This window comes from Helicoverpa zea, chromosome 9, assembly GCF_022581195.2.
Source record: "Helicoverpa zea isolate HzStark_Cry1AcR chromosome 9, ilHelZeax1.1, whole genome shotgun sequence".
Lineage (NCBI taxonomy): Eukaryota > Metazoa > Arthropoda > Insecta > Lepidoptera > Noctuidae > Helicoverpa > Helicoverpa zea.
In genome coordinates this window covers 12,656,227-12,728,315 of record NC_061460.1, presented here as the reverse complement: position 1 = coordinate 12,728,315, position 72,089 = coordinate 12,656,227, and the positions used below count along the sequence as shown (strand labels likewise).

The 72,089-nt window shown below is 35.6% G+C and overlaps 6 protein-coding genes across 6 annotated transcripts; 2 read left to right on the top strand and 4 right to left on the bottom strand.

Moving 5' to 3' along the window:
* Positions 1 to 22,525: 22,525 nt before the first annotated feature.
* On the bottom strand, positions 22,526 to 25,078 carry LOC124633462. Its single transcript, XM_047168691.1, has 2 exons — positions 23,610 to 25,078; positions 22,526 to 23,221 (listed from the first exon to the last, which is right to left on the bottom strand). Exons 1-2 carry the CDS (start codon positions 24,825 to 24,827, stop codon positions 23,216 to 23,218), a joined length of 1,224 nt encoding a protein of 407 aa, XP_047024647.1. The 5' UTR covers positions 24,828 to 25,078; the 3' UTR covers positions 22,526 to 23,215.
* Positions 25,079 to 26,318: 1,240 nt separating this feature from the next.
* On the bottom strand, positions 26,319 to 27,856 carry LOC124633463. Its single transcript, XM_047168692.1, has 2 exons — positions 27,471 to 27,856; positions 26,319 to 27,158 (listed from the first exon to the last, which is right to left on the bottom strand). Coding segments are annotated over exons 1-2 (612 nt in total). The 5' UTR covers positions 27,473 to 27,856; the 3' UTR covers positions 26,319 to 26,548.
* Positions 27,857 to 27,909: 53 nt separating this feature from the next.
* On the top strand, positions 27,910 to 29,042 carry LOC124633269. The gene is made up of 2 exons (XM_047168447.1): positions 27,910 to 28,312; positions 28,469 to 29,042. The coding sequence occupies exons 1-2, from the start codon at positions 28,307 to 28,309 to the stop codon at positions 28,916 to 28,918; spliced, it is 456 nt and encodes a 151-aa protein (XP_047024403.1). The 5' UTR covers positions 27,910 to 28,306; the 3' UTR covers positions 28,919 to 29,042.
* Positions 29,043 to 43,126: 14,084 nt separating this feature from the next.
* LOC124633292 (sucrose-6-phosphate hydrolase-like) lies at positions 43,127 to 45,210 on the top strand. The gene has a single exon (XM_047168470.1). It carries the CDS (start codon positions 43,204 to 43,206, stop codon positions 44,668 to 44,670), a length of 1,467 nt encoding a protein of 488 aa, XP_047024426.1. The 5' UTR covers positions 43,127 to 43,203; the 3' UTR covers positions 44,671 to 45,210.
* Positions 45,211 to 52,481: 7,271 nt separating this feature from the next.
* LOC124633488 lies at positions 52,482 to 56,920 on the bottom strand. Its single transcript, XM_047168727.1, has 2 exons — positions 55,507 to 56,920; positions 52,482 to 53,925 (listed from the first exon to the last, which is right to left on the bottom strand). Exons 1-2 carry the CDS (start codon positions 56,901 to 56,903, stop codon positions 52,482 to 52,484), a joined length of 2,841 nt encoding a protein of 946 aa, XP_047024683.1. The 5' UTR covers positions 56,904 to 56,920.
* A 12,701-nt stretch (positions 56,921 to 69,621) lies between these two features.
* LOC124633535 (lipase 3-like) lies at positions 69,622 to 71,693 on the bottom strand. The gene is made up of 2 exons (XM_047168794.1): positions 70,169 to 71,693; positions 69,622 to 70,110 (listed from the first exon to the last, which is right to left on the bottom strand). Exon 1 carries the CDS (start codon positions 71,678 to 71,680, stop codon positions 70,250 to 70,252), a length of 1,431 nt encoding a protein of 476 aa, XP_047024750.1. The 5' UTR covers positions 71,681 to 71,693; the 3' UTR covers positions 69,622 to 70,110; positions 70,169 to 70,249.
* Positions 71,694 to 72,089: the final 396 nt, after the last annotated feature.

The following is a 72,089-nucleotide window of genomic DNA, read 5'->3' as shown; positions in this document are numbered from 1 at the left end:
TTATGTACTCTCTTATGTACTCTTCTTATGTACTCTCTTATGTAATCCTCTTATGTACTCTCCTCTGTACTCTCTTATGTACTCCCCTTATGTACTCCCCTTATGTACTCTCTTATGTACTCTCTTATGTATTCTCTTATGTATTCTCTTATGTACTCTCTTATGTACTCTCTTATGTATTCTCTTATGTACTCTTCTTATGTACTCTCTTATGTACTCCCCTTATGTACTCTCTTATATACTCCTCTTATGTATTCTCTTATGTATTCTCTTATGTATTCTCTTATGTACTCTCTTATGTACTCTTCTTATGTACTCTCTTATGTACTCTCTTATATACTCTTCTTATATACTCTCCTATATACTCTTCTTATGTACTCTCTTATGTACTCTCTTATGTAATCCTCTTATGTACTCTCCTCTGTACTCTCTTATGTACTCCCCTTATGTACTCTCTTATGTACTCTCTTATGTATTCTCTTATGTATTCTCTTATGTACTCTCTTATGTACTCTCTTATGTATTCTCTTATGTACTCTCTTATGTACTCTTCTTATGTACTCTCTTATGTACTCTTCTTATGTACTCTCTTATATACTCCTCTTATATACTCTCTTATGTACTCTCTTATGTACTCTCTTATATACTCCTCTTATGTACTCTCTTATGTACTCTCGTATGTACTCCCCTTATGTACTCTCTTATATACTCCTCTTATGTACTCTCTTATGTACTATCTTATGTACTCTCTTATGTACTCTCTTATGTGCTCTTTTATGTACTCCCCTTATATACTCTCTTATATACTCTCTTATGTACTCTCTTATGTACCTCTCTTATGTAGTCTTCTTATGTACTCTTCTTATACAAGCTGTTGATTTGCATCCGTGCCATAGTCAAGGACGTAAATATGCTAATGATTCTCGACCCAAATCAACGAAAAAATGGGTAGGTAATTTTTTCATGTTTTTTTCTTATTTACGTATATCCGTCAGTGTAACCCAGCCGTACTTTAATTCGGCGCGTGTGTTACTAGCCTTACTACCGCGCTGCGCACTCACACAAACGCAAACGATACATGCACAAAGCATACGCAACGATCGTTCAATAAAAATCGTAGATCATCCAGCCTACCCAAATTCACCCAATCACAGTGCGAGTACTCCCACACACTCGCCTCGCCGCTCCCCGCGTGCCCTTGAAGCCGGAACAAACAAGCGCCGACGGCAAGCAGTGTGTTTGATGTCGCCGCCGCTGCTGCGTACGTGCGCTTTGAATTCCGCGACGTGTAGGTACAAAGTGCGAGATGACGGAAAACTACACGAACACGAGTTGGTGGCGATGGTCCGCCTGTATGCCATCAGTGACAACAGTGTACTAACAGCCATCCATCCTCCGAGCCTTTTCCCAATCATGTTGGGGTCGGCTTCCAGTCTAACCGGATTCAGCTGAGTACCAGTGCTTTACAAGAAGCGACTGCCTATCTGACCTCCTCAACCCAGTTACCCGGGCAACCCGATACCCCTTGGTTAGACTGGTGTCAGACTTACTGGCTTCTGACTACCCGTTACGACTGCCAAGGATGTGCAATGACAGCCATACATACCTATGTTCCGGGAAATGTTTACCGACCGGGAACCCTCATCACGGAGGGTCATGCTGGTCATGTGACAGACTTATGTGCTAGGACCGTTAACTTAGTGCTTTCGACACATTAAAAACGAATGTGATAGTGTTATGTTAGCTGAAGGACAACCAGCTACTTCGTCGTGCTCGATTGTGCCAAGAGTGTGAAGGTGACAGCTTTGAACAGTACCTCCGGGTAACTAAACTAGGTAATTTATTTATTTGTACATTTTGTAAATACGTAGTCAGCTTAATCAATTTTATTAGTGTAAATAAGTTGATTTCTTAACCACGCCAATAATACCTACCTACGAGCCGAAAGAATCACCTCGTGCCTACACTTAACTAACCCATCATTCACCAATTTAATCGAAAAGTAAAAACAAAATTACTACGAAATCTTTACGCTGAATGTTAAAGCAAACCGAAAATGTTATCAATCAGCTGTTAACAGGTCAGTGAACTTTCCTTTAGCGCACTAGTATTACGTCATTAATAAGATTTCCGTGTTCCAAGGTCCTAAGACCGTTAAGAAGGAAGCAAAATTTCTAATTATCAACCAATTTAATTTAAAAATAAAAACTAAATCACTGCGAAAACTTTATGCTGAAAGATAAAGCAAAACGAACATTTTATCAATCAGCTGTTAACATGTTAGTGAACTTTCTTTCGCGCACTAGTATTGCTTATTACTGTAGTTAATAAGATATCTGTGTTAAATTTATGCTCAATTTTATTTTAATTTATGTTCAATTAGTAAGTAAAGTAAAACGAAGTTAATGACAATAATGAAGGTGATTTTCGAAACTTTAGGTAAAATGATTGCTATCGCGTATCACTCGGTCTCGCTCGCTCGCTCGCGCTGTCATGTCGTAGACTCGTAGATAAGACACTCACACATCGACAATCACGCACACACGTAGACATTAGTTTTCTCTGTCTACGCACACATAGCTGCCATCACGCACACACTGTGGCCGCGGGGGAATTCTGTTATGATTTGTGTTTAACCGTGGGCTAAATTCTGAAATACCATGAAATTACAACATCAAAAAAAGCAGCGCATATTAGCTTTTTCCCACCTACCGTAATTCAAATAGATCATTTACGTATTTAATTTTAACCTCCTTGACTATGGCACGGATGCAAATCAACAGCTTGTATACTCATCTTATGTACTCTTCTTATGTACTCTCTTATGTACTCTTTTATGTACTCCTATGTACTCTCTTATATACTCTCTTATGTACTCTCTTATGTACTCCTCTTATGCACTCTCTTATGTATTCTCTTATGTACTCTCTTATATAGTCTGTTATGTACTCTCTTATGTACTCTCTTATGTACTCTTCTTATGTACTCTCTTATGTACTCTCTTATGTACTCTTCTTATGTACTCTCTTATGTACTCTTCTTATGTACTCTCTTATGTACTCTTCTTATATACTCTTCTTATATACTCTTCTTATATACTCTTCTTATGTACTCTTTTATGTACTCTCTAATAAAAAGTAAAAAAAATGTTATAAAAAGAGAACCCCTTGGTTTTTAGGTGATAATATTAATCCTCACATTATACTGAATCCAATCATATATATGAAGTTTTTGTCTGTTTTTTGGCCATCTTTTTTCTAAGTATTTACTACTGATCTCCCTCTTCTCAACTACATTGCAATCTTACAATATACCCAGATGCAGCTGACAAGCTTTTCAGTATACGCATAAAAATATCAACAGAAATACAAAGGATATACAAGCTGTTGATTTGCATCCGTGCCATAGTCAAGGAGGTTAAAATTAAATACGTAAATAATCGATTTGAATTACGGTAGGTGGGAAAAAGCTAATATGCGCTGCTTTTTTTGATGTTGTAATTTCATGGTATTTCAGAATTTAGCCCACGGTTAAACACAAATCATAACAGAATTCCCCCGCGGCCACAGTGTGTGCGTGATGGCAGCTATGTGTGCGTAGACAGAGAAAACTAATGTCTACGTGTGTGCGTGATTGTCGATGTGTGAGTGTCTTATCTACGAGTCTACGACATGACAGCGCGAGCGCGCGAGCGAGCGAGACCGAGTGATACGCGATAGCAATCATTTTACCTAAAGTTTCGAAAATCACCTTCATTATTGTCATTAACTTCGTTTTACTTTACTTACTAATTTTTGAGCATAAATTTAACACAGATATCTTATTAACTACAGTAATAAGCAATACTAGTGCGCGAAAGAAAGTTCACTAACATGTTAACAGCTGATTGATAAAATGTTCGTTTTGCTTTATCTTTCAGCATAAAGTTTTCGCAGTGATTTAGTTTTTATTTTTGAATTAAATTGGTTGATAATTAGAAATTTTGCTTCCTTCTTAACGGTCTTAGGACCTTGGAACACGGAAATCTTATTAATGACGTAATACTAGTGCGCTAAAGGAAAGTTCACTGACCTGTTAACAGCTGATTGATAACATTTTCGGTTTGCTTTAACATTCAGCGTAAAGATTTCGTAGTAATTTTGTTTTTACTTTTCGATTAAATTGGTGAATGATGGGTTAGTTAAGTGTAGGCACGAGGTGATTCTTTCGGCTCGTAGGTAGGTATTATTGGCGTGGTTAAGAAATCAACTTATTTACACTAATAAAATTGATTAAGCTGACTACGTATTTACAAAATGTACAAATAAATAAATTACCTAGTTTAGTTACCCGGAGGTACTGTTCAAAGCTGTCACCTTCACACTCTTGGCACAATCGAGCACGACGAAGTAGCTGGTTGTCCTTCAGCTAACATAACACTATCACATTCGTTTTTAATGTGTCGAAAGCACTAAGTTAACGGTCCTAGCACATAAGTCTGTCACATGACCAGCATGACCCTCCGTGATGAGGGTTCCCGGTCGGTAAACATTTCCCGGAACATAGGTATGTATGGCTGTCATTGCACATCCTTGGCAGTCGTAACGGGTAGTCAGAAGCCAGTAAGTCTGACACCAGTCTAACCAAGGGGTATCGGGTTGCCCGGGTAACTGGGTTGAGGAGGTCAGATAGGCAGTCGCTTCTTGTAAAGCACTGGTACTCAGCTGAATCCGGTTAGACTGGAAGCCGACCCCAACATGATTGGGAAAAGGCTCGGAGGATGGATGGCTGTTAGTACACTGTTGTCACTGATGGCATACAGGCGGACCATCGCCACCAACTCGTGTTCGTGTAGTTTTCCGTCATCTCGCACTTTGTACCTACACGTCGCGGAATTCAAAGCGCACGTACGCAGCAGCGGCGGCGACATCAAACACACTGCTTGCCGTCGGCGCTTGTTTGTTCCGGCTTCAAGGGCACGCGGGGAGCGGCGAGGCGAGTGTGTGGGAGTACTCGCACTGTGATTGGGTGAATTTGGGTAGGCTGGATGATCTACGATTTTTATTGAACGATCGTTGCGTATGCTTTGTGCATGTATCGTTTGCGTTTGTGTGAGTGCGCAGCGCGGTAGTAAGGCTAGTAACACACGCGCCGAATTAAAGTACGGCTGGGTTACACTGACGGATATACGTAAATAAGAAAAAAACATGAAAAAATTACCTACCCATTTTTTCGTTGATTTGGGTCGAGAATCATTAGCATATTTACGTCCTTGACTATGGCACGGATGCAAATCAACAGCTTGTATAATAAGGCTGGCTGCATTGCCACGCTGGATGGCAATGCAGCCAGCCTTTTGGGCACTATCCCAGATGACAGCGATGCGGATGAATATTTTGATACTTAGTTTTAATATTTCCCTATAATAAGATCATTTTGTTTACTGCCCATATAAATTCCTTCCTATATTCCACACTCAATAAAAGTCACCCCAATGAAAATAAAATAAAATGAAATACGAAAAATAACTATCTAAACTATCAAAAAAATTTACAGAAATTGAAAAATACATTTATTGTGATAACACATCTCTTTCGAGGCTGTCAACTAAAATGGCTGTCGAGATATTTGAGACATAATATATCAACGCTGCAAGTAACGTTTATAGCACAAATGTATCCACATGTATCGAGGTATTCATTTTGTGTATCGATTTTTGTAGTACAAGGTACAACTCTACGCTTTTCACAAATATTCCGTTAATATTTTTGATAGAATGGGATTAGGATTTCTGTGTGATATTTTCGGGTAATTTTGAGACAATGCATGACTTTCTTATTTATTCTTATTTTTTTTAATTTCAACGAAATGGCATCATTATATTTAGCAATACTCGAAGTATGTATTGGATAGAAACTTCATGGACGATAAGAGGGTAGACCCAAGAGTTAATTAAGTAAACCTATATAGGTTTAAATAGGTTCAATTAACTATACGGTAAATGAATACATTTAAGTACCATACATAATTCTGACCCTGAATGATATATACACTTCAAATATCCCAGTCCTGCTCATAACACATTTATGAGTTAAACCAGAACCGCAACAGAAGTACTAAAAATGTATAATTTACAGGAAAAGAACATTCATAAGTACAGAGAAAGCGAAAGGTTTTTACGAAGAACTTTGTAATTCCTGAGTAACCTCCCCACTCAGAGACATTGATTACTTAAGTCACTGCTTAGTGACGGAATGTCATACAAATCCTTCAATAAGGAATGGCTTAAGTAATCATTAAATGTCTCTGAGTGGGGAGGTAAGAGCACTATAGAAACGTGAACAGACTTGACATTCTCTGTAATTCCTTTTTGTACCACTTGTGTTCTAGGAAGTATACTGCTTGTAAATGAAGTAGTTATTTTCATATTTCTTACTACATTACTGATCGAAAGTTACTGATTTTCTTGCATAAGTTACCCCCGACCAAAAATTTCGAGATGGTTAAGAAGGGTACATTCCTAATAATCAACTTGAAAGTGATTAACAATTTAAACAGTTAAAAACTTTGGTCTCATAAAAATTTCAAAGGAACACACTTACATTTTTTTTCATCATCATCATTTTTTTCATCATCAGCCTATCGCAGTCCACTGCTGGACATAGGCCTCTCCAAGTGCACGCCACTGAGATCGATTTTCGGCTGCTCGCATCCAGCTCCTGCCAGCCGTCTTGCGCAAGTCATCACTCCACTCATCTTACATTTTTTACCTAATTGAAAAAAAAAAACATCTATGCATGAAAAACTAGCCTGTGAATGAAGCGAACTAGCTAATGGGAAAGACGACCGAAGAGTGTAGCTTTCCAACAATGTAAGAATTTTTCAAATCGGTTCAGCAGTTTCGGAGCTATAATGGTACAAACAAACAATCATTTTTGTTGATTATATTAGTATAGAAAACTAGCAAAGATTAACTATTTATTTCCTGACAATAGTAACTTTCGAAACAGTATGTTCTTATAGTTAAAAGCTTAAAACTAGGTCACTTCAGACTTCAAAATGACTAATGGAACTTCTTAAACGCTGAAAATTAATTATGACAGAACTTACTTAAAGGGTAAACTTGATCTTTCCTTAGGAGTTGCTGTAATTGTATTTTCATACAGTTGCTACGAATTTTCATTTCACTTTGGTCAAATTGTTCTTTTGTCGGCTTTATTATTTATCTAACCAAGATATCTAAGTCACTAAATGATGAATGAATCGATGAATTTTTTGACGCTTTTTAGATATAGTCTTTTTTTATAGTTTTACTAGGATAGTTTTTTTTTGTGTTGTAAATATCTATGTAAATAAAGATGATATAATTTGATTGTTACGTGGAAAAAATAAATTTAAAATAGTCACTAAATTGGTTGTTAAAATAAAGATTATTAAAGACCAGCTGTTCTCTACAATTCCATTCGCGTCCCGAGGTAACTATTTCCCGCAACCGAACAAACAACCGAACAAACCGACAAAAAGTAGGTTATGTTCGAATAGGACATGGACTAGACTACCTACGTAAAATAGATAAAAGAATTATTATTAAAAAAACAAAATACCCGACTGCACACTAAAAAAAGAGTAAAACAAGCCCCACAATAATATTGATCAATACAACTTTACTGAATATAATTTATAAATATTGATGGAAAGCATCGCAGGCGGGGACCAACAGAGGCTTATTTATAGTCATTTCGGTTGTGCACCATTTAGCAGAATTTTCGTTGGTGGCGGTCAAGGTGGTCCCCGCCTGCGATGCTTTCCATCAATATTTATAAATTATATTCAGTAAAGTTGTATTGATCAATATTATTGTGGGGCTTGTTTTACTCTTTTTTTAGTGTGCAGTCGGGTATTTTGTTTTTTTAATAATAATTCTTTTATTTATAACTTTTTAGCTGTTTTTATTTAACGAAAATGTTGTAGATGTAGAAGACTATGTATATGTAAGTACCATTTTAAATTATTTCGACGACATTTGGCTTTAGATTACGAGTGATGTTACTCCGCAACATAAATTTACCGCCAATGCGACGTTCAAGACGATCAAGACGACGTTCATGCATTTGATCAAGACGACGTGATTGTATCGCCAAAAGAATCGCTTTTTGCTTGCTAACGCATGAGTTGCTTTGCGTTCACGCAGAATTAACATGTTCCCGTGGGAATTTTGAGAAAAAACGTATCCTATATTAATTACTCCCGTGATTGAAATGAATCTAATGATACCGCATACATATTTTTTTAAAGGGAAATTTAGAAAAAATATCCCGTGGGACTTTTAGGATAAAATGTATCCTATGACACTCCCGTAATCAAGACAAATCTAACGATACCTCATACATCAAAATCCATCAAGCCGTTTAGGCTACAGGAGGTCACAAAGGAACAGACATACATACATACATACATACTTACATACACTCGAAAAACATTACCCTCCTTCTTTGGCAGTCGGGTAAATATTTATAAATAAGTAAGGATTATCCTATTATATTAGATGTCAGTTTCTGTCCAAAGCATTTTTAGCTGTGATAACTTTTATAAATTGATAGGAAGCTACTCAAAATCTGGATGGTAGGAAGCCACTAAAATCACATGGTACAAAATATCAGGTCCAGTAAAACATTGAATAGAAGCCTAGTAATATTTGTACTTTGAACATAACCTTTAACAAACTAGGCGCGCCAAATAACTAGTCTTAAAAAAATAATCTTAACCGAAATCATCCCTAGAGTAGAAAGTAAGGTTCACTTAAAAAGACGCAAACATTTCGACGGGGATGTTGTGAAAAGATCCCCAACAGTTGTGAAGTCACTTAACAAAGCCTAGAACCAGTAAATATTCTATGAGGTACACAGGTGCTGATGTTACCTGCAAGTTATAGGATACAGCGAGAATCTAATACAAGACTGAACAGAATTTTGAGACAAAATATTTTGTTCTTATGTTAAAAAAACTCAAGATCCTATTCTAAATACTACTCTGTTTATCTGGTAAAAGGGAATAAGAGAACTGTCCTAAAATTTTCCAATACATGGTAACTAGCACAATTTCGGCTCCACCCAGGTATCGAAACTGGGACCCTGTGTGTATGACAGCTTGCTTGCGACCTTGCGACTAGTGGAGCAGATACTTCTGCTAAAAAAAATATCCTTTTACCTACCGACAGCTGTTTTTTTACATGACTATTATACAAAAAAACTATTATAGTATACTAGCATCCGCCCGCGGCTTCGCCAGGCGCAGAGTTCGGTTATATCGCGTTTTCCAGAGAATTCTTCCAAAGTCCGGGATAAAAACTATCCTATGTTCTTTCGCAAGGTCAACTCTATCTCTGTATCAAATTTTATTAAAATCAGTTCAGTGGTTTAGGCGTGAAAGCGTAACAGGCAGACAGACAGACAGAGTTACTTTCGCATTTATAATATTAGTAGGAATAAGCAAAGCGAATCGTTCCTCACTTTGGTAATCTGCCATAAAACACATTAGGTACATACGTGTCCTTTTGTTCCATGCCGATTTAGTCACTTTTGAACTTCTTCGTCAGCCTTAAAAAATCTTCCCCGCATGTCTTATGCCGTGGACCGTTTCCAAAAATTGTTAGAAGGTACCTAAAACCTTATTACTTACCGTAGCAGGTGTTACTGGTATCTGAGTTAATGTTAATAATATTATCTCTTAGGGGAGCGTCTTGAATATTTTGTTCCCACTTTTACGTGGGAACACGGTTTTTACGCTTATTTTTTAGGTAAGTTGGTTTAATGTAATACATGTTTAATGCTTACTAATATTATAATCCGAAAATAACTGTCAGTCCGACTTCCAGACCAAAATTACTCAACCAATTTAAATGTAGTATAGAGATAATTAGAGCTTGAAAAAGGGCACAGACTCCTTTTTGTCCGGGTGCTAGAAGTAAGCTTTGGGTACGCGGGTGAATCCGCAGAAACCAGCTATAATAGTGTTCTATATTTCTTCCTTACTACAGGTCGTCAAACTATCTAGCTCAACAAACTATAAATAATTTCTGAAACAAATAGCTTAACATGTTCTCCAAGTCATAGTTTTTGCTTAATGATCACCCATCCAAATAGCAACCGCAGTAAGCACACTTCAATCCAAATTAATCACGCCAAAAACACAACATAAACACAACGTAAAAGCAATTAATACTATAATTTCGGCCAACATACAGGGTGTTATTGTTGGAGCCAACACTCGCATCATTGTGCTGTTGAACAAAGCTCACTTGTTGCACAAAGCTGTTTACTGTCCAACAGTGATCGCGGCTGTAATGACGTCATTAGTACGCCAACAATGTTATACATTATGTGTATGTATGTGTGAGTGTGTTTGGCATGTGTGTTCGAAATTGAAATGATTGGTTTCGATTTTTTTTTATTTCAGCTCAAGCTTACTACATACCTATTTGACACCGGTCTCCTTACGAATATTATAAAAATTAAAGTCTGTCTGTTTGCCTATCGGTATTTTACACCAAAACTATTGAACCGATTGTAATTTTTGGTACACATTTAGTCTAAAGGCTGAAAAACGATAAAGTCTACTTCTATCTAATCTTTTATCCAGCAAGAATCTTCTTGTCGCAGGTAGTTAGAATCGAGGAGAACAGCTAGTGGTATATAATAGGTATGGTAGGTATATTGTTAATGTTACTCTAAAAAACAAAATAATAAATATAAAAATACCCTGACGGGGACTTTTGTCTGTATACCTCCAGTTTTCGACTTTTACACAAAAACGACACAAGTTTTTTCGCCAATTCATATTTTTAACATGCACAAAGCATAACTTCCTTCTTCCTCTTCTTAACTTCTTAAAAGCCAGGTCAGCATGTGACCTCTATACTCTATAACTCCCAGGTGATAGAAATTATTATTCCGTTCAGCTCTTACAAACACAATAAAAAGGTATAAAACTCGTCCCACATCTAACTTGAGAGAGAACGCGTGTCGCTTGTAATGTACCATTTCCAGTAAAAGCTATACCAAGCTATCCTTTTTCTGCCCCACAAAAAGGATGAAAATTCTTACGCTAAGTCGTGTGTAAATTAGCCTGCTAACTACCCGTGTCTTGAGAGGCCCATTTCCCGCATTCAGATAAGAAAGCCTCTGTTTTTTTTTTCAGGCTTTAAAGCTATCTATGTAGTTAGTAGGAGAGTATTGGGGCATCTGGATCAAATGATGATCCAGATACCCCAATACTCTCTTTTCAAAATGAGTACTGTATTCAGAATTTTCTATTCAAAACGAGACTTCTATTCAAAAACCTTTATTCAAAGTAAGACCTCTATTCACTGAATTAAATAAGTATCGTATCCAGAATTCTCTTTTCAAAATGAGACTTCTATTCAAAAACCTTTATTCAAAGTAAGACCTCTATTCACTGAATTAAATAAGTATCGTATCCAGAATTCTCTTTTCAAAATGAGACTTCTATTCAAAAACCTTTATTCAAAGTAAGACCTCTATTCACTAAACTAAATAAGTACTGTATTCAGAATTCTCTATTCAGAATGAGACTTCTATTCAAAAACCTTTATTTAAAGTAAGACAACTATCTTAGTTACTTAGAGACCCATCTATAGTAAAAAGGTGGTCCCTCAATACTTACCTTGTCTTTTAGGTAACTTCAATTTAATATGTTTCCTGAATTGCATTCCCGTATATAATTATATCACGTTTATATATTGTACGTTATTTATGTTGCAACTGCTTACAAACAGCATTTATTTAGACAAATCGAATGAGCGGTTCATACTAACAGACAAGAGCTGTTCTATGTCTTTGGAAAGCAAATAACATTATTTGATGTTAAAATCATAGGTGTTCCGGAAATAAAACTAGAAACTAATGTAAGATGATGATTTATTTATGTTAATAGAGTTCTTAAATAAAGACTTTATTTTCTACACACCACTTATTTAAACAAAATACATTTCTTAAAGCACATATATTGTTATGATGTAAACAACATACAATATCTGGAGAAGTTGAATAAGTGTTATACAATGTTTCTAAACTAGGACATTTTTTACTCTCTAAATTATGTACATTATCTATTTCTAAGATATCTTTTAACCATACCACTTTTTCACTACCTTTAGTATACACAGATTTATTTTTAAAAAAATTACCGAAATTAGCTTTATAGTTAAAATATGGTACGAAGCCCTCGTTCCAGTTTATTCCTTTGTTTTTTTCTATCCAAGCTATTCGCGATCGTTCTTTTTTAGACAAAGTATAAAACGGTTGAGGTGGTTTTATCAATAAAACCTGAATGCGTCCTTTGCACATTATTGCTATTTCTTTTGGAATAAAATTGTTTCCTTCAGTTTTAAACCCTTGGACGTCAACGATAACATTCATGATAGTTTTCTCACAATATTACTTAAAGGTCTGTATTCGTAAAGTCGATCGTTTATAATTAAACAATAGGCAGATGTATTATCTGGAATATCTTCAGAACATTCAACTTCTATTCTCACGTCAACTGGTCCCGTTTTAAGTGAATCGTTCTGTCTTGAGCAATCAATCACAAAAACTGGAGCTATTTCTTTGAATTGATTTAAGCTCAGCAACGGATCAACGCCTAAGTTGTAGTAAGACTGACGAAAATTAGTAAACATCTCATATAATATACTATATTTGCCTTCATGAAATTTCAGATTAAGAGAGTCATACGGATAGTATTGCGAGTTTAGAAACAATTTAATATTGCTTACATTGCAATGATCAAATAAGGCAGAGCTTCTATTTTTGTTTGCTTTTCGGTTCGTTTGCAAACCAAATATCACAAACCTGGGTTTCTCTAGCTGGGAAGTAGTCTTAACTGACCATGAATGTTTCGTTGTTCGTGGCAGCAATGGATATTCATACAAATCCCAATTTCTAAATGCTATCTGTATGGAACGATCTCTCTCTAGGCTCTTGAGCAATAATAATTTATTACGATCTGAAACTTTAATATGCGGCACACGCCACTGTATTTTCTGTATGTCGATTTCTACGTTATCATTTTTTTCTGTAAGCACACAGCATAATGCGGAGCTACTTCGTTGTAATATAAGTTCATGTTTACAATTGATAATAATTTTGTCATAGTCTTCTGCAAATCCCAGTATTCTATTTAATGGTACAATAGCACTAAAATATCCATTTTCTAGTTTTGTACCATTTAAGTTCCATCCCCAAACTGCAGCAGCTTTACTTTCACCTTCATTCATTGAGACATATGATTTTAAGGTTGTTGTAATACCAGCATTTTTAATACGATCGATTTCAACACCATTCAATTCGTACCTAATATCTTGAAACAAATATGACATGGGGTTGTTTATAAAAACAACATCCTTTTTAACTATTTTTCCTGCAGGATCTTTACTAGATACACTTGCATACCCTTCTATATAAATGGAACTTCCTGATGGTAATAAGTACAAATCTTGTTGGTGAATGGGTATTCTGATTTCATCATTTTCTTTAAAACTGGTAGTATATGGATTGTAGCTATGGATCTCATAGCTCTCAATAGAGTTGTCATGTTGTGGTAAATCCATTATTTGCAGCATTTTTTAATTTAATTTTAATCCAATATCTCGTAGAAATTGTTTATTTTCTTTTGTAATCTTTTTTATTTTTATCGTTTTGAGACGTCTCTCTTCTTTGAAGATAGGAAGGGAAATATTACATTTTCCTCTCACATTAGTTGTTTTATAGAAGACCAACATTTTATTCTAAATTTACAAAAGAGATTAGGTATCTTAAATAATTCAAATAACACGACTAGTGCTTGTCATCACTTACATCCTTAGAATGCGAAGATGATTAAAGAAATAAGTATTTTATAATTAGTGTGAGTTACAAGGGTATAAATAATTTTGTAATATAGAATAATAAAAGACCTTTAATTAGGTTACGATATTTTATTACTTTTCCAAAATGATTTCAGAAATTTTAGACACAAGTGTCCACAATTGTACAAGTGATCACGCTGTATGTTTTCATAATTATACTGAATATTTTTCTTTCCTATGTACTTCATAAATTCTTTAGGAGGTTTTAAGTTACCATAACTGTCGAAATATTCTATGTAGTCATTTATTTTGCCATAGGCTACCCAATGAGTACCGGTGTTTTTAGAAGAGTCAAGATTGATCACTCCGCATTCTATTGATGAAACTTTATCCGGTAATTTATCTCTCATAAATACACCTCGGAAGAATGGAATATTATTTGAATGCTTAATTATATCAATATTGGTTAAAGCTCTATTGGGTAGCCGAGAGTTTAGTTTTTTTTCTTTGTGACATAAATCCCTAAACCATCTTTGTAAGGTTTGAGGTGTAACCCTCTTCCAATCAATAACGTTTCCATTTCCTTGTTGTGTCGTTCCGATTCGGCTAATTGTTTCTTGGCTATTTTATATGCATTAATAGCTTTTACAATCCCAGCAGCACCTCCTGCCAAACTGCCTGCAGCAGATAATCCAGCAAATATCGGTACTAACGGAAGAAATCCACCAGTTTTTGGTACTGGAATTATCCTGGGTAATTTTATCGGAAAATCGGATGCAAAGTCTTTAGCTGCTGTGTAAGCTAATTCCATCAATGCTTTCTTACATGAAGGTTTAATTTTTTTTATATGCTTTTTAGTATGAGAAACAACTTTTTTAAGAGTTTTCTTAAAACCAGCTCCTGATCTTGTTTGACTGGTGAGTTTATTTGAGGTTGTTTGCTTACTTTTGTTTGCTATGTCACTTCGTCTTATTTTCATTGTTATTTCTTTAATTTTCTCCAAAGAAATAGCAATGCAATTTAATTTTATTCGAAACAAATACAGGACTTAGTTGTTTAAAGAGCAAATCCGTAATGAATAGTAATCATATATGTATTTCCTTAAATACAGTTTAGAATTATTTATTTTTTTCACTTAAGTATACTTATAATACATTTGTTTTATCGATCCAGCTGTTTTCACTAGGAGGAAGTCCGAGCCATTTAACATATACCTGGTTTCCTTTTCGTTTTAAAACCTTTTCAACTAAGTATACATCAGGATGGTTGGTTTTCTGAAGTTCTTGTGGATAAAAAGCTCCTAGTATAGGACGACATCTTGCATCTTCTAACAAATAAGTCCTTGGATTCGTTTCTTGTATTTTTTTAATCTTGAATATTTCTGTGGACCAGTTTGGGTAATATCCTTTATCAAAACATCCTTTGTATTTACTTATTCTAACAAAGTCACCGATGTTAAATTTCCTACCCGTTGTTTTCTTCCTACATTCTGCTAGGTGAATGTATCTCCGCAATATGTTCCTTTTATTGATATGGTTTACAGAAGCTGGTGATTGTCCAATAGTTCTATGAGTAGCGTTATTGTACTCATTTACTTTTTTGTCGAGTGTTCCATTATACCAATTATAATTTCCGTTAAGACTAAATTCTTTGTATAGTTTATTCTTCAAAGTTCTTATTAATCTTTCAACGATTGAGGCTTTTTTAGTGGAATATGTAGAATAATGGTTGATTTTATACTTTCTCACAATATTTTTGAATTTATCATTATAAAATTCTTTTCCTAGATCTGTTTGCAAATTTTTTGGAACACGTCCTTTAGCTAATAGAGCTTTAAACTCTTCTGATACCTGTTGCTTATTCTTTCGTTTCAGAGGAATTGCCCAAGCGTATTTTGAAAAGGTGTCAATGATTACCAGTATATATTTATAACCACTATTCACTTTCGAAATTGCTTGCATATCCATCAAATCAGCTTGCCAAAGATCATCAATATCTTTAAGTATGACCTGCCTTCTCGGAAAGTTAATTCTTGCACATTTATGAATTTCATTTATGACGTCTACTTTGCTCATAATGCTTGTTTAATTTTCCTGCTATTTCTTTTAACTCAATACTTTTTTCAACATTTCTTATCCTATAGTCTAAATTTAAAATTAGTTTCTTCTGTTGAGGTAGATGGATCGAATTGAAAGATTTAATATTGTATTTTTAGTTTATTAATATCAAAAGAGCACATTTGGAGCACACCATTTTTCACACGGGGCAAGGACAAGAGAACCACAGACAATCAAAAACAGTATTAAGTCTTATAAACCACAGATAATAAATTTACTTAATACAACACGCCTCCTTAAATTTATTATCTTATATCATTTAACAAAACTAGAATCTTAACAAAACTAAATCTTAACATACAACAACTAAATTAATCTCAACTCCAATCTATTTCTTAAGAAAGCTGTCTTATTCAAACTTTTAGTTAACATATCTGCCAAATTAAATTTAGAATCAATTTTTACAATATCAATTATTTTGTTTTCATAATTCTCATTTATGTAATGATACTGCACTTCAATGTGCTTTGAGTTTTTTGTAAAGTTACCATATTTAGCAATTGCAATTGCACCTGAATTATCTACATACAATTTTGTTGGACCTAGCTTTACATCAAATGATTCACTTAGCATATTTCTAATAAAAAGCACTTCTGACACTGCCTCTGACATAGCAGTATACTCTGCAAAAGTAGAACATTTAGTTACTGTATTTTGTTTACGAGTTTTCCAAAAAATTAAGTTTCCATATAATCTAATAACAAAACCAGTTGTAGATTTTCTATCCACATTATCTCCTGCATAATCAGAATCTACCATACAATCTAAGATGTCAGTGTTTACATTATCAGAGTATGTTAACTTTAGACTTTTAGTTTTATACAAATACTTTAATATTCTCATCGCATATTTATAATGTGTTTGGTTATAACAACTTTGATATCGGCTTAGATAATTTACACTGTATGCAACATCTGGCCTTGTGCCTGTACTAATATACAATAATTCACCTATTATATTTCTGTACTTAATACTTTCATCTACTTCTTTAGCTTGTTCTAGTTTTAAATTTGTTTCCATTGGAGTATCATATAACTTAGTATTATTCAGACCATACTTTGCAGCCAAAGATTCAATATATTTTGTTTGGTTTAGAGTCATAGTACTTTTATCATTGCTATAATCAATATCAATCCCAATATAGGTTTTAATTTTCCCTAAGTCTTTCATTGCAAATCTTTTCATCAGATTGGTTTTTACTTCTTTTATTTTATCTCTGTCTTTACCACAAATTAAAAAATCATCGACAAATATTAAAATGTATATTGGATCTTTGCTTGCTCTGTTAACATAAAGACAGTAATCATAGTTACTTCTAACAAAATTTAGTGTACTAATAAATTTATCAAAACAATCATACCATACTCTAGGACTCTCTTTGAGACCGTAGAGTGCCTTTTGAAGTTTGTAAACTCTACTGTCACCAGTTTCATAACCTTCAGGTTGATTAACATACACTTCTGACTTTACATTTGCATTTAAAAAGGCTGTCTCTACATCCATCTGTTCAACAAATAAATTATTTTTACAACTGTATGACAATAGAATTTTCAAAGTTTGCATTTTTCCTACTGGTGAATAGGCATTATCAATGCATTCATTTTGTTGGAATCCCTTCACAACTAATCTAGCTTTATAAACATTATTGCTTTTCCTTCTAAAAACCCACTTAATATCTATAACCTTTCTATCTTTTGGTCTTTCAACAAGTTGCCAAGTATTATTTTTATTTAAACTATTAATTTCAGAGTTCATTGCCATTTGCCATTGTTTGGACTCATTTGAGGTCATCGCCTCCTCAAAAGTGTCTGGAACACTTACATCAATGTAGTTAACATATATAAAATGTGAAACTGGATTACCATATCTTAAAACTGGATTTCTAATTCTTTTATGTGATTCTACTTTATCCTTTTCCTTATTATCATTTGAACTATCGTCATTAGAATAAGTCTCGTCTACATCTACAAAATTTTCATCGCTATCCTCATCAGTTTTAGCTGTATCGTCTGAAGTTTTCTGAGTTTCTAAACATTTATCTTTCTCATCATCTAATTTTTCTAAGCAAATCAGTTCTGTATTTTCTTCAACTACCTGAACATGTCTAGCATTAATTATTCTATTATTTAATAGAACTCGATAACTATTTTCATTATAACCCACTAAAACTCCTACTTGTGCTTTATCATCCCATTTAGTTTTTCTTAAAGCTTCAGGAACCCTGACAAAAACTCTACTTCCATAAATTTTTAGGTGCTCAACATTTGGTTTTATTCTAAAAAAGATCTCATATGGAGTTTTATTTTCTACTGTATTTGCAATAGTTCGATTTTTTAAATATGCTGCTGTCTTTATTGCTTCAGGCCAATATCTTCTGTGAATTTTAGCTTCTCTCATTAAACACCTAGCTATATCCATAGCAGATCTATTATATCTTTCCGCTACCCCATTTAATTCATGGACATAGGGTGGACATGGTAACAACTCTATACCCTTCTGCCTAATAAAGTTATAAATTTCCTTATTTAAATATTCTTTACCATTATCGCATTGAATTTTCTTAACTTTTTTGTCAAATTTATTTTCTACTAAATTTACAAATTCTATCAAACAACTAGCAACTTCAGACTTACTTTTAATACAAAATATCCTTGTGCATTTACTATAGTCATCAATAAATGTGAGGAAATACTTTTCTCCACCATATCCAGATGTGTTATGTGGACCGTTCAAATCAGTATGAATTAATTCTAAGGTTTCAGTAGTTTTTGTTCTATTATTTTCAAAAGGGACATTACTCATTTTACTTTGAATACAATTGGAACATTTCATGTCTATCCCTTCAATCCTATCAGGCAAACCGTGTACTAATTTATTATTTATCAATTTATTTAAATACTGAAAGTTTACATGACCGAGTGCTCTATGCCATTTCTCTTTTTGAGTCAATTTAACTGAATGTGTATATATCTCATTTTTACAGACAAAACTTTTTAAGCAATACAAGTTGTTTATTTTATTAGCCACTGCAATTAATTCTCTTACACCATTATAAATCTTTGCATAATCATTTTTAGCTACTATTGTGCAACTTTTAGTTATCTTTGAAAGACTTAACAAATTTTGTTTAATACCTTCAACATAATAAACATTTTTCAAATCTACATTCTTTTGGTTGTAATAGTTCTTAAAATAAATTTTAACAGTACCGACTTTGGTAGCTTTTAACATTTTACCATCTGGCAGTTTTACATTGACAGGACTTTTCAAATCGACTGAATTATAAAAATATGTATCATTATTTATTATATGGTCAGTACACCCACTATCTAAAAGCCAATTAATTTCACTGTTATTGTTATTACATTCATCTGTTTCAATACACCCCCATACCTGACTTTCCGGATCACATATTGTAGCCATCCACGACTCCGATGAGCAGTTGTTTGTTGATTCACCACTGGACTGACCTTGACCACCAAGATGATTTTGACCTGCACCACGGCTATGACCTCTAAAATTGTATTGACCTCTTCCTCGGCTATGACCCCTGTATGCTCCTCCTCTGTTGTAACTTCTTTGATGACCTCGAAATGTCGGATGTCCTTTATTATATTTCTGGCCATGCCAGCAGTCTTTCTTGAAATGACCAGTTTTTCCACAGATAAAGCACTGAGTTACAGATTTGGTAGCGAATGTACTCACATTGTTTTTCTTCTCCGAGTCACTAGCAGCCATATTTTTCTCTTTTATTTTAGAACATACATAATCAACTGTTCTTTGTTGTTCTGGAATCACGTCAAGAAAATCTCCAATGTAACTGTAGCTTGGTGGAAGCGCTCTTAGTAGGTATCTTAACTTTTCAGATTCATCTAATTTTCCTCCGGCATTTTTGAACTCGTTTATTGTTTTCTCAAAATCAACAAAAAATTCTTCAACTGTGTTGTAATTGTTTAATTTTATCTCTTCAATTTTTCCTCTACATATTATTTGCATTGCTGTTGACTGCGTTAAATACATTTTGTCAAACTTTTGTACCATTTCATATGCCGTTTTGCATTCAGTAATATACTCTAATTGTTTATCTGAGATTGTGCTCATTATTATAGTTCTTGCTTTGAGATCCTTCTTTTTCCCTGCGGCGTCGGGATTTTCCGTCTTAACAATGGCGGCCTCGTGGCATTCTTTGTATTCCAACAATGTTAACAATCTTAATTTCCAACTTGAATAGTTTGCACCATCAAAAATAGGTATCATAATATCTTCTACCTTTGCTTGTTTAGCCATTTTGCCGACAATGACGATGTATTTTTGTAGATTTACGTATTTTCACAACAATTTCTTCTTCACCTTTTTCAATGCTTTCTGTCACCATAACCTCAAAGTCTTAGTCGTATTTTTTATCGTCATTGAACTTTATTCTTCTCTCACACTTTAGTTTTCTTTTTAACCACGCTCTGCTACCATGTTGAGGTAGATGGATCGAATTGAAAGATTTAATATTGTATTTTTAGTTTATTAATATCAAAAGAGCACATTTGGAGCACACCATTTTCAATTTTTTTAAAAGCACCATCAACTTTTAAAATAAATTGCTCTTCAGTAATAATTTTATTTCTACTAGATTCCTCAATAGTGTTTTCAATTCGCTCAATATTTACGCTACTATCAGCTCTGACTGATGTTTGTTCTGTGTGAATATAATTAACATGTACATGTTCATTCATCTTCCGTAAAAGTAAGTAACTGAGAATATTTCAAAGCTTATTATTCTTTTATAATACCAGCCTCTTTTAACTCTTCTACTATGGATAGAATTTCATTGTCATGATTTGTATGACCAGCATGTTTTGAAGAAATCAGGAGTTTCAATCTTTCAATTAATTCATTAGGGTCATCCCAATAAACATAATCTGTATTGCTTTTATATTTTTTTAAGGTTGGTAAGTTGCCACCACTTTTTGGTTGCATTACCTGCTCTTCTACTTGAACATCATTTTGTTGTGAAAATAAAGGTTTGATAATTTGACGATATTTCAAACTTTTGTCTCCTTTTATTTGACCATTTGAGTGAAAGTCTCGTTTGTGTGCATGTGTATTATGAAGCATATCTTTGTAGACAATTTTATCTACTTCAGTTACCAAACTTAGGTTGGGTTTATTGCGTAGCAAAAGTTCTTTTAAACCTGGTGTTAATTCATAATGCTTATTGTTTATAGTGACTATATTTGTTTTTTGTGAATCATTGACGTTATTTGAAAGAGAAAGTGTTACCTTAGAATTTCCCATCATAAGATTTTTGTTTTCACTACGTATCCCAAATGGTACATTTATGTTATTCTCATAAATTTCCATCATATCTTCTTTGTTCAGTGAAATTAGTGAATCGGTGGACTTTTTTACATGATTTCTTGATAGAGTGTCTTTATATTCAGAATGTGCACTATGGTCTGTTTTTATAAATTCTTTAAAACTTTCATAATCTAGAGATGAGCTGAGTTTTCCAAATGTATTGTTTTCATCTTTAGAAATGTCAAATATCTTTATATCTTTATCATTCACTTTAACTAAAGTTTCCAAGGGATCGGTTATTGGTTTAAACGCCTTTTTAAATTTTAAATTAGCGTTATCTTCTTCATCTTGTAATATTTTTATTTTATTTTTTATAGTATCTGCTGATTTTATTAATTGTTCCTTAATATTAATATCCATCGTTTGATTTTCAATCATACGCAACTGTTATTTACAGCTATTGGAAGTCGATTGATATGTTTTTCCATTGCGCGGGTATATATGCATATTCTAAAGGCATATAAATGTATCGAAGCCTTGTCTGTATCTTCCTTTATTAAGAGCGCAATCTTTATTTATTAATAAAAAATCAAACCGATCCTGCCATATCATAGAGCAAAGTTTTTTAAATTTTAACCACTCCATATCCGTATTTACATGCTCATTGTAAATATGTTTTAAATTTTTCTCGTCCTGTCTGAAGATAATTATAAGATTAACGTTGTCTCGTATTAGTTGTTTAGGTATTTTGGAATAGGTTTGTGATAAATAAAAACAATCTATGTGTTTATGCCTTCCCATTGCAAAATAATTACGAATGTTAACTTGTTTTTCACATGCAACGTCATCAAAAATCATTAATGAGTTAGCTAAAGCATTATTGGGATGTATTATTTCTTTATTATCATTGAAGACCGAGAATTTAGCACTAGGAACATTCTTCATAACTTGTTTTAGAAAACAATACTTTGGCTGGAAAGCTGTCTTAGAGTATAAATATATATGCTTGAATTTCAAACCGTTTTCATGCAATATTAAATTGAGCATTACATTCGTTTTCCCGCAGTTAGATGGACCACATATTATACATCTGATTGTATTAGGCAAAAGTGCACTGTGTTTTATTTTGTGTGATTGATTTTCTAACTTTATATTACTAATTTCTAAAGTCTGGGGTTGCTTGATGAACTTCATTGTGAAAAGTGAGGCAAAATAACGTTACTAGTCTATTTATATGTTTACAGGTTATCAACAAATAAAAATCAACAAAGAGTAAGTAGCATACGTATATTTTTACTTATAATTAAAGTACAGTTATTATAAAATACAATATTAGTATTTAATACATTATACTAAAACTATTAATACACAATACTAAAACTATAATACATTAACTAAAATAGAGTTTTATAGTGACCCCAAGGTAATGTCTCAATTTGATTTGGGAGTATGTATCGTTTATCATCGTTTTTGTTCATCACCACTTTGTTCACTTCTTGTGTGTATAATACATGCTTGATTGACCTAATCATATTCATTTTACATGATTTACTCTCATTATGAAATAATGCCTTATTGTAATGCGATATATCTAGTCTATTTGTAACTGATTTTGAAATACCTTTTGCTTTTTTTATTTGTACTTTGGAAGATAGCAAACAGTAAAGTTTCGCTCTTAAGCCAGTGAATTCAGTGATCACGTCACCACCTAGTTCATCTTTAAAGAGTCCAGGAACTTTTTCATTTATTCGTGGTATTAAATAAGGATTATCTAAATGAAAATTACTTGTGTCAAAATCTTTTAAATTATTTTTTATATCACTGTAAATATCTTTTGTATATATTAAATAGAGTAGACTGTCAGTGTCTGTGTAACAAAGTCTTATATTATTCATGTATTTCTTTTTCATATTATAATGATACTGATAAAGATGTAATTTAGCATATTCTAAAACACTGAAGCCTATATAAATTGGTCTGTCTAAAAAAATTTTCTCGGGTTTTAGCTGAACTGCTACTAAATTTTCTGAAAATACAGATACAGATTTAAAATTAGGTTTACAAATTAGCTTTTCAGCACCATGTTGCTTATTTGTAATATTATCTACATCAACCCATTTTGTCGCTAATTTAATATCTACTTGTTTTCGTTTATTTTCAATCGTTTTACCGAAAATAGAATTATTTAAAAGCTTGAAAAAATCTTTCTCGAATGTAGTTGTGGATGCTTGACGCAGGCTAGTGTTTAAATCAATATATTTTTTTAAATATTCTTCTTGTCTAAATGTTAGAATACGGTGGATTTTTCTTAAAACAAGTCCGTTTTTCAAACATTCCTGTAAATGAGTGTAATGAATTACATAATTAAATTTATCATATAAATTAGCTATAAGTTTAGCTGTCTTTCCCCCTGGTGGTATAAACTTTTCAGGAGCAAAAGGTAAATCACTATGAAAATCATGTACGTGCTCGGGATATTCGAGATCTACTTCTAATATAAAACCATATTGACTTTCATCCGATATACTCATTACATCAAAGCAATTAACTTCCTTCTGATTTAGAAAACGAAACTCTGTAATTGGGAACTTTTTAGTCATTGCGTAACCATACAGATTATTGCAATCGAGATATATCAAATAACTAGAAGGTTCTAGATCATTAAATTCTGGCAAATATTTATTGTTAGCCTTCGCATGACGTAATGAGCACTGTGCTAGACCACCGCGTATGCCCTTCTCTAGCATTTGATACATTTCTAAGTCATCTATTAAATCAAGCTCAACCTGTGTATAGAGCAGCATAGCATCCCAGCTTAAACTAGGTGCAGTTACGTAGTAGGCAGGATCTAATTTATAATATTTTAAACTTATATTTCTGAAATTTTCAAATATATCGCACAATAATAAAACATCACATTTCAGGTATAGATCAGTATACTCGCCAATAGTTGTTATTTTAAATGCATCCCATACAGTTTTTGCATGCTTATATTCTTCATCGGTAATATGCTCCATTTTCAATGTGTTATAAAAGAATTCTTTCGGAGGAAGTTTTGTTTCTTCATACTTTTTCCAAGTATTCATGTAATCATAAGGATAAATACCTTTAGTTTTGAGCAAATATATTAAATTATCATTTCTCATTTCCGTTGATAAATGCAAAAAATCTTTATCTGTCAAACTTTTGCTTAGTGCATCTAAACTTGAGCTTAGAAACTGAAACGAATCAATAAATTTAATTTGTACAGGACGGTTACTATTATCATGATCTATGTATTTAGTAATGGTTAAATATTTTTCTTTAGTTTTGGGTATTATTTTAATATGACCTTTATGTTTTGCTAATTCTTTTATAAAAAGATGGGAATCATAATTCGATAAATTATGAAAAATTACAGGTATAAATGGACATACTCTAAACATTAGATTACATTGAGTATGTGCAGGTCCTCTATACTTTCCTGTCACATGATCGTGGTCACGCACTTTATCGTCGAGTAACAAGCGATCACAAATATGACAAGTACTTGCATTGTTATATTGGGTTTGTTCTTTTTTAGTTAAAGGTATCATTTGTTTTTTAATTAATAATATATCATTTATTTTCTTCACATCTTCTATTAATCTAGTGATAAATACCTCCACACAATCTAGACCTCTATATGTTACATATCTATTTTGGCGGGGATCATGTGAACAACATATGTAATATGCAAAACATGAAGGTTGGTGTTTTTTTAAATTATGTGTGTTTTCAGATTTCTTTTCGAAACAATTTACCAATAGACTTTCAAAGTCTGCGTAAATTACATAGTTGATTTTTTGTTTTCGCTCATAATTCTTGAAACCCAGTTTACTATTTTTATCAGGTAAAATTGATAAAGTTTTAGAACAGATATGAGATCTATACTTAGTTTCACAGCTATAAAATTGTAAACATGACTCACACAGAAAAAAATTACCTTTATGATTTGTTACTTGTCCTCGTACTAAACGTGCCAGGTCTTTGATAAGACAGTAATGACTCATTCCTTTTCTTTCTAAATATAACAAATTTACATGTATAGATCTTCTTTTGTTTGTTAAATATAGAGGGCCGGTTACTGTTTCGCTCTTATTTTCTACTCCATAGACATTGATACTTATATTATTGTTGGTCTCAAATAATTTTATGTCTTCATATGAAACAGGGAAAGACATCCCTTCAATATTAAATATAGAACTGTAATGTGGATACGAATTAGTCCTGCATACATTCTTCTTAACGGGATATAATGAAGCTACTACACTCCATAAAAAGCAGCAATTGTCATTATTTTGAATATTAATACAACTTTTCGAGTTTTTAAGTTTTTTTGGTAATTCAAGGTAAGTACCACCTCTCATAGGACAATATTTATTAACATTGATTTCAAGATGGCTCACTGATTTAAAAGACCATCCAGATTCTTTGTGTTCGAATTCTGACATTTTGCATTTTAAAAGTTCAATAGCATTCGAATAGAAGTCACTTAAAATCGTGTTATTACAAATAACTTTATATTTCGTATTAAACGACTTAAGTTGTTGCTCACTTGTTTTTGGTAACACAAAGTGGGCAAACAACTCGAAGTTAATCTTGACACAAGTATTCTTCAATAAAGACATATGTATAAGTTTCAGGACATCGTTCGTATTCTCACACAAGAATGCTTCGGGTGTACAGTATTCAACACCTTGTGCAGGGTTTAAACGATATGTTATGATTCTGTTTTTGAAAGCACTTGCAATTACAAAGATATTGTTAAAATGGCTTTGAACTAAACTATTTGACTTATGTACATTAGTTCTTAAATGATATTTCAATTCAGTTTTCGGTAATTCAATCTGACATTTTTTGCATATTATTAATTCATTGTTAGGATCATGGATATCAATTTCTTTTTCTATTAATTCATTACTAGGATTATGGATATCAATATCTTTTTCTATTAATTCATTATTAGGTTCATTGATATCAATTCCGGATTCTTTTTCAATCTTCCGCGAGGAAGATACTCGAGGTGCTGTAAAATAAAACAATAATAGATCTAAATGTATTTTTTATACGTGAATAAATTGTAATTACAAACTAAGTAATTGAGTAAATACTGATTGATTACATTATTGACATGAAAGCATTTCAAGTCAGTCATCATTTAAAAATAAACAGCAATAAAAGAAATATAAGATTACATGTACCTATTACATTTATAAGTATTTTTAAAGTTTTTTTTGTAAATAGAAAAAAAAAAAATCGTAAATATAAAGAAACGTTAATAGTAACTGCTTACAAACTCTAAAGGACAGTTCTTAAACTCCCGCCTGGTCTCGTCAATAAAGTCTTTAAGCCGAGCCCATGCTGGCGTATTATTTTCAGTGCGATTTTTTATTGAAATAATTGAATGACGCCACCGATTTATAGGTGCGACATGTTCTATCGTTTTCACATCATAAATTTTTAATTCTATGTAGTAAGGGCCCTGTTTTAACTCATCGGTTTGCCGGCTTAAGCCGTTTGCAACCCTACGTGTGAAATAGGAGTATAAGGGAGTTATTTTTTTATTACCCTTTAAATTACTTGCTGCTATCTCTTCACGATCATCGTCGCTGTCACTACCAAATAAGTCATGGCTCGTGGTCTTCATATCGCTTCTCTGGGGCTTCATAACAGGACTGATGGGATGAACAGTAGGCGACATCGTCTTGAGCTTCTTCTTCTTACTGTCCGGATGCGATGATTTGCTGGCGCTTCTCTTAGCAGCATCGCCGGAGCGTGAAGATGAAGACGCTGATGACGAATCCTTCACGTGTTTCACCCGTGTCTGTTGTTCCTCATATTCGTCTTCGGAGGGAAAGAGGTGATCAGCAGAAGTTGGTCCCGACCTGAACAAAAATACAGATAAAATAATTAGAATCAATAAAATAAAAAAGGATTAGGTACCCAGATACCATAGTCACAGGTAAATAGTTCGAATATAATAATCGAAAAAGGTGAATAGTTCGAATGAAGAAATAGATTACATTGTGATTGTATTGAATCTATACAAACATTTTATTCTGTTCATTCATTAGAATCATTCAATATTATTATTTTTTATATAATAAAAATAACAGATTAATAGATAATTATATCAGGACATGTAATGAATGAATAGATGAGTATTATAATAACAGGATATACAGGTAGGTACTTACATTCTTGAGGATTTGATTGAATAGGTTAACACTTTTGATAAAATTAAACTTGCACGCTGATTTAGTTCAGGAGTGATTTGTGTTGTTATTCGGGAGCCGTTTATATAGGCCTAAAAATCACGTCATTCTAACCAAATATGTAAAAATGCACGCTTGCAAAAAATAAAAACTAGTTGTCACACGTGGTTTTACCCGCGTCCCGATGGATTTAATTCCCGTACCAGGACAAAATATAGCCTATGTTCAACGCATTTAGTGTAGCTACCTAATAGTGAAAGAATTCGGTTTGATCGTTTCGGAGCCTATTCGCGGCAAACAAAAAAATAAACAAACAAACAATCAAATCTTGCCTCTTTATAATATTAGTAGAGAAATGCTGAGACTGCAGATGCTGCCATATAAAGATTATTTGGTGCATACGAGCGTTTAAATTGTAGCGTTTTCGGTAGCTCAGTCAGGCAGACAATCGTTTGTAAATCGCATATTATGTAGATGTTCTACCAATTGTAGAAACGATGTATAGCAACTTCTACCCACGATCGACGCAAAACAAGCAGTTTATAAACTTTTTCCATGTATAGGTAGGAAATATGTTTATCAGCAGAAACGCTGCGGTTTGCACGCTCGCGTACATTATTTCAACTTCTTACACGTGGAGTACCCAAATAAGAACTTGAATCTCACGTTTCTATAGTATATTTAAAAACAATGTATAATTATGTATTTAATTTTATAATTTTGAACCTTAATGACAAGAAAAAACAAAATGCGAGTAAGTATAAAACCAGAATAAAATCCTGGAGAAATCACATTCCCGTTGAATATCTCGTTCTACAATGTCGGTAAGTCAGCCTTTTCTAAATAATCAAACATTATTTTTATTTTTGATACTTTTTATTCAAATAATATCTACATAATAATTCTACTTAACCATTGTATACTTACGAATAGAAACAGTTGATATTTAAAATAATAATTTTAATTATGTATTGTTTCAGAACTCCAGTGATATTTTCATCAATGATTCATCATGCTCCCAAATACCGGCAGCGCAACAACTACGTCAAAATGTTTTGAACTACCTAGAGAGGGAAAGACCGTTCCGGTATGATGAAATAAGATCGAGTCCATCGTACTCTCCGATTCCAGCAGCAAGAGAAAGACCCTTTCAATTCGAAGAAAGACCGAGCAGCAGCGGCCCTGAAAGAGTTCCTAATAGTAAAAAACGAGGGACCAAAACTTTGTATTCGTACATTAAAAAGCCTGCAAAGGGTTTACAATCGAAAGTAATACGGATCCAAATCTATGATGCAGAAGATTTAAAAAGTTCTAAATTATGTGAGTGTAGGGCTAATGTATGCGCTCAGCATATTGTTGAAAATGTGTTTAACGATGATATATACAAGTGCGCAAAAGATATGATAAGTAAAATTCAAAAGAAACTGTAAATAATTCATAAATAAACAATATTACTGATGTCTGTCTTTTAATTACCAGATTAACCTATTATTAAACAAGCATTGCTCACTTATGTACCTACTTACCTACCTACTCAACTGTATATAAATTAATTACCTATTCGTTTTATCAAACATAATTCCTATTGTTTGATGTATAGGTACCTATTTGAGTATATATCTGCTCATATCTTATGAACTTAAGCCTGATTGAATCATATTCAATAGTAGCAATTTTTATATGAATAAACATACATTGGTATAGTTACGGAGGCCTATGATGGGTAGAATCAGAATGGAATGCGCTCAGTTTCCTTTACGGGAATATGTAAACATTCTAACGCACCTAGCAACGCTCGCCAGTTGGATCATTTATAATTATTGTCAACCATTAATCATTATTAGGTAAATGCTTTTTATTAAATGCTATATTGTGTTTTTGCTCTCCAAAGACATAGAACAGCTCTTGTCTGTTAGTATGAACCGCTCATTCGATTTGTTTAAATAAATGCTGTTTGTAAGCAGTTGCAACATAAATAACGTACAATATATAAACGTGATATAATTATATACGGGAATGCAATTCAGGAAACATATTAAATTGAAGTTACCTAAAAGACAAGGTAAGTATTGAGGGACCACCTTTTTACTATAGATGGGTCTCTAAGTAACTAAGATAGTTGTCTTACTTTAAATAAAGGTTTTTGAATAGAAGTCTCATTTTGAAAAGAGAATTCTGGATACGATACTTATTTAATTCAGTGAATAGAGGTCTTACTTTGAATAAAGGTTTTTGAATAGAAGTCTCATTTTGAAAAGAGAATTCTGGATACGATATTTATTTAATTCAGTGAATAGAGGTCTTACTTTGAATAAAGGTTTTTGAATAGAAGTCTCATATTGAAAAGAGAATTCTGAATACAGTACTCATTTTGAAAAGAGAGTATTGGGGTATCTGGATCATCATTTGATCCAGATGCCCCAATACTCTCCTACTGTAGTTTGCATTTAAATTAGTTCAGTAGTTTTGGTTTGGTAGTTACTTTGGCAAACTATTGGTAGGGATGGTTTTTACTTCAGTTGCTATAAACAACAGTAAAACCTTTTCTTAACTTAAGTACTTATTAACATTGTATTTTATCAATTTCCAGTGACTGGCAGAGAAACAACAAAGCCACAAAAGACTTATAATAAAAATGTAATAAAAATCTGGCATCATTTTTAAAAGCCACAAGATATCAATGACTGCGTCTAAGCAGACAAAATATCGTTAAGCATAACGTGCTAGCAGGCACTGGATCACAAACCTCCAACGGTACCATATGGGAAATAACGTTAGAACATTTCCTCGCCTGTTCTCCTGTAGTAATTACCGCATAATATAATTAATTTCCAGACGCGCTTACTCTTTGATCTTTAAATCAAGGATTTAGTCGCGTTCCGTTCCCGTCACGTGGTCGGAACGTTCGGGGTAACCGAGTGAAATGGGTTAATGTTAATGGTTAAATGGGATGTCTTGAAATTTGGCTAAAAATAGGCGACATTTTGAGAGCAGAGGAATAATTTTTGTAGTACCTAATTGCTTGAGTCTAACTGTGCAAAGATTAAATTTTTGTGACAGGTTATCCTAAGGAATTTATTCAAATTACCCTTTTTACTTTTGATGAGGCCTTATTCCAGTTCTTGAAGCGAATGATACTTAGACTACAAAATAGTTCTTCTACGAACGTGAATACATAAATTTGGATAGTCTGAAATCGGCAATCAGCCTTGAGCTAGCGTAGTAATTAACGCTCATTACTTCTCTAAATGAGAAGAGGCCTGGGCCCTGCAGTGTCAATCTCCTTTGGAGGTATCCTATAAGACTATAAAAATAATATTTTTCACATTCATAAAAAAACACACAATCTTAAAATAAATTTTAAGTGTATTGAAAGTACATTTGCAGTCGATCTCAAACTCTTTACAGCAATATCTAGATTTCCCTCAGGATTGAAAAGGTCAGACGACAGCCCGTAGGTATGCGTGAAGCAGGTATCTCAGTTATTTAAATATAGGTAAATACTACTACATTATTTTAACGTATTGCAGACAGTTAGAGTCAGGATATTCGGGATGAAACTTCTAAGTTCCTTAGTTTTCATTTAGACAATAATCAGCAGTGTTCTTTCAAGTATTTGAAGGAGACAAGGCTGAAAAGCCACCATGATACTTACCACATTTCAGTTTCCTTCTGCTGAAAACAATAAAAGATTGTGGTCTTCTCATCAATCTTCCATTTTATAATTTCATTGATCATGAACCTAAAACTAAAGTGCATATTGCAAATCAGTTTTCCACGTGTAATGTAGTTCACACCAAACTAAGTGGCGGTACGGAACAACTCACAATTCGCTGTTCAAAAAACATCTTTAGGGACCATTGGGTTGGGAGTGCTGCTCATCTTAGTTTGGAGATTTACCTAGTAGCTCCAAATGAACTTTGGCTGTTCTAAGCAAGAATTGGCCCACAAATGCCCAACACTGGGCATAATATTATATCAATCTTACTACACCCAAATCCGCAATAGTGATTTACTATGCACTACACATAGAATGTCGGCTATAATTCAGAACGGCTATGCATCTGGTGGCAATTTACCAAATCGCCGGCGTTAGGTCGAAACATACGGGCTGATGTTGTGGGCGTTGCGGCAGCCTATATTTTTATTTTCTATGCCTTAGTTAATTAATAAAACCTTGTGTCTCAGTTACTTTTCCTACGTTGCGGAAACTGATTCCCACACCTGGATAAAAATATGGCCTATTTTACCTATCTTGGGTATTGTAGGTTCCTATAGTGAAAAGATTGTTAAAATCCAGTTAGGTAGTATCAGAGGCTTTACCTATTACAAACAAACAAAAACAATGTTTCCTCTTTATGGTATTAGTATATATAGAATTATGTACTTACTAAAAATACCCTTCGGATGTATCCCTTCAATTTGTAACAATAATACACACATTTCCTCATTATCCAGAAATTCAGTGATGCGCATAATATCCTTATTAGAATTCATTGCGAAGGGCGAAAGAGTTTATTTCCCCACCTTTATTCAACAAGTGTTCAATATTAGGGGTTTTACCACAAAGTATAGAAACTGCAATAAAAACGGGTTTTATTAAAATATTATTCATGAGTTTGCTAGACTAAGGGGTGCCGTGCCAATTTATTTCGAAAGGTAAAAGATCTGAACAAAACGTTTCCGTTTACGTAATTTTACATTTTTGTTGGTTTTATTGCTTTTTTTATATGTTGTTACATAAACGTTGTAATTTGATTTGTGGGATATAACGTAATTTCTAACTTAAAGCATAAGAAATGTAATAAAATCGATTGTTTTGCTCTCGTTGAAAAAGCTAGGTAAATAATTGGGATGAAAAAGTAATAGCGTTTTCCAAACCCGGATAAAACTTTGGAAAGCAGCTGATCTACAATAACTACGAACAGACATACATGATTATGATGGTGCCAGCATTCTGAGGGAACCACTTCCCGCAAAAGTAAAAAAGTAGCTTGTCCTTGCTTAGGGTCTAAATTATATAGGCAATATTGCAGCGTGAAAGCAAATCTCAGGTATTTCCTCATTTATAAAAGAAATAATTAGGGGATTTAATTGCCTTTTTTTTTGTTTCAGCTGAGGAAAATGCCTGACGCATACACACACCGCCGCCCGCGGGGAGACGGTGAGGTTATGTGGGGCTTGCACCCACTAGAAACCTCAGCTTTTGTGGCGTCTTCTGCCTTTTAGAGAGGGGCCACGAGGACCGAAGACGACTTTCGTGACAGGGGATTTAATTGCCTAATCTGAAAGTGGCGTCACCTTACGAAATTAACACCCGTACATTCCAACTCTCGTGTTAAAATTACTGTGTCGTTATTATTGAGGAGGTGACAATCTGATTTATGAGTTGCACATACATAGCTCGCCTTGATCACTAATTAATGGCTTCGGGTAATTGAACGCCCGCCATGGATTATTAACTAGTTCCCCCTGTAATGTCGGTTTTGGTTTGTTTTTGATATGCATGTAAATTATGTGGGTATGTGTGTGTGTGTGTGTTATTTTGTATTTTGAGACGAGAATGTATGAATAGAATTATTACAGAAGATAATTTTAAAAAATATATAGGTACTTTAACAAAGTAGTGTTTGTCTAAATTATATTTTCAAGAATAAGACGAGCCTTTTCAATACTTAAAGTTTAGTACTATTTGAAGATTTTAGAAGTAAATCTAAATAGCCTCCATAGATAGGTTTTAAATATGAAACAGCCTCTGATAAAGTAAAAATTAAGCAATATCATATGCAAATAGAATTCGAGCTCAGCTCCTAAAACCACCTAGTAGGAAACAAAACACATTTTTACACTTGCTTGCAAAAACACCCTCTTGTTTGTTTAGATCCAAGGAATGTGGGTGGCCCGGTTTTTTTGCCATTACATACCCCATTAACTTTGGGATTCCTGCTGGCGCCCTTCAATGGCGTCCAAATAACGCCAACGGACTTAGACCATGTGACCGATAGGAACCGCCCATGAATAGGCGAAAAATTCTGCCAATTTACGCGCCTGAAGTGAGTCAACCCATCAAACGGTAGCAAACTTATGTATTTTCAAACTCAAACTTTTTGAACGTCAAAAACCAAAGGGTGGCCCCACCCTTCACTACTTCCGAGGTATGTGTTTTTGCTGAGAAGAAGTGGCGCAACAAACTCCCCGACAAGATTCGATTTCGATCACATCGTTATGCACACACATTAGAAAATTGACATACACAAGCATAAAGTTGACGCACAGGCACACACATGTACGAATATGAACGGTGTAGCTGGTACGTTACCTACCTTTGGCTGAGAGGTAGGAGAGGAGGAGCCACAGTAGTAATGACGTATCTAGTTGGTTCAATGCTCTAAGTCAACGGACGAATTTAGTTTTTTATTGTGTCACCGGCTTAGAGGACAAAGTTGTTTTATTTTTGGAAAAGGTTTTTCCTTTGTTTTTTTTTAATAAGAGATTAAAATGTACGGGCTATTTTTAGTTGTGTATCTCTTTTTGCTTAGTTAAATAAAAGTAATAAAGTTAATATAGATTCATACAAAATACTCTTAAGTGTGAAAAATTTTGGGCTTTTCTGCCTTTAAGTATTGAACAGCGATAGTTACTTAGCTAAAAATAGCAAGGCTATACAAAAACAAATTAATTCGCCCCCATCATCCGTCTATGTAGGAAATTCATTATTTTTCCAAGCTGCGTCGAACTGATAAAAGATTTTCGATAAAAGGTGAGAAAATTTTTATTATTACTGAAAATAACTGCTGGTATTGTGGTAAAAGAATCGAAGCTTTATCAGTATTTTTTTTGGAATAGTTATTTTTGCCAGATTGGTATTAACACGGAAGGGGAATCTCAGTTTTTTCATACTATTATATACTCCATTTGAGCAGATAGCAGAGAACTAAAGGACAATCATTTCTGGCAGGATTTATACGCAAATACATATTTAACAAAAAAACTTCTATGTGAAATGACTTTACTGATTAATTCATTGTTAGTATTTATTTATTTATTTACAAGGCACACCAACAACTTATTTACAATTACTTACGCATATATAAGTTTACAATTATGGTTAGTCCTGTGTAAATAAGTTAGTTACAGGTGTTCACAACGCTCACAGAGAATAGCGTGATAGTCTGTAAAAAACTTAAATACTTAGGTATTGAAGTCAATAAAATAAAATTAAAAATAACTGAAACTAAACCATGGCAATGAAAACGAATGAAAATGAAATAATATACATGATGAAAACCGAAATGAAAAATAAGCAAGCGAAAATTTAATTAGAAATATAAAAGCTACGTTAATTACAAACTTCATGACCTTTTCCGGGGAAATTAAATTACTTGTACTTAAACAGGACCGTTATACCGACAGTTTGGCATATTTTCGAGGTCAACTTGATATACAATCATTTTATATTCGACACGAGTAAAATAAAATAATTCCTTACCATGATAAAATGGGACTGCCAAAAATCGTCTGTCTATACATATGTCCTACATATGTATTGATGTATACAGTTTCATGAGCCACAAAGCCAATTTCAAAATTATTTCAGTTTTAGACAGCCCATTTATTAAGGGAGGCTGCTTATTATCCAGGTGTGCGGAGTAGTTCCCACTACTGGTCGCAGGAAAAAGCCGGTATTGTTACAAAAAACATTACAAGCTCCTATTACTAACCTATCTTTCACCTGTCAGCAATCATTTTTGCTAATGATCAGTTAATTAAATCAAAATTATTTGCAGACTGTTCTCGAAAGCTTTTCTTTAATATTTTTGCTGAAAACAAATTAACCTCGAGATCAGACCTGTAGGGTGCTTCAGGCTGAATGAAGAGTACAATTATTAAAACAATACAACATTTTGTAGGCGTCTTATTTTTCTTTTAGAGTAAGGTAAAGAAACACTAGAAGCGAGACAATTTTGCGTACCTTACTAATTAACTACTTCATTTTAATTTTAAACTAAAGTACTTATATAGAAAAAAAAATCCTGGTGAATTTAGAACCTACTCCTTTTTGGGAAATCGGTTAAGAATTCTTTTAAAGGTGCCTAAGAGAAATCTTTAACCACGTTCAAACGTTCATCAAGGAAATATTGTCTCATCCTAGGCCAAATTAATTTTAGTTCTCAATCATACCAATAAAATATCGGTTTGAACAACAGTATTAATTCTTTAAAACAAAATAAATCCAAGAACAAAACTATTACCCTGTGTCTGCTGTGCCTAAATGCTTATTTTCACAGAATTATGCACCTACATTAGTCAAAACAAATGCATTCACAGGTCAAAACCCATGTACATATTATGGGATGATCCATACCTACTCGGAAATATTATGATGCCTAATGGGAAATCCATTAACACTGGCAGTTATACGAATCACACTCATCACTTATTTTTCTGTTGTATCTTCGGAAACCATATTTATCATCAGATGACCCCTCTCGTTGTGGGTGCAACGAGAGAGAGTATCAGTCTTCTACTGACTAAAACCCACCTTTGTCTCTCTCAAACGTATTTCAAATAGGCCAATAAAAGCTCTTCCGAAAATCCAAGCTGCAATGAATGGGTCTCATGCTTTTCAAAGAAGCATGTGTTCACAATAGTTATCTTACCTACAGTATAAGTTAACCCTGAGAAAGTCCTCTGGAGTCTTTTGTGTACCAGGGCCGCGGTAACTCTTTCGAAGACCCGGACGGCGAGCCACCCTAATATTGGGAAAAGGCTAGATGACACTCTCCAACTTCTTTAAGCTGTGCCCTATTGGGTGCATATTGTTTCTAATATCATAATGTACCCCATAATAATATGGAATGCTAATAAACAATTGAGTACTGAGTATATAATTTGTATTTACCCAGTCTAAACTACTCCACCATTGATATAAACCAACAGCAGCACTTAAAACAATAAACTGGTCTCCTAATGCATTAATATGCACATCTCTAAGATTGTAATCAGTACATAGTAGTGTACCCGGAATGGCCAGTGCTGTGCTGTGTCCATTTGCATAGCCGTAGTGTGATGTTTCAAATAAGATGAACACAACTAGGGATGTGCTTTGATATCCGCGGCGGATCATTTATTAAATTAAGTATATTTAGTAGTTTGTTTTAAAGTTAGTAATTAATTTATGTTTGGTAGTAGGTACACAACACGGATGGCACGTTAAACTGTAGGTCCCGGCTGTCATTGAACATCCTTGGCAGTCGTTACGGGTAGTCAGAAGCCAGTAAGTCTGACACCAGTCTAACCAAGGGGTATCGGGTTGCCCGGGTAACTGGGTTGAGGAGGTCAGATAGGCAGTCGCTTCTTGTAAAGCACTGGTACTCAGCTGAATGCGGTTAGACTGGAAGCTGACTCCAACATGATTGGGAAAAGGCTCGGAGGATGGTAGTACACAACAAAAGTAATTTATTAGTATTGTAATGGCGTGGGTAACTTAGATGTAGTTGTGATTTTTTTTTGTTTCAACAATTTCAGTATTCATTGTCTTCATTCAATTTTGAAAAGGCTTTGCGCTCGCAATATATTTGGATTGTTTTCTTGGTTATAAATATGTATCGATATACCTACTCGCGCCTTTGTGCGCGGTATGAGAATAAGAGAAAATTGTGGAACAAATATTTATATATTACATACATACAAATTGTTTTACATCTAGACGCTTCTGCCAAATACTAAGCAAGTAGGTGAAGAGCTAGCGAAAATACGTGAAGAAAGAAAGTTTTTTTTCATATTTGCTTTTAAATATTTGCTTCCAACAGAAAATGAAAACCTCCTTAAAGAGTATACAATTATGATACAAACATATTATAACAAATTGTCTTATTATGCAGAACATTATATATTTTTTTCGTTTTTTTTTTTAGTTTTTAAGATATCCGAAACTGCGGATATCACAGTCACTACATCACTACCTTACCTAGCCAGTTTCTGTTTTCATAAAGACGTTTATACTTTACGTGATACGTTTCACGCAGACTATGCCGGAATGCCAATGATATTTCATTAGGCGCACGATGTTGCACGATCTTCTAGGAATATGAATATTGTCTCATTGTTACCTGTGTCGAAATAGGAAATATACTCTAAGACTACACTGCAAACTTTTAGTCGGCCGATAGTTCAGGCTCATACATTAGTATGAAGATGAATTGCCAATTAGACTAATGAAACGCACGTACTCGTAACAAAAGTCAGGTATTTAGCCGGTATCAGACCTACTTAAAACTTTTATGGTAATCAAGATATTCTTTAACAAAAAAAGTTTGCCAACTATCGATTCGACTGTTGACCAACGGTTTAGTCTGCAGTGTAGGTAAGGACAGGTAGTCCAAAGGAAATAGACAAAGGTAAGTCTACCATTTTAATAAGGAAAAAACTTGTAAGTAAATATTAGCTGCACGTTCTGATCATAAGGTTAAGCAATGCTTGACATGCTGGTCCGAAGACGAGGTCCCTCGGGTTTCGAATGGCACGTTTTTGCAAGTCCCAGCGGCCATTTGAACCTCTTTGGCAGTTGGAATGATTTCTCAGAGGCCAGACCCGGAAACACCTGTTAAGGTTGCCCGGGTTAACTGGGTCGAGGAGGTCAGATAGACAGTCGGTCCTTGTTAAAGACTAGTACTCAGCTACATCCAGTTAGACTGGAAGCCGATCCAACATGATTGGGGAAAGACTAGGCATATGATGATGTCAAAGAGAATAAAAATTAAGCCATAGAAGCCTTTTACGACAAAATTAATAGACAATACGATATCAATGGAAATTCACTGACATAACAGAAGCCAAGGAAATGAACTAAACATTAATTTAGAAGTAATTTATAAACCTCTTTGATTGGTCCTTTTATAAATAACTCGGTTAAGGGGAACTGATTAAATTCTATAAATAACTACAAATATATGGAATGATTTGCCTACGTGCCCACACAACTTTCCTTTTACGATAACAATACTTGGATTTTATAAATATGAGAAAAGAAACTGAGAGATACATAAACAGAAGCTTGGATAATACGAGTAGCTGTTTCAATAGAAAATTCTATTTCCCATAGCCTCGACACATTATAAACAAATAATCGACATATAGTTTGATTGAGCTCATAAATCAGTATGGGGATACATAGATCAGTTTTTGAGCGGACCACGGACTGACTTAATAATTAACGAATTGTCAGCCATTGGGTGAACATCATGTACCCACAGTTTATTCTGAAGTGTGCGGGAATGGTATGATAATCTTACTTTAGTTCGTGTTAAAATAGGTCATAGTAAAAACAGAAACAGCTTCAAAAATAAAAACAAAATTACCTTCACAAAGTACAACAACCTCTCAACCTCAAAAACACGATTCATTTCACGTAAAACTGAGCCAACGTATTTTCAGCAAAATTACAATAGTCGACGAGTCACGTGCAAGCCTTAACTAAGCACTTACCTTCCAATCCGCTTATTCAGATCTTCTGAGAGGCAGACTTTCAGGTACACAGTTCTGAAATGCTGACGTCGACTAAAACTGCTTAACGGTTATGGTAGTAAAGTTTAGTTGTAAGTACCTAACGTTGGGGTGTAAACTTTAAGAGTAATGTGCGATATGCAAAAGTTAAATCAAATGTTTTTGCTAAACAATTCTCAGTAAGATAAAGGTGCATTAGGTGTCTCTCAATACAAGATACACATCATATTACCTACCTGTACAACATGGAATCAAACCTTACACTAACTATTTTAGAGATAAGCTATCAATATACCTACTGCTCACCCAATTAGACAACTAAAAATAGAAATAAAAATTTACGAAGCGACAACATTTCTTGGAAACCCGTCCATCAAAACAGTTCAAAGCGAATTTTCTCAAAAATCTTGCGACCGTACAATTTCGTCATTCTTTTTGAAGTTCTAATATCCTGACACCGGAGATCTTGGCCCACTCAAAAGGGTTCATTTTGTATATAATTTATAAAAGCAAAAAGACATAGACGACAGAAAGAAAATAAAATGCACGTTGATGAATTATTTTGAAAGACAAATAAGTTAACTTGTGTGTATACATTTAATAACCTAACAAGCCCATAGGAAATCATCAAATGACCCCTCCCGCTATGGGTTAGCCAGCGGTGAGGGAGTGTCAGACTCTTGACTAAAACCCACCATGTTCCTTCGTAGGCTTTTTATGTACCAGGGCCGCGGTAATTCTTTCGAACAACCCGCAGCCCTACCTAACAAGCCCTTGTGTCAGATTTTTTAAATATCCGCTTAACGGTGTCTAAACTGGAATTTTAGCAACAGCAACTAGCTATTAGCTGGTGTAGTGAAACACTACCAACTTCCAGACTCCGGGCTGCTCTGTAAAGTTTCAAAGCTGTTCAGGAATCGAACCCTGGATCCCCTGTACAGCAGTCTCTCTTGCTACAACTACACTAGCGCGATGAATAAATCTGAACCCTTCTTATAATACCGATAGATAAACTCTTTCCTTGCACTTTAATAAGGTATAGGAAACAATTAGTTTTCAGTTTATTTAAAAAAGAAAATAGTAGGTACATTCCCTCCGTCAGTTTGAAACTTCGCAGTACTTCTCAAAACATTATTATTTATCTGCGAAACTGTAAGGAAACAATTTCGTAATTAGTAAAGTCAGCCCCTTTTGACGGAGAGTGGCAATTAGTCACATATACGCATTTTAGTCAGGAGTTTTAAATCTAAAGTTTTAGAGTAGACGGCCGACAGCCCACCCGATGTTTTTTTTTAAGATTATCTTGATTGCAACCCAATAATACCGGCTAAATACATCAGGTATTTGTAATGTACGTACTACCATTCATCTTCAAACTGATTTATGAGCTCAAACAAGCTATTAGCCTATGTATGCACATAAAGTTTGCAATGTGTACAACTGTGTGAGTATGAGTGGGAAATTTGAATTTAATCCTAGTGATTTTATGTCGATAGAAAAAATGGAATAGTTTTTTCAGTCTACTTATTTGATTTTAACTTACGAACGGTAAAACATTATAACAGCTAACTAAACACATTATAAACAACATAAGTATATTCTTAACGAAAAAGGTCCCCAATCACGCGATCGGAGCCGCAATATAATAGTAGTTTCTAGATATTTAAACTGTGTTTCTAGTATTTGTTACCTCAAAATCAAAGTTTCTACATTGAGATAATTTAAATGCCAAACCCAAACCAGAGAAATAATTTTAAATTCTTTCTTTTGAAAGTAAAAATAAAATATTTCGCACAACCTTCAAAATGAGATATCTAACAAATATTTAACATCAAAAGGGATCATTTTCAGCTGTTCGGGCTACAGTACAAAGTTTTTCAGATGTTTCATTTTAATCGAGACATCGTATTGATGAATTCGTCACGATTTAATCGATATTTTTTATTTCGATTTGAACTATTGTGAAACTTTAGATAGACGTCTATCTAAAGTCTAGAAAGACTATTGATTTAGATTTGAATATAGGTAGGTGATAACATTTTTTTTTTTTTATAGAGAAATAATATTTTTGTTTTTCCAAAATAACCAAACCAGGTACATACTCTTAGAAACAGTAAAGTAGGTAACGATGACTAATCTAAATGCAAGCAGCGTAGCCACGAAGGCTATAAAGTTAAAACGATCCGCATTTTGTATAACTGTCCCACGGAATTATCTCTTTCGTCGTTAGTAACTTAATGGCTGCTATTATAACTTTAATACTCTTTCTCTTACGTATTCATCCATCCTCCGAGCCTTTTTCCCAAACTATGTTGGGGTCGGCTTCCAGTCTAACCGGATTCAGCTGAGTACCAGTGCTTTACAAGGAGCGACTGCCTATCTGACCTCCTCAACCCAGTTACCCGGGCAACCCGATACCCCTTGGTTAGACTGGTGTCAGACTTACTGGCTTCTGACTACCCGTAACGACTGCCAACGATGTTCAATGACAGCCGGGACCTACAGTTTAACGTGCCATCCGAAACAGTCATTAGTGTCTAAGATATACTTAGAAAGTACATACAAACTTTGAAAAGTTGCATTGGTACTTGCCTGACCTGGAATCGAACCCGCGCCCTCATACTCGAGAGGTTGGTTCTTTGCCCACTAGGCCACCACGACTTCTTTCTCTTACGTATTCAAACTCTGGATTATTGAAGTGAATAATTATTCTATCCTAGCTAGATCATCGTCAGCCTTTTTTGGCGTCCCACTGCTGGGCACAAGCCTCCTCTCATACAGAGAAGGATTGAGCGTTAATCACCACGCTTGCTCAATGCGGGTTGGTGATTTCAGACTTTATAGTCCATGCTTTCGTCAGATGTTTTCTTTCAACTTTAATCAGTCATTATAGTGTCAAAGATATGTAGACTAACGAAATACGTATTATCTAGTTAAGTTTAGTTAAGTTGCATTGGTGTTTAACTGATCTGGAATCGAACTCGCTCTGTGAGACTGGAGAGGCTGATGCTTTAACCACTGGGCCACCATAATAGTTCACATAGTTATAATAGACAATTTACTAGTAAAAATAAGGTATACTAAAAGTACTCTGTGAAAAACTATTACTTAGAACTTTAAACGTGTTCTAAAATTAACTAGTCAGAATAACTTTGTTAATGTTTTATAACAATTTATAATTTTATTTATTTAAAGGTTTATTTTGTTTGCCTAAACTTTTAACTGCTCTGGTTCGACTGTAAGACTATTCACGTAGGTCTTACTTATATTTGGCCAACAAATTATACTGATTCTATTTCCAGTAAGACCAATACCAAAAATGTCTTCGCAAACATCTTCAAAACAAGCTTTTAATTAAATTGGCTTATTAATCAAAACTTCATCATCGAGATATTTGCTGAAAAGGAATTTGTTTACTCAATAATTGTCGCAGGCATTTTTAAAAACTGTCGCTAGCAATAACGAAATACCGTTTTGAAGATTCCCATAGCAGTGAAATGTGAAATGAATTCTTCGCCCTTTTTTCAGCTTTATGCCTCAGAAGTTAAGGTCGAATTTTGTTTTTTAAATGTCTTATAATGAAAAGTTTCAGCGAATGTTTTACATCTGAAGATTTTTTGAAATGTTTAGTGTCTGCGCGTCTCGGAGGGAAGTTGAAATATTTTCCTGTATTTGTCGGCATATTTCGTTTTGTTTCATTTTTCCATGTATTTTATAATTGTTTTTGATGTACACTTTTAGTATTGGAGCTAAACGTTTAAAGATGGATGGCTAGCATTGACGACTACCGATCGCCCGGCCGGTCGAGCGCTGGCGTCGCGACGGTACAAGGTGTCTAGTAATCACTGCTTTGCAATTAGATGATAAAACTTCCCAGTAACTTTCATCAACAGAACCTTTAGTAAGAGCTTTTGTAATAATAGTTAATTTGTAAGCTGAAAAGCATAGCTATGATTCATCAAGCGCCCGCCGCAAACGCAGTTCACGTGTTGAAGTTAATTTATATAATTATAATAGTTAATTACATCATCATCATCATCTACAGTCGATTGTATTTACCCATAAAAATAATGATTCAATGCATGATACGATTCATTCAAAACTAAAACAATGAAGGAAATAGACGAGCTCTCATTCTGACTTGCCCTACATCGCACATTTAGTTACCGACAGCGATCTGAACACACGCGTAATATTTCTATAATTAAAAATGAATCTCCTTAGTACAAACGTGATAATGATAAGTCTCCTCACTTCTGTTCACCTGGACACCCTCAAAGAAATGTTGGATAAATCTGAACTAGAAATGTACATCACAGAAGCAGTGGCGACAGTTAACCACAGGTACAAGCTGCATTACCACATCACGCCACCAGTCGGCTGGATGAACGGCCCCAACGGATTCCTGTTTTACAAAGAAGAATATCACCTGTTCTACCAATATTACCCCTACGACACCCAGTGGGGTCCTATGCACTGGGGTCACGTGGCGAGCACCAATCTAATCGACTGGAGACCGCTTCCCACTGCGCTACGGCCCGCAGACGAACAATGTTTCTCGGGCAGTGCCATCGATAACCAAGGCATCATGGTCCTCATGTACACAGCGCATCAATCGACGAAAAATCCACCTTTCTACAATGAATCACAATATCTGGCGTTCAGTGTTGACGGCATAGACTTCCACAAGTACAAAGGCAATCCTATCGCCATAAAACCCCCACCAGGCACTCAAGACTTCAGAGATCCCAAAGTGTGGCGGCACGGTATGCACTGGTACGTGGTCCTCGGCAGCAAGACTAGAGACCAAAGGGGCGCGGCGATACTCTACAGGTCTACAGATATGATTCATTGGCAATTCCAAAGCGTCTTGGCTGAGTCCAGCGGAGCCTTGGGCAATATGTGGGAGTGGCCCGACTTCTTCGAAATTAACGGAAAATTTATCCTCATGATTTCCCCGCGAGGCATAATCCCATCCGGAGACAGATTCAAAAATACATGTCAGACAGGGTACATTGTTGGCACATTTAGTTACGCCACATGTCAATTCAAACAAGAAGTCGGCTTCCAAGAATTAGATTACGGCCACGATTTTTACGCCACGCATACAGCTGAGAGAAATGGCAAAAGATATCTGATTGCATGGTTTGGGATGTGGGAGTCTGTCCATCCCGAAGATGCCGACGGATGGGTCGGCGCCATGACGCTAGTACGCGAACTGGATTTAGTTGGCAGTCGCATCTTAATGAAGCCTGTTGAAGCGATAACTAGCCTCAGAGAAGAAACTATTTTAGAAGGAGAATTTCATCACAATGCTTCCATAGAATTTGAGAAGACTGGAGAGATTATTGTGAACTTGGATTTGACTGAAAATATTGAATTGGAAATTACGGGTACTCTCGGTGGCGATAGACTATCGGTGCGCTGGAGTCTGGATGAGGGTAAAATGGTGGTGGATAGAATGGGGGAAATCAGACAGGTGGGGTGGGAGCCGCTCGATACTGTCATTTGGAGAATCTTCTTGGATACCAGCTCTTTCGAACTGTTTTGCGGTGAAGGTGAAGTAGTGTTTAGTTCCAGAGTTTACCCTCTTGGTGAATGGCGAGTATCTAACAGGGGTCCTCAGTCTCTTCATGTGGTAGCTTACACTCTAAAAAAAAAGCGCAAGGCAAATTAAGTGACGAACTTGTTTTTTTTGTGTAGACGATGTACCAACGACATGCCTAATTTGTTGTGTTACTTATATTTTTAGTTATGTATTGGTTTTGATTTCGTTGTAGAATATGTTTAGAATTGAACCACACTGTAATACAATATTTTGTTCATAGATTTGTTACCTGAGTCATATCTATAAAACTTGTATCTAGTTCTAGTACCTGGGTACAAAAAATAAATTCATATTCTAACAGCGGTTGGAAAATGTAGCGATTTATCACAAAACTTTCACAAATCCTATAAATAATAATAAATCACTATCGTATTGTGTCCCACATGACAACTTGCAACGGGATATTTTACATTTTTATGCGCCGCGGGCGAAATGCGAATCGTTCATCTTGTTCAAATACATTCTGCGATAAAATGTCGCTTTGATTTAAAATAGCTGTCTGTTACATTTGTATGAATAGAAAACTTTATTAGTATTTTGCGTGTTTGTTTTTACCGGCTTTGTAAAGGCTCCGAAACTATTCTGTGGTTGGTCCTGGTTTTAAATAAAACATTTATGTAACACCAGTCGTGTACATAGAGAGAGTAATATGACATCTATCAGTATGACACAGGGTATCCCAAGTAGCACAAAACTGTTGCTTAAGAGCTTTAGAACCAATCCGATTATTACTAAAGGTGCCAAGCTCAAGCGCCAGAGCGTGCTCTACAGACCTTATGCAGCAGCTTTGCAGCCAAAGGGGCACAACTTTTTGCAGTCTATAGTCCCATTAGAACTTCATAGTAGAGGCATAAAAGCGATACAGGAGCGGCAACTAATAATTAACACCGTATTAAAGCTCTTATGGCGATGATTGAATGAATGACAAATTTAGCCGAATGAAGAAAACTTCACTGATCGTTCACCTTGTCTCTCATTTATAAAATACTAGCTGTTGCCCGCAACTTCGTCTGCGTGGGCAATATAGAATAGTCAAAATACTACTTATCCCGTAGGTGCATTCTTTCACGTGACAGTATAATTAGGATTAGCACTTAGCAGTCGCATAGATTCATTGATCAAGGTTGTGTTGTGGATGTGACCATTTATCTAAACAAAAGAAGTAAAGTTTGTGACGTTGTGAATATCTCTGGATCTAGTCAGCCAATTTGGAAAATTATTACGTATGGTGCGTAAGTAATTTTCACAGGAAACAGTTATAATCTATGTCTATATGCTTTGATCTCAGTGGCATGCACTTAGAGAGGCCTATGTCCAGCAGTGGACTGCGATAGGCTGATGATGATGATGATATGCTTTGAGTCTGACAAAGCTGTCATTTGTACATTTTCTGCAGCTGCTGCGACTAATCAGAAGCCAGAAAGTCTGTCAGTCTTACCATGAATATCGGCTTGTGTAGTTGACTGGATTGAAGATAGGTAGATAGGTAGTCGCTCCAAGCAAAATATTGGTACTCAAACAGATTCGGTGACTGGAAGCCAATACCAACATAGTTGGGGAATAGCCGGATGGATGATAAAATGAGTCATCATCATCAGCAGGCGCATAGGGTAGGATAGTTTCACTACTGGGGAGAAACACTTGTATGACGGGGATTTTCTGTGCACTTACTCACTATGGTAAGGCTGACCCCACATTAGGCGTGCGCGATCCTCGGGCGTGTGAGTAGCGCGGGCGTCGCGAGCACGCTGCATGAACGTCGCGTTTTGCTGCCCTGCGGCATGTGTGAAGAGTGCAAGCGACGCGGCGCTCGAGTTGCGTTCTTACCCCTTCGCCTGCTATCCCCGCCACCCGCTAAACGCCTTAGCAGTTAAACGTCAAGGAGAGCGGCGCGTGCGCGCCGCGACCTCGCTGTAGGTAAATGCCGCAGGGCAGCAAAACGCGACGTTCATGAAGCGTGCTCGCGACGCCCGCGCTACTCACACGCCCGAGGATCGCGCACGCCTAATGTGGGGGAGGCCTAAGCCGGGACTCCACCGAAATGTTTGCATTAGTTCACGAATAGGCAAAATGTACGTATCTGTGAGAGTCCACTTCATGTGTTCGTACTTGAAACCTGCAGTTTTGCCAAGATTTTCAAAATGTACGCTCTCAATTTGTCATTTCTTGGTGGAGCCAGCAAATCAAAAGAAACAAAAGTGTTGTATACTGGGAGTCACTACCGCACACCAGGAAAATTTCGCTCTTGCGTTTATATACCATATTTTGTGTCACACGTAAACAGGACGACAGTAAGTAAAAAAAGTCCACCGAAAAACTTTCAAAGATCTGATGAACGAACAAATCAGACCTGACTTGGTCAACTGGGGCCAATCAGAGCTCTATGAAGCGATCATATGCTTTGGCTCCTACTGTTATTGTGGTTTCTGAAAATTTATTCACCTCATTCAACGATGAATGTAATTCTGATGGTACTATTAAGAACACTTGCTTAGCGCAGAAGCTGACGTTGGCAGGTCGACTCTTTTGACTTCTCGAATAGGATACCATTGGTTTTTGTGCAATGCACACCTGCAACGCATGCTGGATTAGGATAGGATACAGGTGGATAGGATTTGCAACAGAAAACAATTCTGTCTTTGTGATTGAATGACATCAAACGTAGTTTTATATAAAAGGTGTTTTTTTAGACTTGGCTCGGGTCTTACTGAGACTGTTCGTAATCGTGACCAGTGCATTTGCGATCAGAAGTTGAAAGTAAGCATGTGTCTGGTATGCGACGCGCAATTTGTACGTTTTCAGACGCATAAAGCATTTTACGTGTGTATGGTATTAAATCGAGAAAGCTCCCATTTCTTATCTGCACTTTGTATCTGGGCTTGTTCTTAAAGCTACAGAATCCTACATTACCTACCTACCTCACGCTTAGCAGCACTTGCGAGAGACAGATCCTCCTTTCTTCTAGGATTAAGTTTACATACTTTGCATCAAAAAAAATAATGAAGGTCTACTTAATACTATTCACTCAAAGTAATTTGTTTTAAGGCCACCACATTAGTGGAAGAGAAGCTAAACTATGTTTATGAAAACATCCTGATATAAACTCCATCTGTAACTTTAAATGATAATTAATTGTTATACTAAAGTCATCATTTTTGACATAATATTCAAAAAATAATTTAAATGGCACCGTTTTATATTTGGCTGAGAACTATTATTTTCCTTTCATCAAGGTGATAATTATAATTGGATTTTGATGTGGCACGGCAAACTGACAAACACTATTGAAATGTCTATCGAAAAATTACACTACGTGTTAAAATATGGTGAATTACGGAAAATACACAACTCCATCTGTTGAAATAATAATCCTCTATAAAGAATGTATGGTAATTTATTGTCATTTACCACCTCGCTCCTTTGACAAATTTTATGTATTTTATTTAACACAGATTACCACAGATGGAGCTACTTTAACCTTGGCTAAACACAATTTTAATTTTTTTTTTCTTCCGAAGTTACTTATGAAGGTGTGATTTTCTGTGTAAAGGTTAATAATAGGCCGATCAACTAATATAAGTACAACATTCAAATGTACAGTTTTGACAAACAGATTGCGTGTCGTAATAATTTACATCTTGAATTCACAAAATTAATCATATCTTTTGATAGAGTGAATCGATTTCGATGAAACAAAAACTAAGTAATACCCCAAGTTACGTAGAATTTTTTTATATAAGCATTGTCTGCATTGAATTCGTAGGTTTTACGTGAATCCCGAACGAACAAACAGATAAACAGATAAACAGACAAACAGACAAACAGACAAAAATGACAAAAATGATGGAAATGGGTTCTGTTAGTTATCCTTTAACATGCTGGCTATTTTTTTTGCCAATTTCTTCAATGTACAAAAATTACTTTTCTACAGATTTATTATATGTATAGATATTTGTTGTTCCTGAGTCAGACATTACTGAATACAAATAAATATTAAGTGAAGGTAAGTGTTTTTGAGCTATATTTTGTATTATATGGTAAGTAGCTACAAACGCAGATCAGTTTATCGTGAATATAGTTGATATTGTTGAAGTATTTTTAACGCGCCTCAATAATTACCTCAGAATATCGTAAAATATATAAATTATTATTACGTAAATATTTTTATATCACATACCTACACGATATTAAAATTACATACTGGACTACATTCGTTTTTAGTAAGTTGCTTGTTCGATATTTAGATATATTTTACTACAAATGCGAAAAAAACCTATAAATTTCTCGATTGCTAATAAATAATTATCTTATAAACATGGCGTCCAATGAAAGCAGCTTTAAGTTGCAACTTCAACCTTAAAAACTCCTCTCTGCGCGTCATAGCGCTAAGCTTCACTCTTCTGAAGGTCCAAGTAATATCTGTACCACTATTGCAGTTCAAGTCTGCACTGTGAAACTGCAGATATCAAACCACACTATTAATGGCTACTTGTTTAGAGTTCCGTAGAAGTCGTTGGAAACTCTATAATACGATGATATATTATTGTTAATTGTTTAACACTTAAGTACTATGTGTTACCTTGTTTTCAGAGTACCGTTCAAAATAATTCAAACTTATAATGCACAACAAAATAAACAAGAACTTTGCATCTGTCCATCTAAATGGAAAAAACGGAGTGTTTTACTATACTTGAGAGTAAATAAATGGAGCTACTGATTTTTTTTATATTCTTGAATAAATACATATTTTCTGTTATAAGTTTTTTATTACTTCAAAACAAACATTATTTTTCCTCTGTAATTGATTCGTTATCAGTAATTGAGAAAACAAAATCTACGGGACCCTTGCTTGTGTTTGTGAATAAAATAACAGCAAATGAGCAGGCAATGTCTATTAATGTCCTGCTTCTATTGTGGAGCCTTAATGCGGCTATAAGTAGAACAGAGGATCAAATTCCTACTTAAGTCTGCACAAAAGAACAAATCACTTCTGCCTTTAGTGGCAGAAAAGTGATAATATATTTATCACTTTTCATTCTTATATACAGTTCCGTTAAAAAGTCTACAATTAGAGTATTTATGCGGTTCTAACGCGTACATCAGCGGCAATAGAAACTTTTTAGCAGCTTTAACCTTTAACATAATTGTTTGAACTCTCTTTTAAAGATGTAGGCTGCAAATGGGTTGTAGAATGATCTCTTGTAAAACCTAGAGTGACATTTGGTTCAGTTTCTGCTGCCTTTAGTGATATTTACAGCTATGAGCAGCTACGGAAGCAATAGTAGAACTTAAAGATACTTTCAGAACTCCTAAAGCACTGCTGTACAGCTAACAGTTGCAAAATAGGCTGCTATTTCCACTAGTGTGCTAGTTGGGATTCTTTTGTTTTCTAACGGCCAGTTTCTTCATCAAACATAAAAGTCAAAGTAATGTCAAAAGTAAAAGTAACGGTCAAATTCGCTTTTTCAAGGCTAAAGTGACAGCAAAACTAATAGAAAAAGCGAATTTGACCGTTACTTTTACTTTAGACATTACTTTGACTTTTATGTTTGATGAAGAAACTGGCCGTTAGAAAACAAAAGAATACTAATACTTTGATTTTTACTTTGGATTTTACTTTTGATGAAGAAATTGGCTGTATATAGCACGGACAACACTAAACAATAATTTACCCGGGTGCGGGCAGCTCTCACGGGCCGCGAGTGAAACTGCGGGAAATCAACTAGTTCTTTATATTAGTAAATATTGTAAATAGTACTAGGGTAACTAATACTAAAGCTTTTGCAATTCAAAACCGAACCCTCAATCGTTTGGAACTATATAATGATGATTAACCACAAACAAATCACGCCGCTAAGCTAATTAATGATTCAACCGGATTCCAATCTGTATGCACCAGATATATTTGTTTACCTAATTGTTACAACAACTATTTAATTGTACCTATGTTATAGCAAATTCCTGTGGTTTCAACCCCCACAGACGTTGTATAGGCCCTTTAAAATGCTAATATCATACAATGCGAACACAACGTCATCAGCATGTTTTATCTTGCCACCACGCTTCGTCAATGCGGGTTGGTGATTTCAGACTTCACAGTCCAGGTTTCCTCGAGATGTTGGCCTTCGCGTTTAATCAGTCATAGGTGTCTAAGATAAACTTATAAAAGCTTATTAGATGGGATATACAGGAATGAATTTTATCCAGTGCGCAAACTTTGGCAACTTATAGTTAAATAAGTTGTATAGACACGTATATTTTTATTTTGTCGTGTATTAGTACAAAAAAGAAAAGTTATTGATATCGAAAGATGTTTATTTTGTAACCGATTGTACGGTCACAGTCGTCATAGTAGGCACGGCGGCAACGCGAAACCGGTTTACTGACGCGAGCGCTGCGCCAAGCGCGTAAGAATAGTTGGTATCCATATTTTGCTGATTTTAGGGCGGACAAAAGAATGAAAAAAAAATTTTTACTGATGATGCAGATATGTTTTGTTAATGATTCTGGACCACCAGTTTTTTTGTGCACTGCTTAAAATTCATTCCCGTATGTAGATACATTTTTATATCCTCCATTTTTGTCAAATTTTGAAGACCAAAATGGACAGAACGTTATTTCAACACAAACCAAAAAAAACTACAAAGTCAAGGTATTTTTTTTATTTCAAATAGGCCTATGAATAACGAATAACGTTTTTTTTTAAATGCTAGGCAGACGTTGACGGTAGAAAACTAACAAAAAGATATTCGCGCAGTGCAGTGCGTCTCTTGAGTTGGTTATGGAAGACCAGCTTAGCGTGTGTCAGGTAGAATACCTGATGCTGGATCCCTGCAATGACGTACGGATATCGAGTAGACCGAACAGTGAATATAACGATCCTATTGTGCTTATTGCTTTGTGCAGTTTACTGTTAACTGTTACAGCCTTTTTATCGTCCCACTGCTGGGCACAGGCCTCCTCTCACACGGAGAAGTTGTTTGAAATGGATAAATTCAAAAACTACTGGGCAAATTTAATAAATGCTTTCACCATTAGAAAGCTACATTATCCACGAGTAACATAGGCTATATTTTATCCCGGTACGGACAGTCCGCAGAATGCAGCAATTATGTAAATATTTTAATTAACTAAAAACGAAATCATTTCAAAAAAAAGCGATAAAGGTTACTGAATATGTGTTCTATGCTTTGTGTGGTATTTAAATATTAAAATTACATTTATCGTCTTAGCTGTACTGATTGATACGCTACCGTGTGTGTCGCGTAATCTTGTAGGTGAATGGCATAAGATATGTGTCACTTATCATCGCGAGAAGATTAACAGGTGTATCTGTAGGTATTCTTAAAAATTGATATCGATAAGGATAACAGTATCAGAAAATATCTCCCTGTCAATGCAGAGAAATCTTCTTCACATACATAAGCCTGCGCGCACACTGAACAAATAGCTAATCGTTGTTACGTGTGTACTTCCATTATTCTTTATACTGATTTATGAGCAAAAATCTAATCAAATTGACTGACGAGTTCTTTGCAATATTTAAATCCGAATGTTAGTCTACTTTATATGTCTGCCTGTCACGGTTCCAATATAAAAATATGAAGTGGTTTAACCAGTTTTTAAATACCTACTATATTTTACAAATTATTAAGTTTGTTTGTACATGCTAATCTCAGGAACTACTGGTAATGAGCTGCATCCGTCTAAACGGAAGCCGACAAAGAAAATAAAAACAGTTATGAACAACATAAACATTTATTTTAATTTAAATAATTACATCAACAACCAACATATGAGAATTTTCAATATTTATCACAATTTAATATTATGTACTATCGACCTCAAAATGATGTCACCTAAATAGGAATATTTATGACTTATTCAGGAACACTTCTTCTTAATTTATAAGCTACGACATCTAAAGTTTGAGGACTAAGGTTGGTAACTTTCCATTCTCCATCAGGATATACTCGGGAACTGAATACTACCTCGCCCTCTCCACAGAACAGCTCCAGAGATGACGCATCCAAAAATATCCTCCACTGTTCGGAGCCCAGAGGAAGCCACTCCACCTGCCTGATGTCTCCTTCTCTATCCACTACGACCTTACGAACCTCAGGATCCCATCGAAGAGATACTTGGCCGCCACCGTCGCTTCCTTTAATTTCTAAGTCAATTTTCTGGCTCAAATCACCATTGACAAGAAGTTCTCCCGTTTTATCAAACTGGATTGCTACGTTTTCTGCCAGCTTCCCTTCGAAAACGGTATCTTCTCTCAAACTGGTCATTGTTTCTACAGGCTTCATTAAAAGGCGGTTTCCAACTAACTTGAGTTCTCTGAAGATCGTCATGGCTCCTGCCCAGCCATCGACGTCTTCTGGATAGGGAACCTCCCACATTCCAAACCATGCGATCAGGTACCTCTTGCCATCATGCTCCGTAGTTTGGGTGGCGTAAAAGTCATGGCCAAAGTCAATTTCTTGAAAACTAACTTCAGGAATAAATTCAAAAGTTTCGTAGTTGAAACTGCCGATGATATAACCTGTTTGGTGAGTATTCTTGTACCTGTCTCCTTGCGGAACCATGCCTTGCGGGGAAAACAACAGAATATGTTTTCCTTTAAGCTCGAAGAAATCAGGGCACTCCCACATATAACCCATTTCGCCTGTAGACTCTCCTATGACACTCAAGAATTCCCAGTTGTACATATCCAGCGATCTGTAAAGCAGGACCCTGCCTTTTTCATCTGATGTCTTGCTTCCAATCACAACGTACCAGTGATCACCGTGCTTCCATACTTTTGGGTCCCTAAAGTCTGGGGATCCGTTTGGTGCTGAACCCAACACTGGGTTACCTTCATATTTGTGGAATTTCACTCCATCATCACTGAATGCCAAAAACTGAGTTTCATTGAAATAAGGCTCTTCCGCGGTTACTAAGCGCCCCGTATACATAAGAACTAGCTCGTCATCTTTCACGATGGCACTGCCTGAGAAGCACATTTCATCTTCGGGAATCAACGCTGTTGGGAGTTGTCTCCAGTCTACAAGGTTAGGGCTCGCCACGTGACCCCAGTGCATGGGGCCCCACTGGCTGTCGTACGGATAAAATTGGTAGAACAGATGATATTCTCCTTTGTAGTATGAAAATCCATTTGGGTCGTTCATCCACCCCACTGGAGGCGCCACGTGGTACTGCAGTCGGTATCTTGGGTTGATTTCAGCCTTCTTCTCTTCAATGTACGCTTCTAACTCCGATATCGCGTCATTGTGTCTAACCGTCTTTGAGAGCACTATGGCGATCAGACACAGGAACACCACCAGTAGGTTTAAACGAGCCATTATGGATTGATATTTCATCTCGTGTGGTAATCTTTTTATATACCAGTTTTTGGAAGTGATAAGCAATTTCAAGTGCTTTGTTTTTTGATATGATGATATAACGCATGTCAAAGTGTTGCATGTTATCTACACTGTAGACTTGTTGTGTGTTCGTCATGTCGTCTGCGTCTGAACTACTTTGATAATAATAATATTGTTAATATGCGTTCTTTTAAGCACATCTACATACTTTTGCATTTTGCCTAGCTTTTTCCTAGCTTCTCAGTAAGTGATGGTCAGCTCCATCACAAGTAGATGTTTGCTAGAAACGAATCTTCATGGCATAGTTAGGTGTACACAATTACCCTTGAAAAAATTAATATTTTTATTTCTGATACTAAAGAACTTCGAGAGTCTATGTAGGTAGCATTGACTCTCGGAGTTCTTTAGTGTAATAATCCAAATATTTGTTAATCAGACAGTAGATGGTGGCCTATCCTCGGACCGACTTGCTGATGTAGGTGAAGTTTTGATCCTCTCACCCCAGTTATTACTAGATATTACCATTTCCTTAGTTATTATAATTAGTTCCATCGCAAGACAGAATATTTATTGAGACTAAATCTCTTTGCATCTCAAAAACCTATATCGATGATATGAGTTTACTTATCTAAAAATAGGAGGATTTGGCCAACACTCATATAAAAAGATAAAAAAACCTTAAAATATATATTTGACTAGTACTCTAAATCTAAATTAACCATGAAATGTTCTCCCATGGCTCGGAATCATCTAGATATGCAAAGAGATTTTGCTTCCTAGTTGCAATTTCCAAACCTGGGAAGTCATTAAATCCAGAATCAAAAGCCTATGTAGGTTTACAACGAGATGATATAGCACTTGGCTTTAGGATGAGGAGATTATCCATAATACAGTATATTTATCGTGGTGGTATACCAACCTCTCGAGTATGAGGGTGTGGGTTCGATTCCAGGTCAGGCAAGTACCAATGCAACTTTTCTAAGTTTGAATGTACTTTCTAAGTACATCTTGGACACCAATGGCTGAAAAAAAGATGAAGGAAAACATCTTGAGGAAACCTGGACTATTAAGTCTGAAATCAGCAACCCGCATTGAGCAAGCGTGGTGATTAATGCTCAATCCTTCTCCAAGTGAAAGGAGGCCTGTGCCCAGTAGTGGGACGATAAAAAGGCTGTAACAGTGTAACAGTATTGGTATGGTAAAGATAAGAAAAACAATGATTATATAATCACGTTTATTAAAAATAACATTACATACGATTATAAATGTTAATTTCTAGAAAAAAATAACAATAAATTAGAAAAATACGCATATTTAATCCTCATGGAAACTTTATAAATATACTGAAACTAAAGTTAGAAATAATTATTAGGACATTACCGTTAGTTCAACATTTTTAACTTTAAAAACTGTAGAACAAAATAACGATCTCACAACTTTTGGCAATAGGGCATTTTACATTGGGACACTTCTATTCAACTCATAAGCCATAACATTTACAGCTTCAGTGCCGGAATTGATCACTCGCCACATTCCCTCAGGATAAACTCTTGAACTGAACACCATTTCACCTTCACCACAGAACACCTCTATAGAACTAGCGTCCAAAAAGATTCGCCAGGCCGTCGATGATGATGTCGGTATCCACTCGCCTTGCCTGACCACGCCTTTCCTATCCAGCACAACCTTCTGCGTAGCAGTATCCCACTTCAGAACTACCAGAGACTCGTCGGCTTCTCCTTTAATGTTCAAAGTGAGATCTTGAGTCAAATTAACATTCAGAATTAGCTCTCCCGTTTTGTTCAATGCAATTATGCCTTCGGGTTCCAGAGTTCCATTATGAGCCTTTGACCCTCGGAGATTTGTGATCGCGTCAATTGGATTCATCAGGATACGGTTTCCTTTTAATGTCAGCTCTCTAATTATGGTCATAGCTCCCGCCCACCCATGTGCCCGCTCAGGGTAATCCGCATTCCAAGTCCCCATCCATGCAATTAAATACCTGTGGCCCTCATGTTCCATCGTTTGGGTGGCGTAAAAGTCATGACCATAGTCAATTTCTTGAAAAGGTACTCGTTCTTGAAATTTACCAGATGAATGATCGAAGCTTCCAATAATGTACCCTGTCTGGAACTGATTCTGATACCTGTCAGTAGTCTTGTTTTCAATACCTTGTGGAGACATAAGTAAGACAAAGCTACCATTCAATTCGAAAAAGTCAGGACACTCCCACATTAAACCCAAATCGCCGTTGGATTTGCCAATTTCGCTTACATATTCCCAAAATCCGAGGTCCTTCGACCTATATAGGATAACCCTGCCTTTCTTATCGGAAGTTTGGCTACCCGTAACTACGTAGTAATATTCACCATACTTCCATACTTTGGGATCCCGAAAATCAGGAGAGTTGTCGGGTGTGAACGAAATAACGGGGTTTTTAACGTATTTGTTAAATACAACTCCGTCGTTGCTGAATGCGAGATATTGTGATTCGTTGACAACTCCTGAAATATTTTTGTGTGCAGTGTACATAAGGACTAACGTACCTTCCTTTTCAATGGCACTGCCTGAGAAACACTGTTCTTCTTCCGGCACCAAGGCAACCGGCAGTTGTTCCCACGTAACTAGATCTTTACTTATCACATGTCCCCAGTGTATACGACCTGTAGAAGTATCAAAGGGGTAAAACTGGTAGAACAGATGATAATTGTCTTTGAAGTAGGAGAATCCATTAGGATCGTTCATCCAGCCGACAGGGGGTGCGACATGGTACTGCAACCTGTACTTTTGATTAGCAAGTACTGTAGGTCTAGTATCATTAATGTATTTTTCGACGGCTGTTTTCCTTGCTATGTCTTCTGCTGATTCCCTCAAGTCACACGCCAGAGCTGCGGCGACGACACTGAGTAGCACCGCGTACACTTTGAGACCCTCCATGATGGATTGTCATGCCCTTGTTTAGGGAAGTACGTTTATATACCAGTAATTATTACAAGTACTGATTGCACGTCGAGTGTTTTGTTTTGAGTCACGTATTGATGCATTTTACTATAGCTTCCCTTTTTTTTTTACTTTTAACTTTTACTAAACGACGTTTGAAAGTTGTACTAATAAACGAAAAACAAAATACCCGACTGCACACTAAAAAAAGAGTAAAACAAGCCCCACAATAATATTGATCAATCAAATGCTAAAAACTAATTATGTAATACCGTTTAAACAATACCTATATTAAAATACACTAAAATATGTGTTCGTAATCGATAGTTAAATAAACAGAAACTTATTTTGAATACAAATTTACTGAATATAATTTATAAATATTGATGGAAAGCATCGCAGGCGGGGACCAACAGAGGCTTATTTATAGTCATTTCGGTTGTGCACCATTTAGCAGAATTTTCGTTGGTGGCGGTCAAGGTGGTCTCCGCCTGCGATGCTTTCCATCAATATTTATAAATTATATTCAGTAAATTTGTATTCAAAATAAGTTTCTGTTTATTTAACTATCGATTACGAACACATATTTTAGTGTATTTAGATTATTTTTAGATTACGTAATTAATGCCTAAACTTTGTACTTTGTACTCTGTCCACCTTATTATAAAACGTGAAAAAAGTACAAGTAGTTTAAAGTAGTTTAGTGTAGTAAAAGTAGTTTAAAAAAGTACCAGTTTTTGTACCACCTTTAAACCATCGCGCTGTCCCGAACAAAATCAGTGGACTAAAGCTATTGCTAACGCGGGTACTTCTTAAAACCACGTTTTATAATAAGCTGGTGTTAGTTTAATCATCTTTTTAGGGAGCTCGTTTTCAAACTGTAAGACGTGAAACTTGATTTGTTGCGATAAACTATGTTGCTGCTTTTCATAGGCAACTTATGTTATGGCATAATTTATGCTAAATAAATGTTACTGTTATGAATATGTGATAATATTCTCATAGAATACGAGTGCAATGTTGCATTGATTTAAGTATAAGCTGCTTTTCTATGACTGAAATCCTTTGGTTTGACAGCTCAATTATAATGACATGGGTAAAGATTTTATGCATTTTCAATATCCACGGAAACTTCCAAGGTCGTTCTATATATCTTTATGTATTCTTGATATAGGATTCAACTGCAATAATGTGCACTGTCCTTACACTTGAAGTAGTATCATTGAAGCGTGATTACATTATCACTTTACTATCACTGATAACGACTGTTTCAATGTTAAATAGCTGCCTCTAAAAACGAAGGTTATTTTACAAGTCCAATTATTTAAATTAATTGCTAAACTAAGAGTGCGTTTACACGATGCAAGAAGCTAGCGCATATTGAAGCATATGGGCGGTTATATGCATTTTAAAAACGTGCGGGTCCAGCGACTCGCGCGTGTATCAAAGCAAGATACCCGCGTGCTCGTCACTTGCGCATGTTAACTTGCTCCAGCTACGTGCACCGTGTAGACGCACCCTTACAAATGTTATGTGGTATAAGTATCATAAGTATAAGGTTTCTGATGTGGGTAGGGCATAGTATGAGAAGCCTTGGCTAAGCACCATCCACAAATTCCGATCGGTCATGAGGACGGTTGACCATGTTGTCATGATGAGTTCCTCCGTGTTTCAGAAAGCAAATTGGGTCCCGGTTGTCATTTCATATCTTTGGCAGTCGTTATGGGTAGTCAGAAGCTAAAAAGTCTGACAACCTGTCATGCCAATTTGCGCTACTTTTGAAACTGCTTACCTGCATCCTGAAGGCTCACCCCATCATAGTTGCGGAAAGCTAGTCTTTCAGACGCAGCAGATGGTAATTACTGTACTATACTAACTTCCAGACTACGGGCTGATTTGTGAAAGTTTATAAAACCCACAAAGCGATTACGGCTCGACCCGGGAATCGAACCGCGACAACTAGACCAACGAGGCAGTCCATAAATGCGTATTTTACACAATATATGTAAACCTTACTAGGAAAACATCTTGTTGAAACCTGGACTACAAAGTCTGAAATCACCAACCCGCATTGAGCAAGCGTAGTGATTAATGCTCAATCCTTCTCCGTGTGAGTGGAGGCCTGTGCCCAGCAGTGGGACGATAAAAAGGCTGTAACATAACATAACAAACCTTACTTACACTATTACATAAATGCGAAAGTAACTGTCTGTCCATTAAATAGATCTACTACCTATATAGTCACTAGGGTCGTCTAGGGCCTGAGAAAGGACATAGGCTAGTTTTTCCGGTGTGCGGGAAGTGATTACGTGGGACACGAGTGAAACCGCGGGGCACAACTAGTGATGATTTCTAGCTGTAGTATTTCCCCGTGAAGTACATGTTCAGTAGAGAATTTAAAGTGGCTCTGATTCATGGCAGGCGGGTGGAAATATCTCAAGTGCTAGTTAATATATAAGTGATTAGAAAATGATCGTGATCGGGGATCAATATAAGTACTGTCACTATCAAAAGTTTTTCAAAAAATATTTATTGGAATATTTTACTATACGATTTAGCATCAAATTAATTAATTCACATTCTTTATCATTGTATCTGCATTTCGATACTAAAAATAAAAAATATTGGCACACTACCGACTAAACAGTACCTACAGTTAGTACGATGGTTGTTTTTTTTTTTGAAATTTGACATTTTAATGAAAGCTTTTATTTGGTCTGCTACCGATCAAATATCCGATATTTATTATGTGCGTACTACGATTCATTCCTACACTGCGGATTTATGCGCCCAAACTAACTGTCGACTAACTATCGACTAAAGTCTGTACCGTGGAGAACCACTAGAAAAAGTTTTAACAAATGATTAGTTGAGATCAAAGATTCACTTTACTGAAGTGCGAACATACGCGTGTTCGCCCTTACAGGTATACTGCCATACACTAAGAATAGTTTCAAGCTGCAAAACATGAGTATTCAAAAAATTAGACATACCTAGTTCTTTTGTCATATCCCCCATTTTTATTTGATATTATGTTTGTAGTATGTTTTCATCTAGAAGAGTATGACTCTTCCATCTGCCAAGAATGGTCTCGATCTCACAAGTAATATTTTTTAACTGTATCGATTATTATCACTTAGTTTCTCCATAGTTTCTTTGCCCCCTTTTCCTCTATATCCATCCAAATTCCTCCCAACATGGTCCTCATTCCTTGGCATCACACGTCGAATAGTTTTTACCCGACTGCCAAAGAAGGAGGGTAATGTTTTTCGAGTGTATGTAAGTATGTATGTATGTCTGTTCCTTTGTGACCTCCTGTAGCCTAAACGGCTTGATGGATTTTGATGTATGAGGTATCGTTAGATTTGTCTTGATTACGGGAGTGTCATAGGATACATTTTATCCTAAAAGTCCCACGGGATATTTTTTCTAAATTTCCCTTTAAAAAAATATGTATGCGGTATCATTAGATTCATTTCAATCACGGGAGTAATTAATATAGGATACGTTTTTTCTCAAAATTCCCACGGGAACATGTTAATTCTGCTCTAAACGTTTGCGGGATCTTCAGCAGTAATGACTCACCTAATTCTTTTTCTTCTTCACTACCAACAGTCCAGATTGGCGGTAAATTTATGTTGCGGAGTAACATCACTCGTAATCTAAAGCCAAATGTCGTCGAAATAATTTAAAATGGTACTTACATATACATAGTCTTCTACATCTACAACATTTTCGTTAAATAAAAACAGCTAAAAAGTTATAAATAAAAGAATTATTATTAAAAAAACAAAATACCCGACTGCACACTAAAAAAAGAGTAAAACAAGCCCCACAATAATATTGATCAATCAAATGCTAAAAACTAATTATGTAATACCGTTTAAACAATACCTATATTAAAATACACTAAAATATGTGTTCGTAATCGATAGTTAAATAAACAGAAACTTATTTTGAATACAAATTTACTGAATATAATTTATAAATATTGATGGAAAGCATCGCAGGCGGGGACCAACAGAGGCTTATTTATAGTCATTTCGGTTGTGCACCATTTAGCAGAATTTTCGTTGGTGGCGGTCAAGGTGGTCTCCGCCTGCGATGCTTTCCATCAATATTTATAAATTATATTCAGTAAATTTGTATTCAAAATAAGTTACGAACACATATTGTAGTGTATTTTAATATAGGTATTGTTTAAACGGTATTACATAATTAGTTTTTAGCATTTGATTGATCAATATTATTGTGGGGCTTGTTTTACTCTTTTTTTAGTGTGCAGTCGGGTATTTTGTTTTTTTAATAATAATTCTTTTATTTATAACTTTTTAGCTGTTTTTATTTAACGAAAATGTTGTAGATGTAGAAGACTATGTATATGTAAGTACCATTTTAAATTATTTCGACGACATTTGGCTTTAGATTACGAGTGATGTTACTCCGCAACATAAATTTACCGCCAATCTGGACTGTTGGTAGTGAAGAAGAAAAAGAATTAGGTGAGTCATTACTGCTGAAGATCCCGCAAACGTTTAGAGCAGAATTAACATGTTCCCGTGGGAATTTTGAGAAAAAACGTATCCTATATTAATTACTCCCGTGATTGAAATGAATCTAATGATACCGCATACATATTTTTTTAAAGGGAAATTTAGAAAAAATATCCCGTGGGACTTTTAGGATAAAATGTATCCTATGACACTCCCGTAATCAAGACAAATCTAACGATACCTCATACATCAAAATCCATCAAGCCGTTTAGGCTACAGGAGGTCACAAAGGAACAGACATACATACATACTTACATACACTCGAAAAACATTACCCTCCTTCTTTGGCAGTCGGGTAAAAACTATTCGACGTGTGATGCCAAGGAATGAGGACCATGTTGGGAGGAATTTGGATGGATATAGAGGAAAAGGGGGCAAAGAAACTATGGAGAAACTAAGTGATAATAATCGATACAGTTAAAAAATATTACTTGTGAGATCGAGACCATTCTTGGCAGATGGAAGAGTCATACTCTTCTAGATGAAAACATACTACAAACATAATATCAAATAAAAATGGGGGATATGACAAAAGAACTAGGTATGTCTAATTTTTTGAATACTCATGTTTTGCAGCTTGAAACTATTCTTAGTGTATGGCAGTATACCTGTAAGGGCGAACACGCGTATGTTCGCACTTCAGTAAAGTGAATCTTTGATCTCAACTAATCATTTGTTAAAACTTTTTCTAGTGGTTCTCCACGGTACAGACTTTAGTCGATAGTTAGTCGACAGTTAGTTTGGGCGCATAAATCCGCAGTGTAGGAATGAATCGTAGTACGCACATAATAAATATCGGATATTTGATCGGTAGCAGACCAAATAAAAGCTTTCATTAAAATGTCAAATTTCAAAAAAAAAAACAACCATCGTACTAACTGTAGGTACTGTTTAGTCGGTAGTGTGCCAATATTTTTTATTTTTAGTATCGAAATGCAGATACAATGATAAAGAATGTGAATTAATTAATTTGATGCTAAATCGTATAGTAAAATATTCCAATAAATATTTTTTGAAAAACTTTTGATAGTGACAGTACTTATATTGATCCCCGATCACGATCATTTTCTAATCACTTATATATTAACTAGCACTTGAGATATTTCCACCCGCCTGCCATGAATCAGAGCCACTTTAAATTCTCTACTGAACATGTACTTCACGGGGAAATACTACAGCTAGAAATCATCACTAGTTGTGCCCCGCGGTTTCACTCGTGTCCCACGTAATCACTTCCCGCACACCGGAAAAACTAGCCTATGTCCTTTCTCAGGCCCTAGACGACCTGTGTGACTATACAGGTAGTAGACCTATTTAATGGACAGACAGTTACTTTCGCATTTATGTAATAGTGTAAGTAAGGTTTGTTATGTTATGTTACAGCCTTTTTATCGTCCCACTGCTGGGCACAGGCCTCCACTCACACGGAGAAGGATTGAGCATTAATCACTACGCTTGCTCAATGCGGGTTGGTGATTTCAGACTTTATAGTCCAGGTTTAATCAAGATGTTTTCCTAGTAATAAGTTTACATATATTGTGTAAGATAAGCATTTATGGACTGCCTCGTTGGTCTAGTTGTCGCGGTTCGATTCCCGGGTCGAGCAGCAATCGCTTTGTGCGTTTTATAAACTTTCACAAATCAGCCCGTAGTCTGGAAGTTAGTATAGTACAGTAATTACCATCTGCCTAGTCTTTCCGCAACTATGATGGGGTGAGCCTTCAGGATGCAGGTAAGCAGTTTCAAAAGTAGCGCAAATTGGCATGACAGGTTGTCAGACTTTTTAGCTTCTGACTACCCATAACGACTGCCAAAGATGATGAAATGACAACCAGGACCCAATTTGCTTTCTGAAACACGGAGGAACTCATCATGACAACATGGTCAACCGTCCTCATGACCGATCGGAATTTGTGGATGGTGCTTAGCCAAGGCTTCTCATACTATGCCCTACCCACATCAGAAACCTTATACTTACGATACTCATACCACATAACATTTGTAAGGGTGCGTCTACACGGTGCACGTAGCTGGAGCAAGTTAACATGCGCAAGTGACGAGCACGCGGGTATCTTGCTTTGATACACGCGCGAGTCGCTGGACCCGCACGTTTTTAAAATGCATATAACCGCCCATATGCTTCAATATGCGCTAGCTTCTTGCATCGTGTAAACGCACTCTTAGTTTAGCAATTAATTTAAATAATTGAACTTGTAAAATAACCTTCGTTTTTAGAGGCAGCTATTTAACATTGAAACAGTCGTTATCAGTGATAGTAAAGTGATAATGTAATCACGCTTCAATGATACTACTTCAAGTGTATGGACAGTGCACATTATTGCAGTTGAATCCTATATCAAGAATACATAAAGATATATAGAACGACCTTGGAAGTTTCCGTGGATATTGAAAATGCATAAAATCTTTACCCATGTCATTATAATTGAGCTGTCAAACCAAAGGATTTCAGTCATAGAAAAGCAGCTTATACTTAAATCAATGCAACATTGCACTCGTATTCTATGAGAATATTATCACATATTCATAACAGTAACATTTACTTAGCATAAATTATGCCATAACATAAGTTGCCTATGAAAAGCAGCAACATAGTTTATCGCAACAAATCAAGTTTCACGTCTTACAGTTTGAAAACGAGCTCCCTAAAAAGATGATTAAACTAACACCAGCTTATTATAAAACGTGGTTTTAAGAAGTACCCGCGTTAGTAATAGCCTTAGTCCACTGATTTTGTTCGGGACAGCGCGATGGTTTAAAGGTGGTACAAAAACTGGTACTTTTTTAAAACCACGTTTTATAATATGGTGGACAGAGTACAAAGTACAAAGTTTAGGCATTAATTACGTAATCTAAAAACAATCAATACGAAGGTACTGGGATTTCACTCGGATTCTAATTTAATCAGAGCCCGAAGGAATAACAACATCAAAAAGAATTACTTTCATTTCATCTCAAAACCTTTCGTAATAAAATGATGAAAAACCACTTGGCGTCTACTCGGTTCTTACAAATTAGCTCTGAATATAATTAATTAGTTGAAATTTAATGTAGCAAGTTTAATTGCAGGGCCGTGTAATTTAGGGAGCAGCCGAATCCGCCATTCTATGTGATTTCCCTGACGTAGTGTTCAGACGAGAGTGGGCGAAAGACTCATCATTGAGGGAATTAAAATATATAGGAAGGTATCTAACTTTTATCCGTTATTTTATCTACACGTTCGGATAGGAAAAGCAAAAAAAGTGAGACATAAAACATTTGAGATGGCACTAGAAATTAATGGCCCGTTGGTGTTTATTTTGCCGCTGACTTCTAGAGCCATGTCAATAATATTTTTTTGTCTTTCAGTATTTTTGGGAGTATCTTCTTTTGTTATATTTATAAGCCTACAGAGTTACACTCCCGGATGTAGATTGTAGATACATATCTAACGCCAAAATGTACCAAAAACGGACCTAATTAAAATAATATTTCATTATCTATTAAATGTTTTTCCTAAAACATAAGATAACATTGACGTCACAGGCGATTGGTAAATATCTGTCGACCTTATGGCACCCAATTAAATTAAATGTAAAAAAAGAAATAAGTAGTACCATATGTCTGTTTGTATTTAGTGAAAATACATGCGTAATATTTTTACATTATTTGTACATATTTTGAAACGTGAGAGACTTAAATTACGCTATTTGATAAAACAAATATATTCTAGTTACTAGTAGTACTCCAAAGTTACCTTTAAAATCTATACATATAATAAATCTGTAGAAAAGTAATTTTTGTACATTGAAGAAATTGGCAAAAAAAATAGCCAGCATGTTAAAGGATAACTAACAGAACCCATTTCCATCATTTTTGTCATTTTTGTCTGTTTGTCTGTTTATCTGTTTGTTTGTTCGGGATTCACGGAAAATCTACGAATTCAATGCAGACAATGCTTACATACAAAAATTCTACGTAACTTGGGGTATTACTTAGTTTTTGTTTCATCGAAATCGATTCACTCTATCAAAAGATATGATTAATTTTGTGAATTCAAGATGTAAAATATTACGACACGCAATCTGTTTGTCAAAACTGTACATTTGAATGTTGTACTTATATTAGTTGATCGGCCTATTATTAACCTTTACACAGAAAATCACACCTTCATAAGTATATTCGGAAGAAAAAAAAATGAAAATTGTGTTTAGCCAAGGTTAAAGTAGCTCCATCTGTGGTAATCTGTGTTAAATAAAATACATAAAATTTGTCAAAGGAGCGAGGTGGTAAATGACAATAAATTACCATACATTCTTTATAGAGGATTATTATTTCAACAGATGGAGTTGTGTATTTTCCTTAATTCACCATATTTTAACACGTAGTGTAATTTTTCGATAGACATTTATTCAATAGTGTTTGTCAGTTTGCCGAGCCACATCAAAATCCAATTATAATTATTACCTTGATGAAAGGAAAATAATAGTTCTCAGCCAAATTTAAAACGGTGCCATCTAAATTATTTTTTGAATATTATGTCAAAAATGATGACTTTAGTATAACAATTAATTATCATTTAAAGTTACAGATGGAGTTTATATCAGGATTTTTTCATAAACATAGTTTATAGATAGTTCAACTCAGATTTGCGCGCGGCCCTATGTGTGCGTCGGCTTGTAAATATACAACTTTCGTTCGTGTGACAGTGACGTCGTCCGAGCATGACGTGTTCTTATCGCTTTTTCTTATGGGTACAGTCGTTTACAAAAATGTCTAGTTCTTCACGGAGAAAATGTTTAAGGAGTCAGGTAGCGTTTCAAAAAATGAAACAACATTCAAAGCTTTTTATTATTACATTTTACAGTTTTTCATTATTTTCTCATACGTTTTTTCAAATTGACATTGACAGTACCTAAGAAATAAATGAGGTGAAATATCTAAGATGAATTAAATACTTCTTACATATTTTCTAGCTCGGGGTACGAGGACAATAAATAAAAGTGTGGACTAAAAATGCAAAATTCATCACTTGATTTTTCAAGGAGCGATTCAGAATCATTATAAATAAATAAACATTAAATTACGTAATAACTGTTTTCTTTAAACAGCCGTAACCACTAAATAACTGTATTTGTACCCGACTGTACCTCTTGTCACGCACACAAAGTCACTGTATATGTACAAGGGTTACCCACACATAAGGCCGCGCGCAAGACTGAGTTGAACTTACTATAGCTTATCTTCCACTAATGTGGTGGCCTTAAAACAAATTACTTTGAGTGAGTAGTATTAAGTAGAACTCCATTATTTTTTCTGATGCAAAATATGTTAACTTAATCCTAGAAGAAAGGAGTATCTGTCTCTCGCAAGCGCTGCTAAGCGTGAGGTAGGTAGGTAATGTAGGATTCTGTAGCTTTAAGAACAAGCCCAGATACAAAGTGCAGATAAGAAATGGGAGCTTTCTCGATTTAATACCATACACACGTAAAATGCTTTATGCGTCTGAAAACGTACAAATTGCGCGTCGCATACCAGAGACATGCTTACTTTCAACTTCTGATCGCAAATACACTGGTCACGATTACGAACAGTCTCAGTAAGACCCGAGCCAAGTCTAAAAAAACACCTTTTATATAAAACTACGTTTGATGTCATTCAATCACAAAGACATAATTGTTCTCTGTTGCAAATCCTATCCACCTGTATCCTATCCTAATCCAGCATGCATTGCAGGTGTGCATTGCACAAAAACCAATGGTATCCTATTCGAGAAGTCAAAAGAGTCGACCTGCCAACGTCAGCTTCTGCGCTAAGCAAGTGTTCTTAATAGTACCATCAGAATTACATTCATCGTTGAATGAGGTGAATAAATTTTCAGAAACCACAATAACAGTAGGAGCCAAAGCATATGATCGCTTCATAGAGCTCTGATTGGCCCCAGGTGACCAAGTCAGGTCTGATTTGTTCGTTCATCAGATCTTTGAAAGCGTTTCGGTGGATACTTACTGTCGTCCTGGGTGACACAAAATATGGTATATAAACGTCCTCCGCAAGAGCGAAATTTTCCCGGTGTGCGGTAGTGACGCACAGTATACAACACTTATGTTCCTTTCGATTTGCTGGCTCCACCAAGAAATGACAAATTGCAAGCGTACATTTTGAAAATCTTGGCAAAACTGCAGGTTTCAAGTACCAAAACATGAAGTGGACTCTCACAGATACGTACATTTTGCCTATTCGTGAACTAATGCAAACATTTCGGTGGAGTCCCGGCTTAGGCCTCCCCCACATTAGGCGTGCGCGATCCTCGGGCGTGTGAGTAGCGCGGGCGTCGCGAGCACGCTGCATGAACGTCGCGTTTTGCTGCCCTGCGGCATTTACCTACAGCGCGCTCGCGGCGCGCACGCGCCGCTCTCCTTGACGTTTAACTGCTAAGGCGTTTAGCGGGCGGCGGGGATAGCAGGCGAAGGGGTAAGAACGCAACTCGAGCGCCGCGTGCTCGCCGCGAGCGCGTCGCTTGCACTCTTCACACATGCCGCAGGGCAGCAAAACGCGACGTTCATGCAGCGTGCTCGCGACGCCCGCGCTACTCACACGCCCGAGGATCGCGCACGCCTAATGTGGGGTCAGCCTTACCATAGTGAGTAAGTGCACAGAAAATCCCCGTCATACAAGTGTTTCTCCCCAGTAGTGAAACTATCCTACCCTATGCGCCTGCTGATGATGATGACTCATTTTATCATCCATCCAGCTATTCCCCAACTATGTTGGTGTTGGCTTCCAGTCACCGAATCTGTTTAAGTACCAATATTTTGCTTGGAGCGACTACCTATCTACCTATCTTCAATCCAGTCAACTACACAAGCCGATATCCATGGTAAGACTGACAGACTTTCTGGCTTCTGATTAGTCGCAGCAGCTGCAGAAAATGTACAAATGACAGCTTTGTCAGACTCAAAGCATATAGACATAGATTATAACTGTTTCCTGTGAAAATTACTTACGCACCATACGTAATAATTTTCCAAATTGGCTGACTAGATCCAGAGATATTCACAACGTCACAAACTTTACTTCTTTTGTTTAGATAAATGGTCACTTCCACAACACAACCTTGATCAATGAATCTATGCGACTGCTAAGTGCTAATCCTAATTATACTGTCACGTGAAAGAATGCACCTGCGGGATAAGTAGTATTTTGACTATTCTATATTGCCCACGCAGACGAAGTTGCGGGCAACAGCTAGTAAAATATATTATTTCATCACAATTACTAGTTTAATCATCAACGCATTAAAATTGATCTATGACTGCATCCAAATTGCAGCTTACGTTAAGAGGCACCAATTAACTTTCGAGATATTCAAACGATAACCACACCTCTGCCACTCATTGGTAAAATCGGCGATTTGACATCTGAAAATGGTTCGGTTAACGTTTAGTGCAACCACGGAGGAAGGAAATATGGTGCAACTCGCCGTAACTATTTATTTTATTCTATTTTTAAAAATACTGCACATCTCAATAATTATGCTAGGCACGTGCGAAAAAGCAGAAATTGAAACCACTGACTAACTGAAAAGTTTTTCTGCTAATCCCATTTTCAGCTTAAGACTAAGTAAAAAGTTTAGGTTCAGATGATGGATTCCAATCACGAAAATTGTGTTTATGTATAGACACGCCTACTTATTTAGTATTCTTACAGAGTAGGTATACCTACAGTTAATTGATTCAAGATAATTTTTAAGCTTTTCATCATGAGCCACTGGTAGCTTAACAACATTCATGTCCTAAATATGTACCTCTTTTGAAATCTGTTTGGTGATTTTATCATCCAGCAGATATACAGATTTAAATATCATTCAACAGAATTAAATAACCTATATCAACAGAATTAAATAATAAATATTTTTCAATGCTATGTCGCTTTTCAATTTCAAGGAAACCCTGGGAATTGAACCTTGAACCTTTTAGTTAACAATATGCATACTTATTATAGGTATGTATCAGTAAAGTGGTTGAATCGAGATGAAATTAATTGATGATTCTGCAGAGTGGCTTATATTTTTTTTTCTATCGAATGACAGAAAGTAGTTGCGGCGCAGGTGATACTGAAGAAAGTGCTAGTGAGATTATAAAAATCAAAATCAAAGACGCAAATACAATAATTATAAATATTTATTTATTAATTAGCAACACTAATACATTACACAACTTCCTCAATATTATCTTATAACACTAGACCTGACCTCTTATCCATAGAAATCAGTTCAAGGCGACCTCCGAGGACTTGTAAACATTCGTAAACTAATCTAAAATTATCACAGACATTGAATACTTAGTATTAAATGCACAACCGGAAGCTGTGTGCTTCGATCTTCCTGTTTATACCCTTGAGTGTGGATAACCTCGCTTGAAGACCTTTCGTCCTTACCTAGGCCACTGTCTAGGTTTGTCGTCCTTTGTGGATCTTTAGACCATGTGCAGCAAGGAGTATGAGCTGAGAGCTCTCAAGCTATCATAATCACACGAGGCTATGTATGTATGCAGACGACGATTAAAAGACTTTCCCTTACTTTAAAACATTCGTCTTGAAGTCATATCTATTTTCTACAACCGTGTCAAATCCAACCAGTATCATTTACCAACCTTCTCACTATTCAATATTGAGAATGATATATATGAGAATAATTATGAGAATATTCCCCAATATTCTCACATATTGTTGATTTTCGTTTATTTAAGACTTTTTGGGAAAATCTTATCAGTAGTGGAACCGGTAATCACTTCAAAATCTGACGCTAAATGAATAATCGCTCATGTATGAATGTAAAGAGTTTAGTACCTCATTGTTCAGCAATCTAGGAGCGTCGATAGCCCAGAGATAGTCCAAGTGGTTAAATTTCTCGTCAGGTACGAGGAACATTTCAGGATTCGAAGGCAATTTATTATATAGAGCCATCACATCCTTCTCACTTGACAGCAAATCATTCTTAGACCAGAACAACTTGATTGGAAGAGTAACTTTTTTAAGGTCGTATTCAGGAGGGGACCCAGATCTATAGATTCTCCAATTGTTTAAATATCCATAGTCAAACTGTTGGAATTTACCAGAAAGTATTTCTTGCGAGAAATGCACAGCAGTCTTCCACGATGTCCCAGTACCCAAGTGTGCTAGGAAGACTGGTAGCAGAGTCTTATTAAACTGCCTCTCATTGAAACCGCACAAGTAAAACACTATATTCTTGCAGATCAGAGAATCCATGTTCTCACCGTTACACGTGCTTGATATCTTGCCTAGGGCAGAATTCTTCGGAATGAACTCATAAGTTCCTTGCAACTCGTCTATGTAGGCTAAGTTACTTGCAATCGGTGCCATTGACTTCAGTGGTGACTTCATATCTGATAGGTACACGACGGGAGCCAGCGCAAACCCAGCTGTCAAGATATCGTTATATTCAGGTTTTAACGTTAACATCGCGAAGAGTATAGTGGTTCCCATTGAATGTCCGATGTACGTCATCTTAGTATCAGCGCCTTTAGTCTCCAAAATGTAATCAATGACCGCAGGAACGTCGTACTTAGCTACTTCATGCCAAGAGAAATCCCAGTATGATTGTGAATTAGGTTTAAACCAAACGTGATCTTTGGAGTACCTGTTTCCTCTTATGTTGGTCATCCAAACGTCGTAGCCAGCGTCTGCCAGGACGTACCCCAGTCCTTTTCCAGGTCCATTCATGATCCAGTCGGCAGAGCTCGCAAATAGGCCGTGTTGGAGTAGAACTGTCTTCGATGGTACCCCACTGCCGTGTTTGGAGCGAGGGATCCTGTGAACGTTGAGCACGTAGCCTTGGGAGATGACGGTGTGGGTCTCACAAATGTATCCATTTCTCGTGATTATTCCAGGCACTGACAGGACGACGTCGGGATTTTCGATTTGTGGTTGAGTGTCACCGACAGGATAGTAAGACAATGGGTCTACCAGAGTTCTTGCTGTCTGTATGTCGTCCACATAATTATGAATATTATTCTTGATCATCTGCTGCTGTTCTTCGACGTAGTTATCGACTGAATCCTTCATGGTAACAGCATCGTTGTAGAATGTCTTCACGTTGTCACTTTGTTCTTTGAAAAACTCCTTGAAGGATGGTACGAGAGACCATGTTTCTGGTGCAACCGTGGTTATAGTTGCCACCAGGAATATTAGTAAGACGCGCATGCTGAAGAGGTTTACTGAAGACTGTGTGCGAGACGGTCTAGCCTCAATATAATATAGTAGAGTACGCGCCTGACCCCGGAGATGAGGTTAATACGTCACTCGATAACATTTAATTGTCTGTTTATTAAAAAATGACCCGTGTCGTATCTACAATTGGATATTACTACGCGAATTGTTGTTGAGTTCTAGTAAATGATGAAAAGTAATAAAATACCCAACCTGTTATGAGCGCTGCGTCACTTCGTTGTGATAAAAGCTGTGACAGTTCTTAGTTCCAGTTACTGTGGTTAATAAATATTGGGAATTACCCAGTCTTATTCTTTGTCAATTGTATTCACATGTAACCTTAATTAAAAATATAATATTTACCTGAAGGAACAAATAATTCCGTATTTGGAAGCTTATAAAA

Coding starts and splice junctions, on each gene's coding strand:
- LOC124633462 (XM_047168691.1), bottom strand. CDS start 24,827: ATGATACCTTTAACTAAAAAAGAACAAACCCAATATAACAATGCAAGT.
- LOC124633292 (XM_047168470.1), top strand. CDS start 43,204: ATGAATCTCCTTAGTACAAACGTGATAATGATAAGTCTCCTCACTTCT.
- LOC124633488 (XM_047168727.1), bottom strand. CDS start 56,903: ATGGAGGGTCTCAAAGTGTACGCGGTGCTACTCAGTGTCGTCGCCGCA. Junction 53,926..55,506: donor TTCAGTTCAAGAGTTTATCC/TGAGGGAATGTG, acceptor TTTAAACCTACT/GGTGGTGTTCCTGTGTCTGA.
- LOC124633535 (XM_047168794.1), bottom strand. CDS start 71,680: ATGCGCGTCTTACTAATATTCCTGGTGGCAACTATAACCACGGTTGCA.